Consider the following 55053-nt stretch of genomic DNA (forward strand, 5'->3'; position numbering starts at 1 on the left):
TGGAAATGGCTGTGGGTTTCCATGAAAGCTGGCTTTCTCTTTCCTGGCTATAAATTGAAATATTTGAATTTCTTGCAGCTTCCAGGAGTTTAGGGGCAGATACTACTCTTAATACTTTGCCAGTCCTGTAACTGGGCATGGGCAGGTGTTGTCACATCTGTTGGCCTCTCACTGCCGTGTGACTTCAGCTGTGGGTGGGTGCAGACTCTGTGAGGCTGCCCTGGGTCTCAGTGTCCTTTCCCGCACCTGGAAGCTGAGCAGGCAGCACTCTTGGAAGTGTAAGCATTGTAGCACTCCCCTCCAAAGCGAATCTGCAGGGCTGGGAGGTGTTGAGGCTGCACTTGGGGGCTTGGAGGCAGTGCACAGGAAGGCTCAAATTTGGAGATCTGAACAAATCCCAACCCTTATTAAGCCTCCAGACCTTTTCCTTTGGGATGGGGCTCTCTGTGCAATGCCTTGGGAATCTGCAGTTGCTGAGTTCAGCCAAAAGCTGTATGGAAGAAATACCTGGAGCTGGTCCTGCCCCACATAAGTAACTTTGAAAGGTCTTGTTTGAGATGTGCTCACTTCCAACACTTGCTGCTGAAGAAACTGAAAAGATCCATAACTTGCTAAACATGGAAACCTATTCAAGCCAATTTCATCTTGCTCACCCAAACTTCTAATTCTGCCCTTTTCAAAGGGTAAACAAAAGTCTTGCAGTCATTGCAACAGTGCTGTAGTCTGGTCCCAGGCTGGCTCCTCACATGGGCTCAGTGCTGCCCAGCTGCTCATGAGGTGTGTGTGCAGGTGTTTTCTCATTCAGCTTGTGTGTGTCTGTGTGCTTTTCCCCTCTGGTGTGCACATTATATGTGTTTCAAGCCTCAAGCCAGACTTGGTGGCTCAGTGTTTTAGCCGTCCTTAAGAAGGAAGTGCTCTTGGAATTGAGCTGGTTTTAGAAAACAAAAAAAAAGAAAAAGGAAACCCCAAATTTCTGTTCTGAAAGAGATGGCTTTGGGCCATGATGTCTCCTGCAGGAGTGTGCATCCTCCTGCCTTCAGGCTGCTGCCTCCCATCAATGATCACCAAAAGTCCAAAAGTTGCCGTTTCCGACAGCTGTGAGTGGTGCGGATCGCTCTGGGCCCATGCAGAGCTGGCAGCTGGCATTGCCCGTCCCTCTGCTGGCATTGCCTGCCCCTCTGCTGGCATTACCTGTCCCTCTGCTGGCACTGCCCACCCCTCTGCTGGCACTGCCTGCCTCTCTGCCTCCCTCCAGCACTGTTTTATGCCTGGTGCACACGGAGCCCTGTGGGCAGCAGGCAGCCGGCCCTGCCCTGGGTGTGCTCTGCCCAGGGAGGGAGGGAGGGGATCCTTCCTTCCTTCCTTCCTTCCTTCCTTCCTTCCTTCCTTCCTTCCTTCCTTCCTTCCTTCCTTCCTTCCTTCCTTCCTTCCTTCCTTCCTTCCTTCCTTCCTTCCTTCCTTCCTTCCTTCCTTCCTTCCTTCCTTCCTTCCTTCCTTCCTTCCTTCCTTCCTTCCTTCCTTCCTTCCTTCCTTCCTTCCTTCCTTTCCTTCCTTTCCTTCCTTCCTCCCTCCCTCCCTCCCTCCCTTCCGACACTTCCTTCCACACTCCCTTCCGACACTTCCTTCCTTCCTTCGACACTCCCTTCCGACACTTCCTTCCTTCGACCCTTCCTTCGACCCTTCCTTCCTTCCGACGCTTCCTTCCCTTCCTTCCTTCCGACACTTCCTTCCTTCCGACACTTCCTTCCGACACTTCCCTCCCTCCCTCTGGCTGCTTCCTGGGCACCTCTCACCAGCACTGACAATGCTTGGGGGTATCTCCTGTGTGCACAGTGCGGAGATGCTGTGGCCACTATACCTGAACAGGCATTACTGTGAAGGAATCTTACACTCTCCTGTGCCTGTTTCTTTGATTCAGCATTATTGTGTCTTGGGGAAGGGGGTGGGAGCAATATGCCCTTCCCTCACCCTCCTTTATCACTGTGTAATACTTTTTCTACACAAACTGTGTATAGTAAGAAGAGTTTTACCAAGGTTTTCTAATTAATAGACACTAACCAGCATTTCTTTCTCTTTTCTCTTCTTTGCACATGTGACTTTAACTGCAGTGGTACATGGTCTTTCTGTTCTTTTCTAATTGTGAACTTAAGTAAGCAAATTCCTGGTGTCTGTGACATTAATGCACTGTGGGTTTAGCCTTGTAAATTGTTCTGTTCCAAGCTGGGTTCTCTTAAGTTATAGCTGGATGGGGTTTTGTTGTTTTTTAAACTGAAACATAAAACCGTTTTACACTTTGCATATTTTGTACAGTAAAATTCTGGAAATAAACTGAAACCAGATTTGATTGTTCCACTCCTTTCTCTTACCCTTTCAGATGAAAAAGCTCTCCTGGTCTTCAAGCATTCCTTAGCTGTGGGCAGGAGGGGCCCTCCAAACATGTGGTTTAGCTTTTTTGAGGCTGCCTTTTTGTCACCCTCATTTCTAGGCATTTCTGGTCTGCCCTGCCACAGTAAAATGCAAACTCATTTATCACTCCTGAAGGAAGACTGCTAAGTGACTGCTTTGAACACCTGAAATCTCAAATGATGGGGAGCAAATGCAGCTGGGGAAGTGGGGTGGTGGGGGTTCATGACTGGAGTGGGAACAGGTTTTTCTGCCTCCTGTGTTCTCATTATTTGCACACAAATTATGAAGTGCAGGATTCACTGCTGAGTTCCTTATTTGGCTCTGGTGGGGAGGAGGAGTGGTGAGAGGCAGAAAAGCCAGTGCTCCTTGTTTGTGTGGATGCAAGCCTGTGCTCTGCTAAAAAAAGGTGCAGGGAATCTCACCTCAACAGCATCTCTGGGTGTGGCTTTCCCCACCATCAGTTTCCATCTCCGGCACACCAAGAGCTCAGAAAGATCAAGCAGCTGAGCCCAATGAAATGTGGGAGCAATTTTTTTGTCTAGATGTTCTTTGGTGCCCCCTCTTCAGGCCAGCCCAGCAGATCTCCTTGGTGGCTTCAGCTGCTGGGAAAATCCACAGGATGCTGCTCTTCGGTGAAAAAGAGTGCAGCAGTTGTGTAGATAAGCAGCACAGACATAAATGCCTGTGGAGAGAAACAGCCACGTGGGTAAATCTTTGCTGGTGTTTGGGCTAGAGAGAGCTGAACTAAGGCCTGGGAGGAAGCAGGAAGGGTGGGATGGGGCTGTGCTCTGTTCTGCCTCCTGCCCTCCCTTGATCTTTGCTTTTGATCTGTCCCTCTCATCCCACTGGTGCTTTGGCAGTGCCCAGCACTGCAGTGTTTGCAGGTCAGCTCCCAGAGATGGCCAGGAAAGGGAAGGGCACTGCTGCTGCCCTGCAGAGGCTGAGATGGGGCTGCAGCCCTTGCTGGTGCCCTCCTGCCCACCAGAGGAAGAGCTGACTTGTTGGACCCGAGCCCTGGAGGAAAGGCTCTGTGGGAGTTGGCCCCAGGTGTGTCATGGGAAGGTGAAAGCAGCAGGAATTTGGCATAAACAAGACACTGGGCTTGTCAGCCTCGTTCCAGGCTCTAAGCCTTGAGAGCTGTGTCTTTACATGTGAGTTCAGCATGCTCTGTTTCATTTCTGGGGTAGTGCTGCTACCAAATCTACACCTGACTGCTGCCAGCTGTGGCGCTTTCCGTCCTGCTGTGGAAGCTGAAGGAAGGAACAGGCTTTGCCAGAGGGACCAGTTCCCTTGGCCTTCTCCCAGAGCTCACATACCTGAATCATAAAGGGCTGTGGTATGTAGCTCAGCAGAAATTAGACCTGAGGGAGCTGATCTGGTTTGGTCAAGTCTTTTCACTGAAGTTGCTCAGACCTTTGAGGTGTGGTAGAGCCTCAGGTGCAACGTTGGGTTATGTATTACAGACCCAAACCTCTGACAGAAAGGGAATGGAGGTTTTTACTGGGAAAAACCAACCACTTGGAGGGATCTGGCATCCTGAACCAGAGGTAAGCACCTTTTGCCTGAGGGACACACTGGACTTAAGGAGGACATGGCTCTCCTGCAGTGCCCTTCTTGACCATATGGGCATAGGACTCTGGGTGCCCTGGCACAGCACCAAGCACTGCTGTGGGTGTTTGGTGGCTGAGCTGTGGCTTAATTCACATGATTTCACATGATTGGTTCTGGTAGGTGATGGGACCAGGCCTCACAGCTGTGGACACAGAGAAAACATCATCTGTGGAGAGTGAAGTAGGAATCTGTGGGGCAAAGAGGCCACATCCAGTCAGGTCATAGCAAATGGGGTAAGAAAGGGATTTGTCACCCGCAGCAACTGGCTCCAGAGCCTTACTTAAAGCACTAGCAGCACCTCACCATGTGATATTGTTAGCTCAATTAATAGTTCAGTGAGACACCTGGCTGTGGAGGTCAGCAGGGCTTCAGACCCCTAAACACCTCCTGGTGCAATGAACTGGCTCTGCTGTCTCAGCCCCAGGTCTCAGCTCCTGGGAGGTACAGGAGGCGTTGAACTCAAGGGTTTCCAAGAGGTCCTGGAGCTCAGAACAGGAGGGGTAGGTGCAAGGGAAGGGGAGCTCTCAGCAGGACATGGTGTCTCACAACAGCGTCCAGGAAGGGAAAGTATACTGGGAGTTGGCTAAGCAGAGTGCTTTGATTTGGCTTTCAACAGCTCTCCCGAGTTTATGTTGGACTGGGAAGGGGATGGGTTTAGGTTACAGTCCTTTCCGGCACTGACAGATAATCCACTGGGGCAAGGACATCCATTCCCTTTCCACGTGTGCATCCATGGACTGCTGGGTCAGGAGGTGCTGAGAGAAAGGCGAGCACTGAGCACAAGGTGTCTGCAGAAGCAGGGATGGTGGAGTGGGGTGATGGCATATGCATAAATCATTAGCTGTGAACAAGGTTCCCCGGGTTGCTTTGAAAGCTGTAACAAGTTTTGTGGCCCTGCTGTGAGCTGGTGTGCTAGTTTATGGTGCTAGCAAAGTGGGGAGTACCTTAAATGGGAAGAAAGCTGTTTTCCTGTTTGTCCCCATCTCCCTGTCCCTCTCCATAATGAACTTGTAAAAGGTTGTGGGTTGTTTGGGTTTTCCCCCCCACCTACTGCTCACATCGTAGTCTGTGTTCAGGTTGGAGCGTGCCGCAAAACTGCTCCAAGCCCTGAGCTGATCCTCCCTTCCTCCAGAACCTGAGGACCGGAATGAGGACACTGGACAGGACCTGGGGCTTGCTCTGGTCCCAGCTCAGTTAATGTGAACAGCCTGGGGCCCCCAGGAGCCCTCCATGGCGGCACTGCTGCTTGGTGGCCTCCCAAAGTCCGAGGGTGCTGCCTACAGGAGAAGGGGAACCAGTGCTTGCTGCAGAGAGCTCAGCCAGGACAGAGGGAGCAGTCACTCTTTGGGATCTGGGTGGGCAGCACTAAGTACAGCTTAAAGAGGAAGGAGGAAGAAAATTTTTACCTTGTGGATGTGCATCTGAGGTAGCTCAATGCATCCACCTTGATTATATATCAAAATATGGAGCCAAGAAGCAAAGCCTCAAGAGAGACAGTGACACAAGGCAGTGTCAAGTCAGTAGGAGAGACTTTAGAGATTAGGGTGTGGGTTTTCCCTCCAGCATCCTTAGGAACATGAAGGCATAAAGATTAAAAAAAAAAAACCTGAGACACCACAAATTGCTCTAGGCATGAAGCTACTCTGTAAATTGAAACATTTTAAGTCTCTTTCAAAGGCAAGAATTAGGTTTACAAATGTTTAAGCATCTAGTCTTGCTTGTCTCTTTTTCCTTTTTTTTTTTTTCCTTATTTAAAAAGATAGCACAAATGAAAAGTGGATGCATGGGGAGAAGGGAGATGTGTTTGACAAAACACACTTGATTCAGCCTCCTTGAAAGTTTTAGGAGACATTTAGAATGGTATGGCCCTTTGGACCTCTCTTCAGCACAAATCAGATGCTGTGGGCATGCTTTAGAACAGGGAACAAGAAGGAACTGATTATATCTGGGCCACAGATGTGAAACAGATCTGCAAACCTTTTAGCTTCTATTTTGTAAAAGCTCATTCTTGAGTACTCATAATACCAGATCCTACAGTTGATTATAATTTTGCTTTGTAAGTGGTTGTGAGAAACTGGTTTAGTAATTCAGTAACTAGACTGTGGGAAGCTGGGCAAATTCCTTTAGCAACTTCATCTTGTGGGGACTAAAATGTTCCTCAAACATTTAGCTGCTTTTGTTGTTCAATAACCTCTCTCTTTGTCACTGGCAAGAGCAGTGAATTTGAACATTCTTCAAATGTTGAATTGAATTTTAAAGCAAAAATCAAAATCCAACACCAGGCAGATTTCAGGGCTGCTCTCTGGTCAAATATCACTTTATTTTCCAGCCATGCTACTGAGGGAGGGAGCTGGTTCAAGCTGGGCTTTCTCCAAATCCAGAAGCACATGAGGTTGCCCATGGCTGTGTAAGTGATTTCCCACCCACGGCCAAGGGAGGGCTCAGTCAGGACAGCCTCTGGGAATCTCTGGCAGGGAGGTGCTCTCTGGCTGCTGTGGGATACCCCCTCCAGCAAACTCAGCTCGTTTAACCCTCCAGGCTTATTTCTTGTATGTGAAGCCATGACACTTTGTCTTCTGCCCAGGTGGTGTGGTGGTGTGATTGCTGGTGGCACTGGGTGTTACTGGTCTCTTCCCACAGTGATAGCAGTCAAGGCTCTGTTGCAAGGGTTGTGGTTCCTATTCTAGATTTGGGACAGTGGGAAAAGAGGTCCACCAAAGATTCTGCTACTTCTGCCCAGGCTGGTGAAATGGCTTTTCCCTGAGCAGGTCCCACCTGTCCCCCTCAGAATAAAAGCCTTGTCCGGACGTCTTTCTCCTCAGAAAGGAAATGTTGTCCCTCCTCATGTTCACAGCTGGGGATCCAGCACGGGCTCGTGGCAGTGGTGTGAGGGAGGCTGCTTCTCCCTGAGCTGGGCAAGGGGCAGCAGGGGCAGGGAAGGGCTCTGTCCCTCAGTGACCCCCAGCACCATATGCTGTGGGGGTGGGTGAGAAGAAGGAAGGAAGGAAGGTGGGCTACACAGAAATGGAGAGAGAAAATAAATTCGGGGAGCCAGTGAAGATCAGAAGAGTAGTATGTCAAGAAGCATGAAAAGAAGGTGGAAAAGCTGTTTTCTTGTTTTCCATAGCATTGGGGACAATGCCCTTTGAGTGCTCTGCTGATCCCCTTTATCACAGGGGCTCAGCAAGAGAAAGCAGGGAGCGAGGCACCGGAAGGATCTTTGCTTCCATCCCAAAGGCAGTTTGTAATCTGATTCCTGAAATGGGTCTTCAAGCTGCAAGGAAGCTCTGTAGCTTCCTTTTTCCCTTTAAATAGCTTAGCACCTTTTAAACCTGGCAGAGTGTTCTGGGAGCTCGGCCAAGACTCTGCCCCATGGTCCCCTTTGTCATTAGATGCCATTTTCTGCCAAAGAGGTGTGGGAGTCATCCCAGGCTGTGCCCCAGGAGTACTGACCAGCCAAGGGCTGCTTTGCTGAGGTCAGGGTACAAGGGAGTGGGGAGTAGGCAAGGGATGCTGCAGTGCAGTGGCTGACCCAGAGCCTTGGGTCCAGGTAGGGCACAGTCCTGCTGGCACAGCCTCGTTACTGAGGTCAGATGTCTGTCCTGCTGTGCTCTGCTCTTTCCAGTTCCTAGCAGCTGCTCCTGCACTGCATGGCATGGATGTACCTGGGCTGTGAAAGCAGCCAGGGGGCAGTGAGCTTTGCCTCAGAGCCCTGGGGTGCTTCTTGCCTGTTTCCATCCTTCTCTTCAGCCCCTCAAGTCCAGGCATTGGTGTGCAGCTGGCTGCATGTGGGGCATCCTCAAAGCCAAAGCTGGGCTGCAGTGGAGAGGAATCCAGATGCAATCTTGGCCTCTTTTCACAAGATGTCAGTGGCAGCTGGGAAGTGAAAGGTTCCTGTCTAATTAATTCTTTTCCAGGGAATAAAAAGGAATGTTTTCTGTTTGGTGTCTGTGATGGATCCATCATTCCTTTAGGCAGATGTGCAGACAGACAGCGAGAAGCAGCCGGTGTCCTGGGCTCTGTGTTGGTGTCTGGCTGAGCAGCTTCACTCTGGGACGGGCAGCAGCTGAGATCTCTGGTTTCACTATGGGGCTGTTCCTTTCCCAGGGGAGACAGGAGACTCATCACTCCTCAGGAACATCACAAAAACTGCTGACCCTGAAAACATGGAGTAATCTGTGATTTCCAGAGTGCCTCCCTTGTCCTTTCCTCCTGCAGCTGTTTTCCAAATGGCTGACATAAACTCAGAGCACTTTTGGGTTCACACAGCCTCTACATCAGCGACTGCTGCCAAGGCAGAAACTTTCTCCTCCATGCTGTGCATGAGAGCTGCAGTGTGCAGCTCCTGATGGGTTTCCTTCTCCCTTGATTGTTGCCCTTGAGCAGCACAGGGTGTGCTGTGGCACAGCATTCCAAACAATCCCCTCAGCTGTGCCCTCCAGCCCCGTGTCTGGGGGCTGGGAGGAGGTGCTGCATCACTTGGTGTTCTTGCCACATGTACCGTGTTAGGAGGGTCCTCACTGTCACTGGGGACAGATAAAACCACCTGTTGGAATACTTTAGGTAATACCTTGACAGTGGTGGGTAATGGTCACCTTAGGGGTCTTTTCCAACCAAAATGGTTGAATGATTCTGTGAAGAAACTGATCAGCTTGAAGCACTCGTGGTTGGGTGAGGGCAAAATACAATTCCTGTCTTTATCTGTATAAAGACCTGTTTAATATGTCTAGTTAACATGCTGGAGCAAAAGAACTATTTGTGAAGAAAGACGTGCTTGTTAAGCACTCAGTGCTGCCCACATACACAAATTTGTGTTTTTTAAATAAAGGGTTTTTTTGCAGGTTCCTCATCCAAATGTGCTGACTCTTTCCTCCCAGTGTATAGTGGGCAGGGTTAGGCTGGCTTTGCTCCTCGGGGCCACCAGTGCCTTTCAAATGCCAGGTGTTCCTACTTGTGACAGAGGAGCCCAGGAGCACCTGGGCTTGTGATCCTGTGTGTCATCCCCACACCCCTGTCTTACCTGTCCCTGCAAGCAAAACACTCAAATTCAAGCTGCCCTCTCCTTCACAAGGGGCATTGTGCCCTTCAGCTGTTTGGTCATTAGGATCTTGGGGCAGACAAGGTGTTAATGGGAAAAGCTTTGCTGCCCACCTATCCTCATTGCTGCCCTCCTTCCTCTGTGGCAACGCTTTCCCAACTTTTTATGTGATTGTCCCAAAAGCTGGCAATAAACAGTTCCTGTTTGTGGGTAAAGACAATGCTGAGAACTGTAATGGCAGACTGAGGGAAGAGAAATAGGACAGCCCCATCCCTGGCACCATGAAGGAGTGCCAGCAGTAGGGTTAGCTCTTTCCTGCATAACTCAAGGGAAACTTTCCACAAACAACTGGCACCACTCCCCAGTATGAGTTCAGCCTCTACACTTGTACATTATTTCTTTTCCCCCTAGAGGTCTCTTGCTCTGACATGTTCAAGTGCCTGTGGAACACCTGTGCGCTTGAACATGTCCCTAGTGCTGTCTGCAGGGTCTGCCTGGGCAATCTGTGCCTCTCAGAGCATCTAGAGTGGGGCACTTCAGAGCAGAGGGGCATCCACAGGGGAAGAGGAGCACCCAGAAAGCACTCAGGCACTCGGCACATCTGGAGATTGTGCCAGTAAGGAAAGCCAGTAGAGGAACTTTTCATTATTCTTTGTGTTTGGAGTGACTGATGAGGAGGCATATGGTCATTGCAGGCTGTTACCTTATGCAGGGTGAAACTGTTCATGATTTGCTCCTGGGAATAGCCCAAAGGTAATCTAGTTCTTTCCTCAGGTCAGTAGTTGTCCCTGAATCACAGACCAGGAGGCTACCAAAGGGCTGCTTCTGCCTCCTCTTGCTCCTTACCAGTGTGGGTGAATGAGACCTTGAGTCCTGCTCGCTCCCTCTCTGAGCTGGGCTCCCCCAGCAAACCTTGAGGAAAAAGGAGAGTGCTGGGCACCCTGTCAGCCAGCAGAGAGTAGGAATGAAAGAGAGGAGGAAACCTCCACGCTGAGAGCACACTGAATTTCAAGACTTTTGAAAGTTATTCATCACCTCAGAGCAAGCAGTTGATTGTTCTCCCTGAACAAACTTGGTTCATCTTCTGAGCAATCATAAGAAAGCATTGAAGAGCAAATGGTTGACCTGGGGGCTTTGCTGCCCTGTCTATTCTTCCAACAAGCTGTGTCTGAAAAGCACATGTTGAGGGTTTGATGCTCAGCAAGGAGCTAAATTGGGCATAAGCCATCTACCATGTTAGCATAGTATTCATTCTAGTGCATAGAGACAGAGAGAAATCCAGCTATGTCTTGTTCATATTGGTATTTTCCAGCAAGGGGACATGGCACAAATGGGAACATAGCAATACTTCAGCTTTTTCATACCAGTAGTTTCAAATTTCTATTTCAGCTAATGTAGAGAGAGGGAGTCAAAGAAACTGATCAACAGGTAGGGGAAAAAAAATCTATAAAATCTTGCTTTGCAGTTCATCTGATAAAGGAAATATATAGTGTGTAAACCTTGTTTCTCACCAAGATTCACATTTATGTAACTGATTCTTCTGTCCCTCACATCACATTTCTCTGTCCTAAGCCAGTATAAGGATGGTCAGGACAATGTTTTTTGTTTGTAGCAAGAGAGGAGATGTGTACACTACCTATGCTAGCAACTCTGAACAACTGCAGAACATCTCTATAAATGTATTTATACATCTCTGAACTCTCCATACATTGCACTATTGCCAAACATAAGAAGCTGAGACAGTTGAAATTTGCCAGCATGGGGAAGCAGGGAGACCTAATGCAGCCACAGTGCCTGGCACATGGATGGTGCTGCACTGACCAGGACCATGGAATGGACCCTGGGCTTTGTGAGTGACTCCCTTGACTGCAAACTGGCACCCTCAACTCCTTCTCAGCCTGCAGCCAAGAGACGCTTCTCACATGGGACATCTGAGTCTCTAGGCAGGGAGTAGCTGTGCAACTAAATACTCAAAAGCCAAACAGCTTGAATCCTCTTCACTGCTCACACCCCAACACACCTCATCCACTGTCTAATGTGTTTGGATGGATGTGTTCCCTCCTGACATCTTGATCATGGGAAAAGATGCTACATGGGCTTTGGGTGAAAAAGCTGGAAGGTCATGGGGAATAGGAGTGCTTCAGGATGGGCCCCTGTGGATGTTTCCATTGGCTTGGCTCAGTGCCATGATCTTCAGGCTCAGTGGTTTGGACTCACACTGGGCTCAGAACTGGACCAGCCTGTCCAGCAGTTCAGGAGTTCGTGAGCTTTGTGTCTCATATCAGGATCCCTGCACTGACCCCAGCTGTGGCCTGAGCTTTCAAGAAGAAAGAGGCTCAGACAGGGGACCCGGTGTTTGGTTTTGCATTGCGCTGCCAGACAAGAATATCCTGTCGTTATGTGGAATCACTGAAAACTTTAATAGCATCCCTAAAACCTCCCTCCCCTCCCAAAGCATTTTTCTGGCTCTTAGCATGTTAGGGAGTAGCTACAGACTCCCACAGCAGAACTTGCAGGATTGAGTGGTCTTGGCAGAGTAGCTGCAAAGGGCATCGTGTTTAATAAAAGGGCTAGACTTTACAGTTAGGGTTTTCCCTATGTCTTGAAGTGAGATTTGGTCTTTGGATGTTAAGTGCTGGGCTGATGAACACAGAAAATACAAACTGGCTCCCTGCGTCCCTCTGGCAGCAAGCAGGCAGGCACTTTTCTCCTGCCCTGGGACACTGGGGCAGATTCCCTGCAGGTTCCTGCAGTCCTCGCTAAGGAGGCATGATTCCCAGCGGTGCTGGGCGCCCGCAGGCGCTGCCCTCCGCAGGGGCAGCCCCGGGGGCTCAGCACCGCTGGGAATCATGCCAGGGGCTCCCGGCAAGGGCGAGGGCAGGGGAGCGGGGCCGGGGGAAGAGAGGAGCAGCGGTGCTTGCTGATGCTCAAACAAAGGTCTTCCAATGCAGGGACCTGCCGCAGGGCCGGGGCTCTCGGGCCCCACAAGTCAAACTGCACAGAGTCACAGTTAGTCGTCGTCATCATCATCATCGTCATCGTCGTCGTCATCATCGTCATCATCGTCATCATCGTCATCATCGTCGTCGTCGTCGTCTTCATCGTCGTCATCATCCTCGGTGTTTATCTTCCCAGAAAGCACGTCCTCTATCCAGTCCTCCAGCTCCTCGGCTGTGGGCAGGTCGTCATCATCTCTGATGTCCATCCAGACGCTGTCAGCCTGTGGGGACAGGTGATGAGGGTTAGCTGCCCTCAGGAACACAGGGTGGGACACAGCTGTTTGGGGGAGAGGGCAGGAGCACGGTGGGATGCAGGCATTGGCTCCCTCTTTGTACAGCCTGTGGGCAGGCTCAGCAGAGCATCTCTGCCCTTGCACTGGGATCCCCACCTCCCCCTGGGGTGCTGCTGTCTCTGACCAGGGCACGGGGGCTGCTCAGCAGGTTTATGGGAGTGTCTGGTGCTGTGTGCCCTGATGAGGTGTGTGCCTGCTGCTAATGGCTGTGAGCAGGAGCACTGCCCACCTGATGCATTCCTCACTCCATCTGGACAGTTCTGTAGACTCCAAGTCTACGTAAAGAGATACCAAAGAGGCCTCTGCCAGCACCTGCTGCATCATCCCAGTTTGCAGGACATCACAGTTGTTCCTTCCTTCCATCCAGAACCCTTCTGGGACCTCTTCCTTGGAGCCTTCACAACCTCCTGTCAGCACCCTTTCTCCACAGCCTCCTTTACAATCACCCGTGCCTCAGGACCTTGCTCTGGACTCTCCATGTATGATAATGGCTGCTACTCTTGGAAGAGCCTTTCCTTAGATCATCTCAGCCATGCTCCCATGCACACCAGGGATCTCAGCTGAAGAGTGGTGAGAAACACCAATGCCCTGGACTGCAGGTGCCCCTGTTCTTTCCCCCTGGCTGTCTGCATTGCTTCCATAAACAAAAAAAGATGGGAGAATTCAGTAAGAAGACAATGACAAATTTGTGACTGCTACCCAGGGACAGCAAGATTATTTGGTCTCTGAGGTCTGGAAATGAAAGTTTTCCTCTCTGCTGTGCTATAGGTTCCTTGGGTAAATGCCTGGATAAGCCCCTTTCTGTTCACTGTCTCCCCTCCATAAAACAGGATCAGCCTCCTGTTTTGCAGAGGCACTGTGAGCTTATCTCATGCAGCATTTGATGTTGCAGAAGCAACTTCACATATCAGAAGACAACTACCAGCTTTTGCAAATGCATCCAACTTTTTTCCCTGTCTGTGGTATTTAATTCTCTTTGATTTACGGCTCGCTAAAAAGCCAGACCAATTTCTGCTCAAGGAAAGCGGTGTCTCCCATACAATATTTTCCTCCTAAATCACCAAAACTGCACTAAAAAAGAACCCTGGAGAGGCATGCAGTCCTTGCTCCACTCAAATGTTAATGTTCCCAACCTCAGGACTGTTCGTGCAGAAAAAAGTGACACTTTTAAATAATGGGAAGAGGAGTGGCTCCATTTCACCTCCAGAAGGTGCTGTGCAAATAAAGCAGTGATATTTTGCAGGGCATCATGGCCCTAGTCCTGAGCCACAGTCACCACAATGTGATGAGCCAGCTGGGGCTGCTGGGAGCTCTGGTGTTTGCATTGGCAGGTTTTTACAGAAGTGATGGGGTCACAGGGGTTATGTCCACTGAAGCCAGCAGCAGTGTTTATTTTCACTCTGTTGTGTAAGTCCCACTTTGTACCTGTGTAGCTTGGCTGAATGCAGTGATGTAACACTGAAATAATAAAATGAGCTCAATGTTTGTTTTAGATATCACCTGCCAACCTAGAACTTTCTTAAATCTCTCTCGAGAAATAAAGAAAGGACTTAAGAGGAATGAAATAAAACCTGCAAATACTGTAATCATCAGCCTGAAACATTTACTATATCAAAGTCAGATAATGCAGGAGTTTTTACAGGTCTCTAAGTGACTGCTGAATAATAAGGCATATGTTCTTACCTAATTCTGCTTTCTATATGATTCTCATGCCACTGATAATCCCACTTCCATGAACTTCCATTGAGTGCTGTTTAATGTAGCTTTGGCGTGACTTAAACATGACCGGTCACAGTAAATATAAAGAAAGGAGATACTGTGTTAAGGGCATAAGACTGGAAGACTTGGGCTCTCTTTCTGGCTTGTCCATTCATTTCTCTCATGGTCTTAGGTGACAGGTGCTGTTTTGGCCCTTTTTCCTTTTGTCTCTCCCTTAACAATTCTGCTAAGGAGCATTAACTCACTGGGTCTCCACTCTCTAGGGGTCTGCCCCATGGTCTGGTGGAGTACTCCTCTATTGCAGGCAAAAAGCTCATGTGCAGCCAGGGCTGAAACTACTCCCTGACTCCCAACTCAGCCTCTCAGCCACCTCAGTGGGAAGAGCAAGATCCAAGGACTCTGCTTTCTTCATGACACCATTGCTTTGCCTTCCCCACCAGGTCTCCTGTGTTACAGCCTTGCAGCATCTGTTGTAACAGGAGGCACAAGCATCCAGTACACCCTTGCTGTCCCTCTTTTTCTGGGGCAGTACAGGAGAGAGGATGTGGAGGCTGGAAGCAAGGTCAGTGTTGAGCCAAACCAGCACCCAGCCCCACACATTTGTCCCAATTTTAACTCCCTCTTTGCTCTCTTCTGATGAAACATCAAGTTCACTTATGACTCAAATTTTTTGAAACACGAAGTCAAGCACCAATTTACAAACACTTCTGCAGTGAAGAGATTTCTGTTTCCAGAGGCACTTACATACCCACACAGGTTCATTTTAAAGAGATTAAAACAAACACCCGGCACTTAAATGTTAAAAATAAACTAAGGTAACAGTTTAGGCAGGAGCATGCTGCATTACAGGCTCTCTGATCATCTGGACTGTTATTGTCAGAAAGAGGAAAGAATGGTTTCTCTCTGTGTCAGGGCTGTTCCATTGCACTCAGCAGCTCTGCTGAGATCTCTGCTGGTGAGGGTCAGACGGGTCCCTCTCCCACCTGCCTTAAAAGCTCACAGGGTATGGGCAACCTGAGATCAGTCCCATGATTTCTGGTTTGAAGGCCACCACAGTGAAAACAGTAGCTGCTAGAAACTCATCCCAATAGCACAAATGTGGCTGCTGTGGGTATTGTTCTCCCTCAGCTGTGCCAAAGTAGCACCTCTGCCTCTGCAGGTCTCCCTCTGCAGCTGCTCCTGTGGGATGGTGTGGGAACCTTCACCAGGCGTGGGGCAGGCAGGCAGGTCTCCTCTTCCCACCCAGATCCCACCAGCACTCCCTGCACAGCAGGGGCTGAAGGGCAGGAGGGCCTGGATGAACCCCAGTGCACCCTCCTTACGGCAGCAGGATTCCTTGATTACCAGTTTATGCTGTACTTCTGTTAAAGCTGTGTGTTTATTTAGCTTTTTTCAAGCTGTGCAGTTTCTCCCTGTCATCTGCTGGGGATAATATTTCCCTCCTACACTCAAGCTGTGCCCTTTTGCTTCTGTAGAAAACAACAACCTCCTGTTACTCCTCTTCTCCTCCCCTAAGCATGGCTTTCTTTTCCCCCTACACACACTTTTTCTACACAAAGCCACCCAAGCTGTTGGAGCAGGGAATGGATGATGGTGCATGCTGTGAGTTGGGGTGAAATATAAGATCTTGAAACCAAACTGGGCAAAGCCCTGACTCCCAGGCCACAGAGGCTGTGCTGTCCCCAGCAGATGTGGTTTGTGGTTTGTGATTTGGCAGCAGAAACACACTCAGACTAAAGCCCTAAGCCTGACATCAGAGGTGTTACAAACCCTGCGCCATGTGGAAAGGGTGAGGCTTTCATATTTTTTCTCTGTTCTACCTGCACTTAACAGTGGAAATCCCACTGATTCCAGTGTCCCTCCTGAGGGACATCCCCAACCCTTCCAGCACCCTAATTTTGGGATCACTGGATTTTCTGGGCACGTGCTACTCACATCTGTGACGTTCACCACCCCAATCTGTGGTCTGAACAGGTCGATCTTGAAGGTCTTCTCCCAGTAAGTGATGAGCTGCAGGAGTGAGACACACAAAGCTCAGTCAGGGGTGTCTGGGGAGTGAGGAATGTGCATCCATGTGTGCATGCAGAAAGGAGAGGCTGAACACAAGCTTGGCCTGCCACACATGGCAAAGGAAAGCGCCGACTCCAGGGGTGTTCCCAAGACAATGCCCACTTGGGAGGCAGACCCAAACAAGCAGCTTTTAAGGGCCTGTGGTCCAGTTTCCCATCCTTCCCTGTCCCACATTCCCTGGGGCAATTCCTGCACTTGTGTGTGCACCCCCTCACACCCCCTCATGCCCATCCCATCCATGAATTAAAGCAAGAAAGGCAAACAGCCTCTGCCACTCACCAAAGGAAAGTCGTCAGGGTCAATCCAGACAATGCTCAGGTCGGGATTATCAGTGTTGTCCCTGGCAACCTGCTTCAGGATTTCCAGGAACTCAAAACCATCTGAAATGACACATGAACCACTGCAACTCTCCTGCAAATGCACAGGCACTTTTTGCTTGTGGGGGTTTCCAGCTTCCCTGGCTCCCCTATGCACACAGGAGTTGTTTATAGCTCTCATTAAAATGCTGTCTCCCAGCGCTTTCTTTTGATAATAAGGCTTTTAATTTCAAGCATCCTCCTCGGGTGTTGAAATTAGTTACACATGAATTAAGCCCCATAATCCTTCCGTGGAGTGAAACAATGTCACTATTTTCTTGTGGTGAGGAGGAACTGAGCCCCCAAGAGGCCAAAGCTTTCCGATTTGCTGATGGCTCTGAGAAGCACCGATGGCGCGGCTTTTCAGGAGTCAGTGGCTTTGTGTTTCCCACATGCCTATCCCACAGCCAGCCCTCAGCACTCTCCCAGAGCTGCACAGCAAGATGGATGCAGAGTTAGGGAGCAAATACTGGTACTGGGGTGGAAGGAATGATTTTTTTTTCCCAGGCAATCATCCATTTCTATCCAAAATTTGATCCTGGCTAGCACACCTGCTAGCATAAACACCCAGTAGGTGTCTACAATGCAAACAAAGCAGATGAAAATACATTTTCTTGAAGGATGGAGAGTCACACCAGGAAGAAAATGGGCTCCTACCTGGGTCATCTTCTTCAGCAAAGGCTACGATGTGAATACCCTCCATGTCATCCTCCTGCAAACAACACAACTATTACTGATGGGCCAGGGAGGGAGGACAGAGTCCGGATGGTTGCTGGAGACAGGAGCACTGGGATGGCTTCAAAAAGGGCAATTGCAGAGAGAGGCTTGACTGGAGGCCCAGAGAGAAACCAGAAATGGGAGCTGAGGTGAGGCTGCCTCATGAAGGTATTTAGTACTGAAGGGGGTAGTTTGGGTAGTGTTGCTGAAACTCTTTGGATAAAAATTAGGTGGGCACCATGATGGCAATGGCAAGGGAGCTTCTGATGATGTGAGGCAAAAGCTTCTCTGCAGAAAAGGTCAAGGGCTTTCTAGGATGAGAATAGAGGCTCCCCCTTCATGCCTGAGACCACCTATCCTCATTAATTTTCAGCTCCCAGGGGATGGTTTGCAAGGAAACAAATATCTGCCACCATGCTCAGCTCCTTTGGGGCCAGCAAAGAAGTTTTCTCACAATATGAGAGGCAAGGTGGCTCATTTGGGCCCCTATTTGGAGGTGAAGGGTCTCTGCTTTAGGTGAGGGTCTCCGAGAGCAGTGAGGGAAATTGAGTGGGGGGCTCATTTCAGGGCTCCAGTGAGTGGAGGACAGAAATTACAGCCTGGTGGATTACTTTTCTCCATGAAACACATGAGTAATGATATTGGCAAAGGCCAATGGATCTGCTGGCCTTCATAATCTGCCTGCTATGAATGTCATCTCTGAATTATCCCATGGATCGGTTTCGCCTTCCTCACCCGCTGTCGGTCCCAGTTTCCATTTCAATTGGTTTTAATGCAAGCAAAAATTCCCATCTAAATGCTAATTTCTTTTCCCTTCTGAGCCCAGAGGTGAAAAAGCCACCATCAAATACTGAAAGGGAAAAAAACCCCTGAAAGATTAAGTGGAAAACATTATCTTTAAAAACAATAGTGGATGCTCAGCCTTTGTGGATGTCTTCAGGGAATACGTTTTCACCGGGACATTCCAGGCAGATTTACTTGGGATTCAGACCACTTACAGCTGGCAAAATTTACACTGTTGCTTTTTCTTCATATTCACCAGCAGCATTGTCAGACAGCAAAATAAAATTTATATGTCTATATGCTACATATAATTACATGTATGTACTGATATAATGCAGCTCTATTCTGTCCTGCAAAGCAGCAAACAAAACTGGACTAACTCCAGGGAAGGCAGTGAGGATGTTGTGACCTGGCAGTGAGATCAGAATCCAGCCCCCTGCCTTCTGTAGCTATGAGCCCACTGCTTGTGGCAGAGGCAAGCTCTGTATTCCCAGGCTGCTGGTTGAGCAAGCATCCCACCATTGGGAATTCACACTTTTCATGAGGCTGTTTTAGACTATGGCCAGTATGAAAGTGAAACCACTGCTTGTGTAATTTGGGTCTCGCTGAAGTGCCATTAGAAACCTTGGAGGGGCTTTGGTGGATCTTGGAAGCTGTGTTCTATACAGAATCTGTATTTCAAAACAAAATGAAAAGCTATTGTGCCTAAGTGACTCATAACTCCTGGTTCAGTTTTATTACCTCTTGCCTTGCTATATTAAAGACTCCCAAGGTTTTTGCCACTTTGGAGTCCCGTGGTGTTTCATGTTACACAGCCAAGAAGGGGACATCTAAATGCTGTTATAAATGTGTCAAGTCTTTTGGAAGAATGACTGCATCTTCCTTAGTGTTTGTAAAGCACCTGTTCAGCCTTGCTTTTCTGCATTCATCTGGCACTTGAGAGCCCCTGACTAGCTTTTAACACCATATTCACTCACAGTGAAGGGATAATTTTGTTATACACAATTTTTCCTTCATTTTCACCCTTCTTTTCCCCGCCCCTGCAGACCCCATGACTCCTCTGTGTGAGATAGAGGCCAAAATGCAGGTTAGTTCTTCACAATTGCTGATTTGCATCTTGCTTGCACTGTGAGAAGTGCAGTCAATACAGGATCTGCTTTGAAATCTATATAATTAACTGTACTGGCTGCCTTCACTTCCATTTTGAATTGTTCAAGTGCTCTTGTACTTTTACAAGGACACATAGTGACAGGATGGGGGAGAATGGATTTAAACTGAAAGAGGGTAGATTTAGACTGAATGTAGGGAAGCATTTCCTCACTGTGAGGGTAGTGAGGCACTAGAACAGGTAATCCAGAGAAGTGCTGGATGCCCCAGTCTCTCAAAGTGCGCAGGGTTAGGTTGGATGGGGCTTTGAGCAACCTGCTCTAGTGGAAGGTGTCCCAGCCACAGCAGGGGATAGGAAACAGATGATTTTTAAGGTCCCTTTGAACCCAAACCAGTCTATGATTCTGTGAGTTTCCATGAGACATCTGCACAGTGAGCAGGCCACAGAAATCATCCCACCAGCAGCTCTGGTGCCCTCAGCACTCAGCTGAGATGGAGCATCCTTGGGCAGGATCTCTCACAGGCCCCACACCTGTCTGGCACGCTGCTTATCTTTCCCTCCTCCTTCTCTCTGTGAAGCAGGCAGGAGCCAGCCCAGCTCGCCATTGCTGCTGTGCAAAGCCCTTGAGCACCCTGTTTGAAGTGAGGCACTCGGCAGTGCACGCAAGGCTTTCCCATTTTCCCAGAAGAGACAGAGTAGCTTTGCAAGGAAGGAAAGGTGATGTTCTGCCCAGGCAGAGGCTGCAGCTCTTGAACAGCAGTTTCTTGTCAGAAGCTGGCAGGGACACGATGGTTCCCACCACAGGTGCTTACCCACGTCTCAAACATGTCCTCGGGGCGCAGCTTCCTCAAGGTGGCCCTGCAAGGGAGACAGAAATGCTCTTTGAGGACATATCCAGCACTGCCACACGTGACACTGTCAGCAACACGGGAAAGTCACCATGGCAGGTTTGGCTGGTGGCTGGAGTCAACCACCACATTTTGAATGCAAGAATGGGGGCACTGTAGGTAAATTTATGCCTTTATTTTTGGTGATAAAACCCTGCCCATGGCTCCACTGGAGTCACTGCAGCCACTGTTTCTGCTTGGGAAGATGAGACACCTCTCTGTGCTGGGATGTGCTGATGAATTTGTCCCACACGTGGCAGACTCGTCTGTCTGTCCTGAGAGCATGAGACAACAATCACTTTTGTTTTGGAGTCCCTAGGACATTCCTAATGGGCTCTGGCCCCCTTTTCTCCTGGTTTCACCCCAGCAATATTTCAGAACAGAAATCTTTCCCACCTCTGCGGAAGCAAAGAAGACAGCATTAACTCTGGGAAGAAAATTTGGACCCTAACAACTACTGACAAGAAAATTTACATGCTAAGACTGGTCAAAGAATTTTTTTTTTGAGAAGTAGTACATAAAGGTAAAAAATATTAATTTTCAGACACACCTGTAGCCGGAAGCCTGGCAAGTTGAGAGTTGATTGGTGTTAGAGGGGCACTCAAAGAACACAAAGCCATAGAAGATGAACACAAAGCCATAGAAGACAAACACAAAGCCATAGAAGACAAACACAAATCATCCTTTGCACATCTGCTTGCTGTGGTATCAGCTGTTTGGGAGGATCCCACAGCAGAGCAGGTCTCCCTGGCTGACCTGCCCCAGGACCTGCTGCAAAGAGAGGTGTCAGTCTGTGAGGTTTTAGAACAGATTGGTAGGAGTGGCAGCATGTTGCCAGACCCAGGTGGAGTAAGTGAGATGTGTAACCTGTCACTTCAATTTGTCTAACAAACAGAGCAATGGAAACAAGAAAACATTTTGTAGTGGTTCCTAATGGACCTTAGGAGCCACAGAACTGAGCTCCAGTTAGATCAGAGAAGGAGAATCTCCTGTGGATTAATAACATTGAGGGGTGGAAATGAATGGTCAGTTTTCATGACAGAGGGAATTCACCAATTAAGATTCATAGCATATTCTTTGGCATGATCATAAGCACAACATATCCTCACATAATCTGAAAAAGATGGGAAATAGGAATATGGCAACATTTGCTTATCATATCCAATTCTTTGGCAACCAACAAAGGCCTGACTATCAGTTGATACAGAAGATCTCCCGAGACCTGAGTGTCTGCATGATAGACAGACATACAGCAAGTAACACACTTGCAGAAAACCAGCCCTGAGTGTACAGGTGCAGCAATTGGTTCTAAATTAGTTGTAATTAATTTTTGCCTCTCAGGAAAGGAGCCCAGGTGTCACAAATTGAGAAAGAATCAGCTCCAAAGGAAAAAGGCCAAAAGAAGGTTGCAAACAGTTGGGAAATGGCCAAGAGTAAAACAGACCATTATGGCAGTGGACAGCTACAGTGTGAGCCATGACAGTGGAGTTATGTGCAGTTCTGGTCATGCCATCTCAGAAATTATATGGATAACTGAAAAAGGCATTTGGAAGCGTGGGAGTGGTGAGTGAAGGTATGGAAGGACCTCTATTTGAAGATTAAATAGATAAGAATTCTTTATCTTGTGAAAGAGGTGACTGAAGAGGGTTTTGGCAGGTATTCTAAATACTGGGAACGGTAAAGAAAACGTGAATAGCTTAGAACATGGCCACGGCTCTAATGACATCAAGGTTGCAGATTTGATCCCTGCACAGGTCATTCACTTAAGAGTTGGACTTGATGATGCTTGTGGGTCCCCTCCAACCCAGAATATTCTGTGATTCTCTCTCTACCTTAAGTATTAATCATTGTTCCTCTTAAAAAAAAGAGTTAGTAGGTGCCCAGAGAAATTATTAGGTAGCAGGTATAAATGAAACAAATAAGAAAGGTCTTTTGATACAATGCATATTTTAGCTGCTGAACTCATTACAATTTGGTACATTCAGCATCAAAACAGAAATAAGGTAAAAGGAGCTATAGAAATTGAAGAAATAGCCACTAAGCACAAGATCAGGGATACAGTTTTTGAACCAGCAAGTCCTTTCATTGTTGATGGTCCAAAACTAGAGATTAAATCAGGTGAATGTGTATTATGTATTTAGGCGCACTTGTACTTGGCTTTTAAGACACTTTCCCTAGCTGTTCTCTGGGGGCAGCTCTTGGAGAAAGGAAACTCAGTGGGAAGGATCTGGGCACACCCACGTGTGCTGATTGCTGTGTTGACTCTGGGTACTTCCCCGTGTTGGAGGATTGAGGCAACTGGGGTTTGGGTTAGTAAGAGAGAGCAGCATTCAGCCCCCTTGTGGCTACACCACAGCTGCAGACAAGTGGGGTTCCAACCCCAGCATTTGCATGTGAAAGAGGCACCAACCCAGAGACTGCACCTTGTAATTTGTATTTGTGCCACTGAGAGTGACATCTGGGCTGAGCCCTTGGAGTGGCAGTCACCCCCGTGCTCAGATGGACACCCACCTGTGCAGCCTTGGAGGGGTCACCCCACGGTGCTGAGCACCAGCTTCCTGACCTTCTGTGGACAGCATGGACCTTCCCACCACAGCCTGCAGCTGCCCAGCTGAGCTGTCTGTAGGGAGCCAGCACATGGCACCTGCTGAGGTTGCTTCATTTCAATCTACAGATCCTCTCCATGTCTGACCAATTCCAGCCTGTGGCTTTAGGTCCTTTACTGCTGGCAAGGCAGGATGAAGCACTTGTGCTCTGAGAAGCTCAGCATGAACTACTGGGAACATATTGCTGTCACTCACTTCTTCCCCTGCCATGGCAGCACCTTGGCAGGTTTGGGATTTCAGACATACTGTTTCATGGACTCCTTTTAATTATTTTCTGAGCTTTGGCACTTGCAAAATACATGCCCATCCCCTTGCTTCTACCAAGCACTGCAAATATCCTGAAATATCTAAGACTTGGAGAAATTCCACTGCAATTTTGTGCTGGTGATGAGTTTGCCTTATTAGGATAGAATTTAGATAGCTGTGTCTAATCAGCCTTCTGATGCTGCTGCTTGACAGAAAGAGCTTGGGGAAAGGAAAATGGGAAGGACTAAGGCCAAGAAGCCTAGAAGGTCAGCAAAGTGAATTGTCGGTACATGGAAGATAGAGGACCCCTTCATATTTCAGAAAAAGCAGAGAACTGTTTCTGGTGAGTGTCAGATTCTGGAGATGATCTCAACCTCCAGCTGAGCCTGATTTGAGATCCCCTTTTGATATAGATGGCCCTGCTTTCCTCAATCTCGTCTGGCCCCTTGATTGTCTGCTGAGAAGTGCAGTTGTAGGAGCAGCAGGCAGCCTGTGTCCCTCTCCTGAGGCATGGTTCTAAGGGTATAAAAACACAGCACCTCTGGGTAGCTGGGCCCAATACCTAACCCTGTGCTTTTACACAAGATCAGCCTCTCCAGTGGCTTCCAGACTATTTTTGTAGCTGAGTCCCTAAGCAACTGTGCAATAAACCTGATTGCAAAAAGCATGAGCATCCACAGCTCCTGCTGAGTTGATCAAACACTGTAGGTGCTCAGCATGGTTCCCACACAAGGCTCAACACAGCCATAACAGCTGTAGCTTCTTCTCTGTGCCTATGGTCAGCAGGAGCCTCTTAGGCCATTGTGGTTCCTCTGAGCTTGGTGTGAGCTCAGAGCCTGCCTCCAGACAGATCTGACACCAGGAGAGGGATACACCCATTAGTAAATCAGTAAATCTGCTTTTGGGAAGGAGGGGATTGGACAGGATTTGGATTTGGCTTGAAAGGCCTTGGAGAGTGTCATCTTCTGTACAGACCTAAATTAAAAGCATGGGCAGTTAGGGCAAGGATTTCACTCTCCACTGCTTTCCAGCCTCACTGCTTTTTGAGTGAGGACTAACCAGGGAGGAGGAAGAGCAGGAGGAGGGAAGCTGTGTTATCCCAGCTCCCTTGTGGTGAACTATGACCGCTGCACAGATACTTGCACCTCTGGGAGTAGGAAAAAACCAGCAATTTCACAATTTCAAACCTGGGTCAGAAAATCATCAAAAGTAGTCATCATAATAATGTTTTTTGAGAGCGATGCCCTAGAGAGGCAAGGTCACAATGACAAACATCTTAACCCACTTTTCTTGTCCAGGAGCATCCTGCATGCTACTTACCTTCTGTGCTCTCTCACAAAATCAACCAGCTCCTCTTCTGAGTAAGGCTTATCAGGGATGTGGACAGGCTCATCCATAAAGGGTTCATAGAAGTCCACCTCATTCATCTTTAGGCCAAGCTTCTTGGCAACCTGTTGCAGTGCAGAAGTCACAGGTGAGAGAGCCTGATGTGCCTCTTTGCCTACCCAGAGTCTTTGCTGCTGGCAGAGCTGAGATCAAGGTGCTTCTCCCAGAGCGTGCACTCCTAGGGGTGTCCCACAAAACAGGATGGATCTCTCCTTGTTTAAAAATCCATTGATACCCCCTACACTACTGGTGTCAAGCACTGGGGCAGAGCAAAGCCTCAGCCCAGGGCCTGTGACCAAAACCACATCAGGACCTGTCTCCATGCTGCAGAAATTGCCTTCTGTCTTGCAACAGGGCCAAAATATCAATGCAGACACCAACACCACTGATGCTGTTGAGTCAGGGACAGAAAGAAGACTCCAGTCTTCAGGTGGATCAGAAGGCAAAAGTGTTTAATGAAAGTAGTGGGTCTTTTTATAATGTGACTTGCTAAGGTGATACTTGATTGGTCTCAAAGTAGAAACATCTCACACCATTGGTGAACTATGAATAGCACACTTTGGAGAACCATATCTATAAACAATGGTTACAGAAAGAGAGATAATTGTTTGAATTTTTTCACATAAGTTTCTTACAGTTTCTACACAGCTTTCCAGGATTTTCCCGGGAAAATTATGTCTCTCTCTATTTAGAGGATATGTAATTGCTACATTCCACAAAATCCAGGAATGCTGAAGCTGAAACTAGACAATAGATCTGGGAACATCCTGAGCTCTCAGCAAACAGGTGGTGGCATATGTGAGCTACCATGAAGATGTGTGGATGCTTACCCCTTTGTCAAAGGTGGCAAAGAACTTGACGTAGGGCTGGAATTGTTCAGCAGCTTCTTCAAATGCCTTGAAATCTGAAAGAAGAAAAGGGAAATGAAGAAGATATTTCACAGACGGCTGGCCACACTCTGATCAGCCCAGAAGGTATTGGGGGAAGAATAAATACAAATTACTGCAAACTCCATCAGATGATTGTCCAATGTTTCTTCCACCCTTCCAGGGTTTACGAAGAAGGATGATTTCATGTGCAGAAACATGCTGTGCAGTCCCACAGTGTTCAGTAAAGCTGCAGAGCCCTGCATGTCACACTTAACTGGGGCTGAAATCAGCAGCTCTGTGAAGCAGGTCAGGGGTAGTTCAGCCTGGGAAATACATCCTTAAGGATTCCTGCCATTCCCTAACAGTCACCAAGGGTGATCAGGCAGGCTTCCCCCACTGCAGGAGAATGGGCAGGAACCAGGTAAGTTTTTACTGTAACTGCTACCAGGTCTCTCTGAGCCTCAGGGTTCAGGAAAGATGCTCTCAGCCTACCAGGGGATTTTACAACAGGCATTTCCCACCTTTCTTTCAGTCATTATTACTGAATAGTGTTAGGATCACAGCCCTGCCCAAGCTGCTTTGCAGCCCAGTTTGAGAAAGATGAAGGGAGAGGTGGGTGGGATGTTGCATTGCAGACCTGGTGATATGTGGTTTGTTCACTTAGGAATACCTGTCTTTCTGCTAAAGGCAGGACATGCCAGCATGAGGTGCACACTGCCAGCACTGCCCAGAAAGCAGGGAGAGCACTTGGGGCTGGCACATGAGACTGCAGGGCTTGACAGGGAGATTCTAACCTGAGAATTTTTCTAGGCTGGTGAAAGTTGGGTTTGCCCAGAATGGTCCCTGTGTAGATGGGACAGCCTGGCCAGAGAGTGAGAAAATGAAATTAGTTTTCCCACAGTGGACTTGTGAGACTTTTTAGGTAGTTGTAGAGAAATGATGATAGCTTGTCTTTATAAACAACTTGCAGGTGGTGTTTTCTTACGCTGTTTTTTTTTTGCTCTTCTAAAGGACTCTTTGTGAGAAAGATGTTTTTGTTAATTAGCTAATCAAGTGGAATGTATCTAAACTGTTTATAAAAAGAGAAGAGTTTTTCACATTAAAGCTGCTGTTGTGCAAACAAGCCTGCTTGGAGTCCGTGCCGCTTTCTTACTGAACAGCGACATCCCTGAGTTGCACATCCCTCAGGGCATGGGAGCAGCCTCTTCCCAGTCTTGGGGTCAGCAAGGAGGAACAGGCCAGTGCCTCTGCCAGGCTGCTCCAAAGGACCCTGCTCACTGCTGCTGTATGTTTGCCACGGTGGTATTTAATGTGTGTCCCCCCTTCCCTTCCCTCCTCCCTCCTTTGATCCTTTGGGCTCACTGCTCACAGGAAGGGGCACTTTGCTCCTTTTGGTTGCTCTCTCAGTGTAACTGTAACCTCAGCTGATTTTTGGGTGAGGTAAACTCACTTTTACTGCAGGAGCCCCTGGATTATGGCCCTTTTCTCTTGCCAGCAGACACCTTGCAGAAGGGTCACTGATGGCCTGGGCTCACGCATTACACCAGCAGAAACCTGCCTGCAAACACACTCATCCTCCAGCAATTTTCACTCTGTCACAGGCCAATGTTCCATATTCACTCTGTCACAGGCTGCCATATTCCACACCACCCTTCATGTTCATGCAGAACAACCAGTGCCCAGTCCCTGGAGCTCCCAGGCAGGCTCCAAGGCCCACGAGCAACACATTTATCTTACGTTCTGAGTCTTCTCCCTTGAAGTAGCCGATGAGTTTGATTTCGTCGTCGATCTGGTCAAAGGCCTGAAGCTCCAGCTTGCTGTTGATGATCTCCACGGGGTCCTCCAGCAACTGCCATGACAAATGCATGTGGTAACGCAGTGATTTGCAGCACCAACCTATGCCTGGCAGGCTGTGCCACAAGCAGCCTAAGCAGGGAGAAAGAGGTCACCCAATTTCTCTGCTGTTGGAAGCCCTGCTTAGTGCTCTCTGCCTTATTGTGAGGAGCTGAGAGAAGCAGGTCACCTTCAAAGGGACATGCTAGTAGGTTCACTGCAGAGGTGGGAGCATCGAGAGGGAGGCCGATAGAGGACTGGGTAACCCAAATTAATGCTGAGGGACCTACTTTGGAGAGGGATAAGGAGTAGCAATTTCAGCTGGCTTTAAGGAGGTCAAGTTGAAAGGAGCTGGTATGATTATTGTGACCATCTGTGAATGATACCTGTGTATCTAAATCTATATATACTTTTTTTCAAGTGTCATTTGCTGGAAGAGGTCATTGCAAAGATCTTGCTTTTGAAAAACATTAACACCAGCTTGCTAGAGGGTGACTAAACAGTGATTTGGAGCAGTAGAAAGTCTGGATGTGAAGTTTCCTGGCTGATCCTCATCCTGTACAAAATAGTTTTAACCTATTCTTTGGTCCTACACACATCACCATGTTAATGAGGAAGTTGGAAGACCTGTCTGGCACTTTAGACTGTCATTGATGCAAACTTTGTTTATCTTTTCTTAACTTTTTCTCTTTTTTTCTTAACTTTAGTCACTGCTGGTGAAAAGGCTCTGTCTGATTATTTTGCCCAGCAACAGTGGTGTAAATCAAGTGTATTCTCACTAGAAGAAGAAAAAAAGCAGGCAACCCACTGCCTACAGAGGTGTAGAGAACCTCTGGGTTTCTTTTACTTTTCAGGTGAGGCTGCCAGGGCACCACAGATATGTCTGGTTTCATTTTCTTGCTTTGCCAGGTATTTTCTGTGTGGAAAACGCAAAACCGGCAATCCTTGCTCTCTTTCTTTTTTCACAGAACATGATTTTTCAGTGACACATCGCATGGCATAGCAAGGAAAACCTCATGAAGTGCCTTACAGCATCCTTGAGAGTGATGCTCCAGCGTGAGGCTGTGCCTTTGCATGTGCAATTTCCTGCTGCCAGCGTGGCCTGAGCCATGGGAACCTGGGGATCCCCCTGCTGCAGGGTCATGGCAAAGCTCTGCCCTGTCTGTGGCCCCTATGGGATTGCCCATTTCTGTCCCTGAAGCCACTTGCATGTGTTTTGGTCACAGCACCCAATGCACACAGCCACAGACATTGCCATGGGAGAGTTGAGGTCCAAGGGATCTGTTTGAATTCCCTGGCCATGCAGTCCTGGAGCACAGGTGACCATGTAGGCAACCTGGCACCCTGGGAAACAAACCCTGCAGGCTCTGCTGCTCACCTTACCTCCCTTATCTGCATTACTGCACGGCCACTCACAAAGAAAGCCTCACTTCAAAGCAAAGCCAAGCCACTGCAAAATGTTCTCATTTATAAAACAAAGACGATGGGTTTTGTTGCCTCTCCTAGGAATAAAATGTCAATAAAGAGAAGTGCAACATATAGTTGTGGGATTCAGCATCACTTTTGCGTTTAGGCACAAAGGTGAGTACATCATTGTGCCCATGCACAAAATGACTCAAAACTATTTAGTTCTAGGACCCTGATCTCCTCTCACTTGCGGCAGTGCAATTTGGCAAGTACACTGAAGAGATGCTATGTTGCTTGTGTCTAGAAATGGGCAAATAGTTTGCAACATTGTAATAGCCTGTCTCAACATCACACTGCAACACAACATAAGCCTTTTTCAATGCACTGAGTTCTTTTTAGTTGCTTCACTAGAACCCTATTTCTTGGATATTCTTTTTATGAAAATAGCTATTTTTAAAAAAAAAGAAAGAAAAAGCATGAAAGATTTTGCAAATGGTGAAGTGTTTGCATGTGGGCTTGCTAGCTGAGGTGGGTGAACAGCAGGCGTTTATAAGGATTGTAGCTGACTTCCATTCAAATACTCTATATAGGAAAGAGAGAAGGTTGTCTCTAAGATATAAAGTGTTTAGTGGCATGTAAGGATACCACCTTTCCTGGGATCTCATGGTCAGACAGGTATTGGGGAAGATGTCAAATGCCATCTCTACCAGTGAATAGCAAGAAGGGATGAAATTTCAAACAAAGGTACACTACTTGTTTTTTTTATCAAAGTAAGTATTTGCAGGGTCTTCTCTGAGAGGTTTTATCTAGCTCTGAGCTTATCTGTTCTTACATCCAAGAGGAATTCCACCAAGACATCTGCAGACAGTTCCCCATCAAATTCAACCAACCGCTCGTCCTTAAAGACATAGAGACTCCCCTCTTCAAGCAAGCCTGAAAGAAGAAGAGAGGAAACAACAAATGGTTAACATGCTGTTAAAAGTATGTTTAGTGCAGAATGTCTTTCTTGTTATCCCAGCAATTCCTCCTGGGAAAATGCAATTGCCAGTTTGCTGTGTTGGTCCAGTTAGAAACAACCTGAGTGATCTCCTGATGGATGTTTCATGACACAGGGGACAGACTTCAGCCATAACTGGTGCTGACTTCTTCCCAAATGTTGAACTTTTCATTCAGGTCACAGTTTAGTCTCAGCTGGAAAAATTCTACCCCAGAAACTTTATTTAGCTTGGCTGTCCATCTTGCAGTAAATACTGGGCTCTAACTGGCAGCTCAGATTTTAACAACCTGTCACTAGATGGAAATTGGATTTTGATTCGAGCTGTGCTCACTGTCCAGAGAAGGCTGAACTATGTGAGCGTCACCAGTGACCTGAAAGTGAGCTTCAAACTGTCTGAGGCTTAGCTGGTCTGGGCAAAAGGGTTAGAAACCAATGATAGAGATACCACAGACTGCAGGGTGACAGGTTTCAATGCTGTATCACTGGACTGAGGACTGAGTGCCACAGAACCTTGTTGGAGGCTCCAAAATCAACAGCACTGGTCTTCTGCAATGCAGGATGGCAGGGTACCACTGGCCAAGGAGGCTGGTAGTTTGTTGCTTCTTGGAGAGGCAGAAGCTCTTGTCTTTAGTTTACCTCCCATTAGCACTCACAGCCTCTAATTTAGGAAAGAAAATTACAGTCCAGTATGCTTAAACCTTAGGTTTAGTGGTATATTTGTGTACTGTTGTATTAATGTGACACAACATTTCCATATTGATTTGTGGGCTAAAATATGAAGGGCCTGCCAGGCCCTGGAAGGCAGCTGTGTCCAAGGTGGGCAATGCAGCAGCCTCCCACCTGTAGAGCAGATTTCCTCTTTCACTCTGGGGAACAAGACAGAATGATTGGCACCTGACTGCCAAGCCATTGCAAGGCTGTGGCTGCCCCAGTGTTTAACAGGGTCACTGGGTCATGGGGCTGATGACATTTGGGGGACTAAGTGTTTTCCCTGAATGTTCTGGTTCTGCACTGCTGTGTTGGTCCTGTCTCTGGGTAGAAAGAGCAGGAAGTTACTCCATGGCACCTATTTACTATTTCTGCACAGAAAGCTGTGAACTAACACCCTGTCATCATTACAGCATGAATTGACTTTTTCACTTGGTTTGGTTTGGTTTGCTTTTTCTGGAAGGGTCTTGGCTTGTCTCTCTCATCCTCACCCCCGCCCTGATCCTGCCCCTGTTGGGGTGTGCAAGTGCCACCATCATCCTCCCCATGCTTTGGCTGTCCTCTAAGGGACTCCCATAGGCACATCACTCCCACAGTCTCTCCAAGCTATTCCAGAGATGTCAGACCTGGGACTCACCTAACTTTTTGGCAAGCTTGGCATCCTTCTTGGAGTCCACCATCCCAAAGCCAATGCTCCTGGGCTCCAGGACCTGAGCTGCCAGCTGTGGGAAGAAGCAGAGAGCCCAACATTAGTAGTGTTAATACCACAGGGTAGCTAAAGGGCATCATGCTCTGCTAGCACAATATGACAGACACAAGTGACCCATATTCTGCTGCTGAACAGCACCAATGGTGGCATGTGTCACATGCTGCCTCTCTGCTGAGATAACCCAGAGGTCACAAGGGTTGGGTTTGTTCCCATTGTGTTGCAGCAGGGAGTTTGCTGGCACTACCATGTTCTGTTTGACACTGCCCTCAGGAGAAGGCTCCTGAGTGAACTGGGGACACCAAAGCAGGGGGGTGGCTGGAAGGAAGTCCTGCGCCACCAACACAAAGCAAAACCTGTTTCCTCTGTGGTGCCTTGGTGGCCTCCTGCAGGGGAGTGTGGCAATGGCACCATGGACATTTTAACTCTGGAAGTGCATGGTGGCAGGCAGCAGTGTGTGCAGGACTCTGCAGCATCGTGTTTTCTTCATGCATGTGGTGGGGTGGCCAAAGCAGGCTCCTTTCCCTATGACGTGCCTGAAGTCGTGCCTCCTGTCCAGGCTTCAGTAAGCCCCCAGATCCCGGTGCCCTGTTTTTGCTAAAGAAATGCATCTAAAGTCAGCCATGCTCATGTTCACCTTCTCACAGCTTTGCAAAACCACTGCACCCCGCTCCCACCATCTTTGACCAAGGCGCCTCTGGAAGATATCGAGTTCCTGCCTGTTTTGTGAAAATAGATATGTGAGGAAAGGAGAGACGCTCTGCAAGGGCTGGAGGTGAGAGCAACCCTGGGTGAGACCCTGTGAATTCCAAATTGGCTCCCAGAGATGCACTGACCCTGGTAAATGGATCCACTTATGCACTGCATGACTGACAGCCCCACCACAAGCATATTAGAGACCCTACAAGGTAGTAATGATGCTCTGAGAACCACCAAGCAGCTGTAAGAGCCTTCTCCTCCTCCCTCTCCCTTCCTGCTGCACAAATGCCTGTGATGCTGATGGTTTTCTTGCTGCTCCTCCTCCCAGCCCTGCCGGATGGCGGGGGATGATGGAGATGAGGGTCAGGAGCCTCTGGGGCAGGAATGTCCCTATTAGGGCACAGCTGTCAGTGCTTGGCAGCACGAGGCTGGAGGGGGGCAGAAGAAAGCTGTGGCCAGAGAGATGGTGGGTTGATTTATGAGGAAGCTCCCCCCCTGCCCTGGCTCATTTTGGCTCCCCCCCCAGACTCAAAGCCAGTTTGAATGTCACCCAGCAGTGCTGCCACCGTGGCCACGTGGCCCCTTGGCTCCCCTGCTATAAATAGCTCCTGCCTGTGCCAGGCCTCTGTGAGAGTGTGCAGTGATTAGAGGCATTGGGGAGCAAAAGTGGTGGGGCAGCCACCTCTCCTGTGCAAGGGGGTGTCATGGGGCCAGCCAGCTCCCTGTGCTGTCAGCCTGTCCCTGAAATTCTAGGGGATGGTGGCAGGCACCCTGGGGATCAGGGCTCAGGGACCTTGCTTGAGCAAAAGGGAGAGATGGAGCATGTGGTTGTTTTCTCCCTTCCACCAAATGCACGTCCTCAGGGCTGTCCCAAAGCCCTCCAGGAGGAAAAAAGACTCCACCAACCACCACAGCATTGCTGCAGCTTTGATCCCCTGCAGCCACCTTCCCTGTTGTCTTTAGGGGCAAATGCCACCATGGGAGGCAAAAGTGGTGCCTGTGTCACACAGGAAACTGGGGTGTCAGTGCTCTTTTCCCTGCTTTTTGCCAGAGCTTTGAAATGAAAGTGAGGCTACAGATTCAGGGCTTGTGCTTACAGTGGACACAGCCTGAAAGGGCCAGAGCACTGGTTTGTGTTTGCACATCCACTGATTAGGCTGATAAGGCACTGGTCTGGTTTAGCATCCCATCTGGTGGCTCAGGTCACCTTAGAGCACCTGAGAGCAGCTGGAGCCCCATATTTGCAATGAGAGATGGACACCTCTCATGAGCTCTCTAGACATCTGCAAGTGAGTGGTGATATGAGAAGAGATTTTCTGTTTCCTGTTATGGGGATTTACCCTGACTGGACAAAAGGATGGAGCCTGTGGGACCATCAGGGTTATGGGACATTGTCAGCACGTCCCTGCTTGTTGGTGGTTGTGTATACCAGCAAGTGGCTCCTGAGAACCACCACATGAGGCTCTGGCTGCTCTGTGACCAGAGGAAAACACAGAATGGCCAAGGGAAGCAGACTTGTTCAGTCATGTCCAGTCCAGGCCATATTGATTTAGTTACTTACAGTTATGTCAGCGACAGGCCAGACACAGTCAGGGCAGTTTAAGCCCAATGATTCTTGACTCCTGCACACAGGAAATGGTTAGGGTTTCTTGTGAGTGTTTGAAGGTCAGAAATATGCAGAAAAGCTGCAACACCTGCTACAGACAAGTGGTTGGATGTGAGCAGGAATGTGTGCAAGGGAGGAGGCATTGATCAGAACTCATGTATGTCAGCATGCAGCACACACAAGGCTGCTCTTTGGAGGGGTGTGGGTGCAGTTCTGTAGCTGTGAGCATGGAAGTTTGCTGGAAAAGAGTAAAAGTGTCAAGAAAACGTGGGTGATGTGATGAAAACCTCTTTGTGTGAGACTGTGGGAGTGCTCAGTCATCAAAAAGAGTCTCAGTAATGGTGGAGGTGTGCCTGTTTGTGTGGCAGGGTTTGTGTGACTGTGTCTAGCAAGACTGTCTGCTGGAGGTGTATGTATGGTGGGTGTGAGTGTTTGGAGGTGTTCCTCTGAACACGCTCATCCCAAAGATGTGCAGCAGTCTGGGCATGCAGGAGAGAGCTCTTGCATGGTGTGTGAGCGTGCCTGAGGGGGCAGAGCTGGGAGCTCAGGGACAGCCTGCCTCCTCTGCAGGGACCTGCATGCCAGTGAGACACTGAGGGGAACAGTACAGCCTGAGCTCCTCTCCAGAGCAGGGTCTCACAACAGGGAGGTCTTTGTGCAGCATGAGACTTTCAGGCGCCCTTCCTACTGTGGCAGAGCCTGGAGGCAGGAGGCTTTGCAGGGCGTTTGGGGTGGCATTTGCAAGTGCAAGCTATGCAGGGGGTGGGCATTGCTCCTGGCCTTGCTTTCTCTGCTTTCCACTGCAGCAGGAGAGTCTAACCCATGCATAGGTGACAATACATTCCCACACCTATATCTGAACCCCAAAAAGCAGCAAAATATGGGGCATGCCAGAGGCACAGCAGTTTGGCTAATTCCCCCTACTCATTACAGTATCAAGCATTTATATATCCCCTTACAGTATTTTCTGATTCCATAATGCTAGTGGGATTTGAATGCAGATAATGTTTCTAATCTTGACAATCCTCTTGGCTCAGGGCCTTGGGACAGAGGCATCTGTAATCTAAGAGCACAGTCCCTCCTCCTCCTGCCTTTAAATTCATATTGCTCGAAGTCTTGGCCAGCCAGAGCCCTTGCCTTTGTGTCAGCCTCTATCTCTATAGCACATAATTTAGCTTCAACAGCTGCACGGAGACATGGAGGGTAGAAAGTGCCCTGGAAGAACTGGACATAACAGATCATGCAGTCCCTGAAGTAGAGCAAGAGCTTTGGGCTGGCAGAGTTGGCTGAGAGCACGAGCAAAGAGCCCAGTAGGTTGTAAGTTCACGTCCCATGCACATTTTGCAGCCTTATTCTCATGTTCATGAAGTCTTTGCAGGGCATACTTTCTACCCATTGGATCCCAAGCTGTGTCCTCTGCAGCACTGGGAAAAGGAGATGGGAGTTTGGCAGCACTACTCCATTCTCCCATATCCCTCAGGTAGTAACCATACTTGAATTTGGGGGAGTGTGAGGGGGTGAATGGCCCTCTGGGATGTGTGGGAGCTCCAGCCCAAAGTGAAGTTTGACTGCTACCAGGTGTGCAAGAACCCTCTCATGCTGGATGGTGTCAGCAGTTCCAGGCACTCAGAATAATGGATGTGGAAAGGCACAGCTCCCTGCCCAACATCTCAGCTCCACACCCACTGTACCCACCTGAGCCTCGGTGTGATGCTGAGAAGTTTTGGGAGATTTAAGCAGTCCCATAGGGTCATTCTGAAATCCTTGGTTATACAGCAGCAGAAACGTCACTCTCTGCCTAACCATGCTCCTATTCCAGCTGCAGGCAGCAATGACTGTGCCAAACCTTGCACTTGTCAGTTTTGCTGCTAAATGGCAGACAAAAGTCCCTCAGAAAGGGTTAAAAATGGGAGTGGGAGGAGTGGCTGCGTCAGCATGGTCAGTTTTCATTGTGAAGTGACATTATGGCATTCTGGCCTGGATTTTCTTCCCACTTCTCTAGCACCTGCCCAGAGCTCCCACAGACAAAAAGGCTCATCTTCCCCAGCTGCTCAGGCTTGGGAGGAAGGGCTTGGGGGCATTTGGGTGTCTCTGAAAGCCATCATGAGTACACTTCTTTTAACCATGGGAGCTTTCTCTTTTGCTATTTAGCAGTGCAGGAAGAACAAAACTCCAGCAATACAGGGAGAAGAGCAACAGGAGATGATGAGGAAAAGTCCCCCAAGCAATCTACACTCCTCTGCTGCTTCTCTCCTACTCTCTTTAATGCTGCAGTTTATGCTGATGGTCAGAACCTGGTTGATGAAATTATGATGATTTTATATCCCAGAGTGTTAGGTTTTTATTTTCAGCAGCAAAAGGAGACAGCAAGTTTTTAGTGTATTTCCCCAGAAGTTTTGAATCCTTACGCAGGACTCCCACCTACACACTATAGTTGGCTACTCTGAGACATTGGGCAGTTTCTTGGAGAACAGAGGCCATTATTTCTCTTCCCTAATGCTGTGCTGTCCCCACTAGCATCCCCTTGCATACCACACCAGTAATATCTTAGTCTTTTCCACAGTTCAGGCTGTCCTGGAGCACTGTGGTGATCAAAGAGCAGGGCCAGAAGCCTGCTGAGCAGCTACCACTAGAAAAGTCACTTTGCTGGCAGTGGGGACTGAAGGAGAGTATGTTGGTCCCACCTTGCTACACTTTTCCACCACCTGAGCTGCTTGGAGAGGCTGAAGCCCCCTCCTAGAGATCACTACTCCTTGGACTAAAAGGCAAGTCCCCAAATATGGAACACTCACAGGTCACTCCCTCAGAGCTGGCTTTCACAGGTAATGCTTCAAAAACGCTGCCCTGGAGCTTTAATTGTTGCGCAGCTGCTCAGGGGGGGTCAGCCACACGGCAGCGTGCTCTCTGCCTGCCTCTCTAAAGGTTTCACATAGCTGGGGCTGTATTTTTATCTGCTCCTGGCATCCCTAATTTTAGCCAGCTGCAAGCCAAAGCACAGCCTCCCCGCCCATGAGCTACTCGAGGCTGGTGCCCGTGCCACCGAGCACCCACGGGCGCAGGGGCCACCTGCCACCGCTCCCAGCTGGTCCCTGCTGGCACGGCATCAAAGGTGTGTTGGCAACTCAGCTGTGCCACTTGCATGTCAAGGGCAGACAGGGACGTGTGTGTGTGTCTGTGTGTCTGTGTGTCTGTGTGTGTGTCTGTGTATGTGTCTGTGTGTCTCTGTGTGTCTCTGTATGTGTGTGCTGCCCCAGGTGTCTGGAACTGGGCAGAGGCCACCCCGCTAAGCTGCCCTTTCCAAAACAGAGACTGACAGCGTAGTTTGGGGCTGTCCTTGTCCTTGACAAAAGTGAGGCTGTTGCTCCCTGATTCTCCTTCTGGCCTCAGAAAAGCTGCTTTGAAACTGAAGGCTGGAAGTTGCTGTGAAGCCCATGTGAAGCAGGGCAGAAAGCTGGGTGCTTTTAGTGGGTGCTGCAGGAGGGAGGCATGCTTGGTATTAAGCCCATTCACCTACACATGCCCATGTCAATCCTATGCCTCTGGCTCTCAGGAACAAGCCAGATTCCTCCAGTTTCTGACCCAAGTGAGTGTAAGCCAGCACCTCTGGAATCCCAGAGAGTCCAGGATGCTGTGGGCAAGAGCTGGGAGCTCCCATCCTGCATACACAAAAAGGATTAGTGAAGCAGGGCCCTGGGGGAACAGAGTGGTCCTTGAGACAAGAAAGACCTTTTCCCCAAGAAGTGAGCAGAGAGAAATAAGAACTGAAGAAAGCTTTAAATATACCCAGCCCTCCTTGCACTGGGTTCGAGGTGTCAGAGGTCTGCTGGCTGATGGCAGTGTCTGCTGCCAGGGCCGGAGAGGGTTCCCAGAAAAAGAACATATCATGTACAGCAGCTGGCCTTCACCGGAGCTGTGTCAGAGAGCACGCAGGAATGAGCACCATCAGCACTGCTCAGGAGGGGGTGCCGGTGAGGGGAGGAGCCACTGCCTGGGAATTCAGCTCTTGGTTGCTGCTCCCTCCATTTCCTTGGGCAAGTTTTTTTCTTTTCTCATGTATGTAGGTAAATCTCAATGTGCAAAGGGTGAAAAAAAAAAAAAAAAAGAAAGGAGAACTTGGACCTTGTTAAGTCACTTCTTTCCTAGTCCATGGATTTCGTGCCTGGTTGCCTGTTATTTAGGGACAGAGGCTGCAAAAGGACATCTTTGGTCATCAGACTCAGAATCGTGTCATTCAATCTCTGTCACAAAGCAGCCAGTGTCCATTTAAGACTCACTGGACTGTTCTCCCCTTCCTCCTCTGGTGATTAGGGACTTTGTAGTTCCAGACTTGTTTTATTCATAGCCCATTTGTCCTTAGGCTTTGCGCTTAAATAGCTCTTCTCCCTCCCGGGTGTTTAAAAGGAATTATCATATCCCCTTTCCATCCTTCCCACAAATGAAGCTCAGGCACGAAGGAAGGGCAGTCATGGGCTTTGATTCCTTTGGTCTTAGATGAAGGGCACTGGCAGAGCAGGCTCTGGAGTAAGGTCAGGGTGGGCGAGCATGGCGTGGCCACCCCTACCCAGTCTCAACAGCTGCCCCAGCCTGCCGTCAGCTCCTGCAAAATGTCAGGGTCCAGGGCAGGCAGCTCGAAATGGTAACCACAAACACCACACATGTCCTCTGAGTAGGTGAGTGTGAGCTCAAGCTAGCCCTTCTTGGGCCCCTCGCTCAGGATAAGGCCAAGAAAAAATGCTCCATTGTGAGCCTGGTGAGACAATGGAACAGGTTGCCCAGAGAAAACATGGATGCCCCCTCCCTGGAAGTGTTCAAGGGGAGGGGCCGCTGAGCAACATGGTGCGATGACCCACCCTGAAGAGGAAGTCACACCTCATTTAGTAGAAGATGTCCCTGCCCATGGCAGGAGGACTGGAACCAGGTAATCTCTAAAATCCCTTCAAATCCAAACCATTTTGCATTTGTATGAAAGGCATCTCATTTTACAAAAGTGAGACCCTGCCTCCTGAGGACCAGCCCAGCAGAAAGACACCAGGAACACTTGCTGGCACTTTTAGGGGAACCTGACTAGCATGGCAGGATGGCAAGACCAAAGTGGATGGACTTTTCCACATTTTTTCTCAATTGTATTTCTGAAGGGAGGAGTGGCTCAGAAATTCCTGAGTCTCCATGCAGCTCAAGGTCTTACATAGAAATGGCCTCAAATTGCACCAGGGGAAGTTTAGATTGGAAATTAGGAGAAATCCCTTTGTTGAAAGGGTTGTCAAGCCCTGGGACAGCTGCTCTGGATAGTGGTGGAGTCACCATGCCTGGAAGTATTTAAAAGACGTGTAGATCTGGCACTCAGATATGGTTTAGTGGTGAGCTGTGCTAGGTTAATGGTTGCACTCAATGATCTTAGAGGTGTTTTCCAATCTAAATTATTCAATGACTCTATTACAACCACCTACAGAGGTTGTCTGCAACAGCTGGACTGTGATAAGAGCTCCACACTTCAGGGCCAAGACTTGGCCTCGTACTCTGCCAGCAAAGCAAGCCCAAGCTCACAGGGGTCTGCCATGTCTCCAGGAGATATTTGCATTCTTTAGATCCCCTCTCCAGTCATAATTTAGCAGATGAGAAAGGTGCCTTTCAAAGAACATTTATGGCTGTGAAAGTGCAATTTTAGGAGAGATGCTGCTTGTGCAGCCTGTCCAAAGTCACTGCTTGGAACTGACAGAGGGACTTCAAAGAAAGAAACATGTCAATAATAGGTAATTCAGCCTTGGAAATTATTTTTGCCACACACAGGAAGATCAAGGCACACAGTTGTTCCTAGATGTCAATGTGCCCATCTGTGAAACAGGGAGTTTTCTGCAACCTGTTTTTGTGACTGGCATGTCAGTGAGTGAAACCCCCTGGGTGCTACTGCTAAAAATCAGTACTCTGCTGGCTGTTGCTGAGTTGAGACCTACTTACATGGCCTCAAATGGGAAGTAATCAATGCACAATTTTTCTTTTTCTTCCTCTCTTCCTCATTTTCTACATTAACTTATCTGTAGTGGAAGCACTCCTTTTGTAGACATAGAAGCCCAAACACCCTCTTTTATTACAGGCTTTTGCACACTTTCCTGTTCAGCCAAATGCCCCTCATCTCTCACCTTGAGACTTGTTCTGTAGGGACTCAGAGAACTGAGAATTTTTGTGGCATTCATTGAACATGTATTCTATATCCGTATTTATACTCATACCTCAACACTAAATTGTGTTGAGGCACTGTCCCATAAACATGGCCATTTTCAAAGAAAATGTCTGAAATCTGAGTTTGTGAAGCAAACATAAAAGGGTGCTTAAAGAAAGGGCTTGGGTTTATATTTCTATTTTTACTGATATTTTATATATTTTTAAGATTTTATATTTTTATACCTAGAGATGGGAAAAAAGTGGAATCTTATTTCCTGATTCCTATGGATTTTATGAATATACAGACCTAAACTCATAAAACTTTTTTCTATGTTGCATCAGAAGCAGAGAGAGGCTTTTTGCTATGTATTACATGGCTCTGAACTCTTGTGGGAATATCTGCTCTCAAGAGAGTTCAAGACCATATGAGGGAAACTACCCCTAAACCAGCTGATCTTGTACTACTTTTTCCATCCTAAGCTGGAAGCTGCAGTAGTTTCAGCACTTGGAAATAAATGAATTAGAAGGTAGAGCTTACACACAGTTTAATCCTTGCCTTTTACTGGACTCAAAATCCTTCTTTCCCTTTCACACCACAGGGAGATACTGGCTGTGTTTCCATGTGTTACAGAATTGGCCAAATATGTTCAGGAGTTTCACTTTGTTCTGCCATTTATTGCTAGAGGCTGGACTGATCCTAGGCCTCATCTGGAGAGGGGAGTACCACATCCCTCTTCTCTTTCCTCTTATCAGACTGGCTTGTGCTAGGCAAGTTCTCCATGAACTTTCAGTCCAGGGGCACTGTTGCATCGAAGGGACTGAAGTATCTGGGCTTGATGAGCCTCTCTTTTTTAAGGCTATTACACACGCACACAGATGGCAAGGGAAGAATGGCAGGGGAGCTGGGACTGAGGGAGTTTCAGCAGAAAGAGGATAGCAGAGTGCATCACAGGCAGCCTATGATAGTGAGAACCCCTCAGCTGCTAGAGAGAGCTTCTCAAGTGCAAAAGGAAAGCCCCTAACACTAATGCTTATTTATTCTTGCTACGTGATTCCTAGAGACAGAGGCTGGCCCACTGGAAGGCCAAACTCCCTATTTAGGACATTCAGAGATGAAAAGGGAGAAGGTCTTAGAAGTGATGGTCGGAGACAGGGTGAAACATGGTAGAGGAGATAGAGAGGAGAAAAAGAGCAGAACAGGTATTTCTCAGGTTCACTGCTTTGATCTCTTCCCCTCTAAACCCTTCTTCATGAAAGTTGAGACCATTTAGGACAAGTAACTTTTTCTTTTACTTGTCTGTTAAACAATTATTGTGATTTTTTGGCTTTTTTTTCTTCTTCACTGTGCTTACCTCATGGAGTGTGCAGAGCTCTTGCAAATATCACTACAGGGTAGGAATGGCTACTGTTATCTCTGGGACTTCTTGGATCAAACTCTGCATTTTCCTGTATGGAGGCTTTTCCCTACTCCAGGTGCAGGTGCTTTCCAGTAGCCAGTGGTGCAGAGTGGAGTCACAGGAGAAAGGTGCACAAAAGAAAGGAACCCTTTAACCTGAGCTGTGAAACAGCCCGTGTTCATGGTATCTCTGCCCAGGGTTGTCTTAGGACAATCCTTCCCCAACTCTTTTCCATCCTAGCCAGAAAACAGTAGGCATCTCAAATCAGTCCTTTGGCTATTTTTCCTGACAGACCAACCCAACAGCCTCCATCTTCCCAATCTGGACCTGAGGGGCTGGCACTGCCACCCCTGGAGCTGTTGTCATGAACTAACGATGGTCTAAAGAGCTGCTTTTGCTGCCAGAGGGGTTCAGTTGTCCCTGGAGCCTGTTGTGACCAGGTGGCACCCAGCAGTGTAGGTGGTAAGAGCTGTTAGGACCACTTCATAATGATCATCATCTTCATTCCCCTTCTAAACTGGAAAGTGACCCTGGGCTGCGTGGGAATTTGTTGATCCAGTATACCTGGATACAGGGAGCTGAACACCCCATGTGCTGTGCCAAATGCAATATCAGCTTGATGACATCATCCCTTTTCTGGTGACAGTGGGTGTGCATCCTCAGCTTTCAACAGTGTCAGTCAGTCCTACATGCTTCTCTTGGAAGGAAATTTTTCTTATTATATCACTTCTTGGTCTGCTGTACGTAGTTATGGTTTAGTAAAGTCCTTAAATAAGTGCTTTACTTATGTGCTATCATGTTGTCAGCTTGATTTCCTAAATAAATGAGAGCTTTGTGATTCTCTTCTCTCTCCCCTATCAACTGCCTTCCCTAATAAGCCTTCTACCCGTTGGCCCTTTTAAACCAAATTTTCCAGAGTGAGTGATCTCAAACATAATGAAGCTGTTGCAAGTTTTATGAAGAGCAAAGACTTGGAAGGGAAAAGGCTGAAGTGCCCTGAAAGAAGGAAATATTGCCATATGAGCTGAGCCCCTATGGAATTTCAAAGGACCCAGTTAAGAGAGAGCCTCGCGTGTTCTTCACTCCTGGAGGGGCCCCAGTCAGAGCTTGTTACTGACGAGCTACATATTTCAAGGAAGCCATGGTGGATCTCTCTTACTCTTTTCTTTGGTGTCTAATGTAATTCTTCATGCCTTTGATCTTTGGAATTGTACATTTCTTATAAGAAATATAACATGTTAGAGAAGCAGAAAGGATGGACTATTTGGGGGTTTTCTGGAATTAAATTCTTTGAGCCCATGTGCCCACCCATGCATGTCCATGAGACAATCTGATGTAACAGAGCTTAACCACCTGCTCAGACCTTTGCTTTGCTCCACACCTGCCTGTGTGTTGGATGGAGGCTCACTTTTATTCCTAAGGATGGGCACTGATGACACTGTATGGAAGGGGGCTAAAGACACACTGTATTGCCAGGCTGTGAAAGCAGCATGTCTCAATGTGAAACAGCAGGAAAATTGTCATCAAAGTTAGATGGAAAAACTTGAGGTGCTGTAGAAAGGAGCATCTTATCACAGGCAGCACCCTGTGCTGGGAACCTCCCAAGAGAGCTGGCAAGGATTAGTGAGGGCTGGAGTATTTACCTCTTAGATACTTCATTTCAGGTGTAAAGGACCTTCAGCACTCCAAGTCCTGACCCCTCTACTGAAATTAGATATGTAAAATCTTCCTGAGTGAACTTTTCTCAGGTTTGGCTGGAAGGAGAGCCCTGTCACTGCTCCTGTGCCTACAGAGCAGCTCACTACTCTAAGGCTTGCTCAAATTACAAGAGACCTGGGTTCAGCTGCTGACTGCTTCCAGGAATAATGATCCCAGGCAGTTCATCTCACAAGCAAACAGCTCCACATCTCAGTCAAGGAGCCACTGCAGACATTTCTTTCCTTCTCCCTGTGCTGGTGAACATGCAGTGAAGTCCAGCAGCTGAATGAGCTCTGACAGGGAAAATTAAGAGTGACCCCCTATGGTACAACACATTATGGCTTGAACTGAGGGAGTTGAATGCTCTCACAAGAAGGAGCAGATTACAACCTGGCTTGCCCACTCAGAGTGCTCCCATGGCTTAAATTAGTCCAGAAATTGGGAACTGTAGCACCATTTTGGCCTGTGTCCTATGCAGAATAGAACACATCTTTGTTGCATTCTGAGACCCTCTCCCCTTCTGATTCCCTCTGGGTGACAGAAGCAAAGAAGTGCTCAGTCTGCAGATTCCTCTTGTGCCTGGGCTGTCAGATTGCTGCTGCTGCAGTTCCCAGTCCAGGGGAGGGACTGATCTGAAACTGTGATACATGCACTGAATCAGCACTGCAAGTGCTTTGGAAATTTTGAGGTCAAAGCCACAAGTGCCAGTTGATGTGTGGCACCATTAGCTGGAAGCTGAGCACCAGGGGACTGGAGCACTACAATTATGTAAAGGTCTAGCCCTCAGTCTCTTGCCCAAGGTCACATAAGAAGTCCATAGCAGAGAGCAATTGGAAACCAAATAAATCACCAGAATCCCAAGCTAATGTACTCATGGCTGAATCCAATCCTGAAAAATAAAAGCTTAAGGCCAGATTATATTGCAGCTGTTGCACCCTTGATAGTATGGGTAATGGTGTCATGAGGACTCAAACTGATGGTAGACATCAGACCATAGAGTCATGGAAACATGGCCTGGTTGGAAGGGATATTAAACATCATCAAGTTCAAAGCCACTGCCATGGACAGGGACACCTTCCACTGTTCCAGGTTGCCCAGTGCTCCATTCAATGTGGCCTTGAACATTTCCAGGGATGGGACATGCTTCTGTCAGGTTTCTATAAATATGTATCTAGTAACTGTTTGACACCTATCAAGCACAAAATAGCTATTCTGTTAAACAACAATGTCATTATACAACCAACAATACTCATTTCAGCTGGAGTTCAAGCATTACTTTTTTCTTTTCTTTGCCAAATGTTATTTGATCACTCACCTGCAGAAAGTAACCCTTGCCTGACAGGTGAGTAAAATCTGGTTAGTTTTTGGACCTTTCTTTCTGGCAGTCATCAGGCTTGCTGAGGAGGTCAGCAGACCTTCAACTTGACACTGAACTTTTTTGGGTCCTATCCCTCAGCAAGCATATTTTCTTATTCACATTTCCTACACTCTCAGGGGTGCAATGCATTTTTTCTCTGGATCTGACAAATAAAGCTGAAGTGTTTCTTCTGCAATTCTGAATTCACCTTCTTTTCAAATATGTCTTTTAGTTAAGAGGGAATATTTGCAAGCTCCTGGTAAGAAATATGCACCTAACAATCAAGGATTGCAGCTATGTGATTCCCTGCATTACAGCTACAATACAAGAAAGAATGCTACAAATCTACATTGTCACTTTTGCCATGATTTATTTTACTGAGGATTAATGAATCATTCGTTCATGAAAGAATTAACAGCACTCTTTTTCCAGCACAGAAGAGAATGGTTGCATTAACAAGCAGCTATAGACTGATTCCAAGCAGGCAACCAAGTGTCAAAAAACAAAAAGGGATTTAATGCTGCTGCACCAGCAGGGAGCTTTTGAGATGGGGAGCTAGGACGCCCATTTGCTGCACAGCTTGATAAGGTTTCTTGGCTGACTGCTGCTAGTGGGATAAAAAATGGGACTCAATCCAGAATACAAGTGGGATACTGGCTTGTACAGAATGAGAAAGGATCAAAAAATTTCAAGCTACGGATTCGGGTGCTGAGATTTGGGAAAGCTGAGCTGAGCTGAGTTCATGTTTCTGAGGTTTGCAAGGTTACTTGCTATTGCCTGAATTTCTGACAGACAATCCAGAAAAACTATTTCCCAGCAAACTGAGAAGAGCACAAAAGAGGCTTTTTCCTGGGCTTTGCAGAATTCAGGCAGGGGCTAACTGAAATCCAACCAAACAAACTTTTGGATGCCCAACCTCCCCTGCACGAGACCGTTTGCCTCTCCTGTCCTGTGGCTCCTCTCCATGACTCTGAGCAGTGCTGTGGTCCTGACCCCGACTGGGACATGCAGCGGCACTTACCTCCAGCACCATCTCTGTCATCTGGAACTGCTTCTGGGAGACCTTGTCAGAGCTCACAGGCTCATGGAAGAGCAGGCAGAGCATGTCATACTTCTTCAGTGCCTGCTTGTAATTCTTCTCGTTCAGGTCGATCACTCGGTCTTTCCCATCGTAAGTAGGGAAGTTCAGTCCCTCTTCTGCCTTGCAGCAGAAAAGCAGGTAAAAACCTGCCAGGATCCAGCAAATTGCCTTCATAGGGGCACCCTTGGAGTGCAGCAAAGGGTGGGTGAATGTCCCCCTCTTTCTTGATTTGAGAAGAGAGGGAGACCAAGGACTCCAGGTGAAGTTTGAACTAAGTTTCTCCTAGTTTCTCTAAGTTTCTCTCTGCTGCTTTCCTAGAGTTGAGCCCAAACACTGCAAGGCTGGTGGGGAGCAGCAAACTTTGCTGTCCTGTACTCACAACAAAGAGAGAGACAGACGGGAGAAGCTGTCAGGCCAAGCCCTGGATACCTTACATAGCTGTGTCCAGCTCCCGTGTCATTAGGAACTCCATTTTTAGGAAGCAGTTGTTTCAGGCTAAAAATAAACCCTGCAATGAATAAAAAGGACAGATATGACACCATTGAGGGACTTGCTGGCACTCTGCATCATCGGAGAGAGACAGAGTGGGCAAGAGGGAGGGAGTGGAAGATGTCAGTCCTGGGAATATGCAGGCAGGGTTTGAGAAGGGACAGACTTCACTCACACAGGGAGTCAAGGCACAGGCTGTCCTACTAGGAATTGACAAAAATAGAAGGTATTTATAATAAGGGTATCTCTCTTTATATCCCTTTGGGCATCACAGTGATTAAGATTTTGATAACAGATCTCAGGTTAAACAGTTTCAGAGCCTCATCTGCACCACTAGAGGAAAAGTCCTGTTTCCTCAGCAGCAAAGGAGGTGAACACTCCTGGGACTTCTTTCTCCTGCCTGGAGCGCCATTTGGAGCTGCTAGCTGACATTCAAAGTGCTCTCTGAAGCACATTTTCTGCTTGTGGGGCAGCAGGAGAATTGCTGGCCCTTGGACCTGCAATCCAAAAGCAGAGGGAAGCTTATGTTGCAGCCTCCTGTTTTCACAGCAGTTCCCAAGCCACATACATTGCTGCCAAGTGGTTCAACCTTATCGTGCTAAGGGGGCTGATGGCTGGGAGGCATGTGCCCAAGCCAGTGTCTTGGGGCAGGAGGCAGGGCTCTCCTCAAGAGGATGGTCAGATGGCACCATCATCACCAGCCACTCTTTCTGGGGCCTGCCTGTTGGACTGGAGCTGGTTTTTCACATAACCCTCTTGCATTTCCCAGCAAGCTGTCCTGAATATTCCTCCTTCTTCATGTCCCAGGGATGGTGGCCATTTCCTCCTTCTGTGGGAGCTGAGCACAGCTGCTGCTTTGCTGTATCACCTGCACAGCGCTGCTGGGGGAGAGCGGTTCAGAGGCACAGTCCCTCAGCTCTTCCCTGCTCTGACCACGGTGTCACCTCTGACCCATGACTGGCAGCAACAGGCAGGTGGAGGCAGGCCAGCTGGCCACAAGCCAGCCCTGGGGCTGGCATGGATCCACTGGAAAAGGCCTGCTGAAGGGCTGGCAGAGAAGAGCTTGACAGGGGGCACGGATCCCTTCCCCCTGCCAAAATGATGTGCAGACAAGTGGCCTTATCAGGTCTTTTCCTTGCATGCTGCTCCATCACAGCTTTGCTCCATCCACACCAGGGAAGAGACAATATCCCTTCTTAATGCACTTGTTTCCATTTAATTGTATGTCTGGGATTGTTTCAACATTTGGGGTAAAAGGTGAGCATCACTTAGCAATTACAGAATCATAGAATCATTTCGGTTGTAAAAGACTCTGAACATCATTGAGTCCAGCCATTAATCAAATACTGCCAGGTCCACTACTAAACCATTTCCCTAAGCATCACATCTACGTGTCTTTTAAATACCCCCAGGCACAGGTACTAGAACACTTTCCTGGGCAGATTAAACACATATCCTGGGTGACTTAGGAGCACACATCCTTTCACTTCTATGTCAGCTTTCACTTCCCACCTGAACAGCCCACAACATATTGACTGAAACCCTCTGGGTAATGGCTTCCAAATCTGTTTCTCATCTGTTATTTCCAAAGCCTTTTCAGAAGTTCAACCTTTGCTGTCAAATTAAAGTCCTAATGACAAAGCCTGAGGAATATAGGTAAAAGCTGAAGCAAGACAAGCCTCCAAAATACACTTCTTAGAGGCAGGCTTCAGGGGCAGTCATTTTTAGAGGGAGAGGTAAGTCTGAATTGCTTTTAGTGGGAGACACAAGTCTTATGTCACAGTGGGTGGCAATGGCTGGTTAGGTTTATGCTGAGTGTTTAGGATGTAAAACACAAACCCAAGTTTGTGGGATGATTAGGCATACATTAGGCTGGTTGCCTTTGAAGGACTCCCATGGATCTGGGGTGCAGGAGCAGGCTCCACTGGTGTCACAATGTGTTTTAAAGCAGAAGCACATTAGACAGGGTGTGAAAATGAAACGCTCACAGCTACTTCAAAAATTGGCTTCTGAGTCTCCTGACCTCCTTTATTCTTGTAGGTCTTCAACAATTGCTCCACTTTGATATTGCTCAAGCTATTTTTGATGCGCTTTTTCTCTAGTCTGAATAACTTTTAAATCTGCCTAAAAATAGATACAATCCAATTTTCATTTTCTCCTCTTTTCTTTTTTTCCTACCAAAAAAGGGAAAAAATGCTTCTTGTTCACAAAAATTGTTGCTTTGTTAGCCCCACATGAATCTTGTTTATCTGCTTGTGGCATTAGTAGCAAATATTTGTGAATTTTAGGCTTCACCTCTGCATCAAAGGGAATTCTTCCATCAGATCAGCCTTGGGTGTCATGGTCACCAGAGAGTCCAACTCTTTGTGTCTCCACCCAGAACCTCAGTGGGGCTGCTAGAACTAAATCTAGTGGACATTTTCTGTGGTCTTCTAGCTCTAGCTGCATCTATATGAAATTCAGGACACCTTGTTCACCAAGGCAGAAGTAATGGTGAATTCCTCAAAGTCAGAACAACTGCCTCAATCACCTGAAATTCTTAATTCCAATAAACTTTAGTCAAAGCAGATGTTCTCTTTGCAGTCCTGCCAATACAGGTCTAAAATCCTGTATTCATGTGTTTTGGGATGTTCAGAGCAGCAGTTAAACACTTGAATCTGAGCAGAACTGCTTTAGTTTTTTTCCCCTGGGGAATAGCAGAGCTGGGACTGAAGCAGATGCTCCCACGACCTCACAAAGGCCATAAACGTTGTGCCTTTCTCTTCATCGTCTCTCTTTGTGCTAACAGCAGCACACTGAGATGTGCTCATCTCAACCCCAGAAGCAAAACTTGGAATTTCAAAGTGTGTCCATCCACTCTCAGATAATGTTTTAAATTTGGAATTTTGGGCCAGGCTCACTGTCAAGAAAAGTATAGTGTGCAGTCCCCATGCCTTTGGGCAACCTGAGTTTTATTGAAGGCCCATTTCTACAGGACACTGGCATAAGTTTTCTGTGCATGTCAGATCTTCTTTCATAGGGTAGGAGAAAGAGCAGTTCTTCTCAGGAGGGAAGGGTAAGAGGAGCAAAGACATTTCACCGGCTTCTCTGTGAAACTCCAGATTTTGCACTCCTCTGTTCATTGGAGATATTTTGTGGTCTCTTCCTGCATAGCCTAGTGTCTTCCTGATCCCGCTTAACTGCCTGTGGTTTCAACACAGGCAGTGTTTCTGTGGGCAGTGTCACACAAGGGAAAGATGGTCTGAACTAAATCCTGGGACACTTGCCTTTCAGCTCAGATATCTCATTTCCTGGCGAAGCTGGCATCTGTTAGTCTCTGATATAAGCTGACTGCAAGGTTCAACCTCCCAGCCCTGATTACTTAGCCATTGACTCCTTCATCCATTCTGTTGGTGCTTCTCAGCCCTACCTAAGAAACCAGTACAATGCTTTCCCCCAGCTAACTATCCCAGAGATGCTTCCCTGAAAGCTTTCTGAGGAATGAACTGGTAGCGCTCACTGCCTATCCACCCTGACAGGTGCTTATATTGTTTAAACAACCTTCAGAACTGGCCCAAAACTTGAGGCAAAGAAAGAGATAATTAAGTGGAAACACTTGCTGTTGGTTTATTCACTACTGTTGGCTTTCTGGGTCCATCCATCCAGCAAAATCCTAGCTCCGGGGATTTAGCTTGCAAACCCAACCCTGAAATTCATTGAAGTAGGATTTTACTCTATTTCTTCCAATTTTGTGAGGATAGTAGTCAGTAATAGTGCTCAAAACAGTACAACTTCAGCCCTTCAATCCAGGCTTGCAGAAATGCAGGGTGGAGATGTAGGACAAATAAAAACCTCCTTCTTCATTATTTTTTTTCCTGCTTGTATTATAAATTAGGGATATACACTTGCTGTTCCTCCCTCCTGGCCACTGCAGCTGCACTCTATGCTGCTGTTCTCACCTTCACTGTCCTTTCTATCTGACACAGTAAAAGACGTCCCCAGCCACTGCTGATCCAAATGCTTCAGTGAGCCTTTTTTCCAGGGCTTCAGGATTTAGGGTTCTGCTTTAGCTAATCTCTTTTCAAGCTTCTAAGACCTTGTGTGTTTTGCAAGATAGGAGTATTCAGAAAATATGCCTTTTGCCACCAGCTAGCCAAGCAAGGTCAGAGCGGGTAATAGCTTGCAGGGTATTGCCATGACCAGGGTGGGAGCCTCAGAGACACACTGAACTTTCCTAAAGAGACCAAGGGGAACACTGAGAAAAGCTCTGCAGTGTAAAAACATAGTTCTCTCTCCCTTCCCTTCAGCCCTGAAAGGTGATAAGTCCTTCATGGTGCTTTACATTGCTTGTACTCCAATGCAGTCATGCCAGTGACAGCAGGCGAGTGCAAGGCAGAGGAGCTGTATCATTGGCACTGCCTCCCTTTCTCACCTGTTACAAAAAGCCAGAGATCTTTGTAGTACCTGACACTACTTTTACTGAGGTGTCTTGAGACCTTCTGTGTGATAAGAAGATGCTATAAACCCTTTCTGACTCATGGACACTGGTTTTCATGAGGAAAAACAAATACAGGACAGTCAAAAGCACTTCTATGAAATTATATAGAAGTTGTAAAGGGAAGGTAAAGAAGATAATCCAAGAGTCCTAACTCATTCTCAGACACACAGGCATTTCAGAAAATCTTGTGTTTTTTTAGGCATTGTGTCCCCCAGAGCAAAGTTGGTCTGTGCCATGTTAGGGGGATCATTGCACCTCTCTGCCTTTGGGACCTCGTCTGACATCTGTGACTTGTACATGTCAAAAAGTAATTTAGAAGGTCAAAACTGGGACTGTCCCAGAAGGATGGGGATAGTCACCTCTTAATGAGCTAATAATCTCTACACAGCAAGAAAGGATTTAACTAAGGCATCACTGTGGCCAAATGGAAATGTGCCCATTGGCATATATGGAAATGGGAGGGAAAGAGAAAGAAACTAATTGAAAATGAAAAGTGTTACGAGAAATTCTGGAAGGAGACAAGGCTGCTGCTTCATGCAGAGGTCTGACAAGGGACTGTTGTTGTGGTTGTGGAACCCATCAGGTGGACTGGAAAAGGTGGCAGATAGTTTGCAATGCGACACAGAGGCAGTGACCTGCCTACCCCTCCTAGCTGGGCTGGGAGCTCTGCCAGCCTGTGGCAGCAGGGTTGTATTTGTCCACATCCAACTCACCCTGGAAAGGGTAGAGAGGCTCCCTGGAGGGCTTCCTGCATGTAGCACCAGGATGGGAGAATTTTGTGCATGTGACAGGAGTAGGCTGGTTAGTAAAATCTTTCCTTTGCTGGTAATCACAATGAGTTGGGGCCCTCCAGCTGTGACTCAGAACTATTCCAGTCATGCTGCACAAAACAGCCCACACAGAGCCCTGGCCACAGTGCTGCCTGCAGTGGGCTCCTGCCCATCTTCTCTTCTGCAGGACCTGGGAGCAAGAAGGGGTCAGCCTGCATCTGGTGCTGGCACCTTCAACCTTTGTTTGATGTATAAACTCCTAAAATATGCTGGTGTCAGTGAAGATCCCTGCACAGCAATTTTAAGCTGACTGATGAGAGGTCCTTTTTTTTCACCAGATGCCTCTAATACACCCTACTTCAGAAAAACCACCACACCATTTCAGTCCACCCTGCCTTGTTTAATGCCCCTTTCTTCTGCTGAGATATCACAACTGAGGAGTTAAAGCAGTTGCTCCTGAGACAGTGGCATCATCTACCCTCAGGGGGAAAGGTGTGGGTGGGTGCTTCATGAGGGACAGGAAGGGGCTGTGGATAGGAGATGGATGTTCAAGTTTTCCACAGGGCTTTGGAAAAACATTTCCATGTGAATTATACCAGCAAGGTCCAGGGATGATATGATGCTGCAAGGCTCTTAGACATCAGACTCACAGGGATTAGTGCTTTAGGTGGGCAGGGAGCCTGGGTCAGGTCTGGGCTCCTGAAGGTTTTGGCATTCTGAAGAGCTGGAGAAGGAGATGCATCTGCTGCTGACCATGTTTTCAGAAGAGCTGGCTCAGAAACCAGGCCAGGCATGTTCCTGTGAAAGGTGCTGAGATCTCAGTGAAAGCCCAGTGATCCACAGCCAAGCCATGAGCTAGTGTGAAAGTTTGGCCCAAAGAGGGTGCCCCAAGAACTGGAGTGTGAATGGTGCCGACTGAGCTCTGACCCAGGGACCTGAGCAATTACAAATGATATCATAATAATTTCATTATTATTAATAAATAAAATAAATAAACCACATGATCTGACACAGTATGTTCCCCTCTGAAAAATCTTCAGGGCATGTACAGCCCAGCCATTTCCATCAGTCCCCTGCCTTTTTCTTGGAGGAGGTGGGATCACTGGACTCTTGCCCAGCCTTGGCCATGATCGGTATGTCCGAGCCTGTGTCCATGTGTCTGTCTGCACGCACCCATGCACACACGCATTAACCACTGGCACTGCTTTCACCCAGCTCTGCCAGGCCAGACTCTAAAAGATGGAGCCCACATGGAGCACACTCATTTGGGGTGGACAGGTCTGGGGTGACACCTGCACCTCAGGTTTCTCCTAGCCATGAGGGCACCAGCATATTTAATAACATCTTGATGATTGGAGGGGTGTTTAATTTAGTGGTGTGGCGCCTGCTGCTGCTGACGGAGCTGTTCCCAGCAGATTTACGCCTGTTTCTGTGGAGTAGCTGCTCAGCTCTCCTCTGCTCTCAGCCTCTTGTGCTGCCCCTCAGAACCTTCCTCCTCCCCTGCCTGGACAGTGACGCCTGTTGGGGCACAGCTGACAGGCTGGGAAGCGCTGGGGTGAGCTCACTGTGCCACCAGGAGCCTCATTCCTTTTGAATGATGAGCCAGACAAGCTTAGCGTGCTCCTTAATTTTGTAAGGAGACAGAGAGGGTTTGCTGCTCTTGAATTTCTGCTCCATTTTTACCTTCTTCTCCTCTAACTGGGTTTTATACTGTCTGGGATGGCCCTGAGTCACTCTAAAAAGTTACTTTATCAGGTACTTGTATTTCTGGGGTGAATGAGTTTCCAGGCAGTCTAGATGTCTTCCAGGCAGTCCATTATGCATCGTCTGGGTATGCTTTTTCTTTTTTTGGTGCCAGGCAAATTGTGCAAAATTTTCAAAGTCTTCATGTGAATAAGTCCTACTGGCAGCAAATCCACCATGGATATTGGTATGTAGCTGGGTACAGTTACACAGTGCTCCCAAGAATTCAGACAAAATGACTCAAGTATCCCCTTCTTTGGATCCTTAAGTCAGCCTAGAAATATGGAAATCTGAAAAGAGTCTTGCTTGAAACATCTTTCTCTGGCAACTTCAGGGTGCCTTTGCTCAAGTTTTTAACTGCAGTCACAGAAGAGAGAAAAGCTTCTCTATTAAAGTATCTCTGTTCAAAAATGAAAGTGGAAATATTTGGGTAATAGCATGAAACCTGTCATGAAAAGCCACAGAAGGATCTGAAAATCACAAACTGTAGGATGATATGGTGGAAGGTTAGCAGAAAGTTGGAGACCTTGCCTCCCTCCTTGGGATGGCTGCAAACTGTTGCTGAATCTGATGGTGGGAAAAGGCCTGTAACAGAATCACAGAGTCATAGAGCAGTTTGGGTTGGAAAGGACCTTAAAAACCATCTGGTTCCACCCCCCTGCCATGAGCAGGGGCACCTTCCACTAGACCAGGCTGCTCAGAGCCCCATCCAGGCTGGCTTTGAGCTCTTCCAGAGATGGGGGATCTAGAGCTTCTCTGGGCAACCCGTTCCAGTGTCTCACCACACTCAGAGTAAAGGATTTCTTCCTAATAGGTAATTTAAACCTACTCTCCTTCAGTTTAAAGCCACTATCTCTTTTCCTATCACTACATACCCTTGTAAAAAATCTCTGCCTTATTGAAAAAATGCCTCTGCCATACTGAAAATCAGCCACAACCCACATTTCATGCGGGTAACGGAAACATTTGGGCAGTGGAAAAAATTTTGCAGCTCCTTCTGAATCTTTTTTTCCCCCTTCGTAGAAATGCCCCCTCACTCTTGAAGAAACATTGGCTTGCCTTGATGAAGAGTCTCTTCATCCTGGGACAGAGCACTGGCCCATTGGCTGTGTCTGCTGTGGGAGGCTGGGAAGCAGAGGCTCCACCTGGGTAGGCTGGATGCTCAGAGGAGCCCTGCTGGAAGGAAGATCCCCCAGCAGCAGCCTCCTGCACCAGCACTGTCCTGAGAAAGAAAGAAAAAAAGCCCAACACCCCCAGAAACATGCAGCCAGTGCTTTCCTGGAGGAAAAAGCAGAAGCTGTGTCTCTTCAAGACTGGGGCTAGCAGGTTTTATACCACAGCATGGTTTGGCTTTTCTTTCTAACCTGAGGTTTCTAGTTAAGTACCACCTGGCAGCGCCCCTGAGCTGCAGCCTGGCTCATGGTTTCCATAAAGGGCTGCTGGGTTCACTCATATTTATAACGCTTGCCCCGGCATGGCGTGTCAGCTTGCAGAAGTCAGCTCTCCCCCGGAGCAGGGAGTCATTCCACAGGCTGTGCTCCTGTTTCCATCCCTGCCTGCCAAGGGGCCTCCCACCCCTTGGCAGATGGGACCTGGGGGTGGCTGGCAGAGGGGCATGGCAGAACGGTCTGAGGGGTGAAGGGCACAAGGAAACAGGGTGCACAGGAGATACAGTGCCTGGTTTCCCGTGTAAACTCTATGAGGGAGGGAGGTGTGTGCCTTTCTTTAGTGCTCCAGGGAAAGTGGGAACCACTACATCCCTGTGGGAGACAGGCTGTCTGCAGGCAGGTGAAAAGTTTTCTTCTTCAGGTGCTTTTTAGTAGGTACTTTGGGTAAGGAGGATCACAAAAAGCTAAGGCATGGCTCCAGCTTGGTCCCTTCTGCTCTGAGTTCATAAAAGATGGCTTCAGACTGACTCTTAGAGCTGCCAGCTGTACCACGCGGTACACTCCAAATGGAGTTGTACCAAAGAGAAGATCAGACCTCCAAATGCCAGCCTGTGGCCAACATTCAGACATTCCTCATGGCTTGGCAGCAAACCATGACATTGCTCTCAACAGGTCCCTTGCTGGGTGCCGTGGTCCTAGTGAATGCTGAAGGTCCCCGACTGAGGGGTATTTTGATGGGCTGGAGACAAAAGCCAGTTTGGAGAATGTGACAAAAGCCAGCTTAGAGGTTTTAGAAGTCAGGCAGTACGCTGATGATGTTCCTCATCCTCTTGTGTCTCAGAGCACGTGCGTGGGGTGAGGAACCAGCCCTGCCAGCTCGGCCCTTCCGCCTCTCAGGAGCCACGCGTCACAGCTGTGTGTAGCACCCGCATGCTCATGGCTGCAACTAAGCTCCTACAAAGCTCCCTGGATTAGCAGGTGCGGATATACAGGGCAGGGATGCAGTAATTTGAGCTGGAGTAGTTAGTGCAGTCAGGCAAATGTCACATGGAAAAAGAGGACCTAAAATGATCTAGCACAGCAGTTTGTGCTCAGTCCTTACTGGACTGTAGATAACTTTATTTTAGTAAATATAACTGATACCTGTTCATCCCTGGTCAGTGTATTTTTCTTGTTGCCTTCCTTCCTTCCTTCCTTCCTTCCTTCCTTCCTTCCTTCCTTCCTTCCTTCCTTCCTTCCTTCCTTCCTTCCTTCCTTCCTTCCTTCCTTCCTTCCTTCCTTCCTTCCTTCCTTCCTTCCTTCCTTCCTTCCTTCCTTCCTTCCTTCCTTCCTTCCTTCCTTCCTTCCTTCCTTCCTTCCTTCCTTCCTTCCTTCCTTCCTTCCTTCCTTCCTTCCTTCCTTCCTTCCTTCCTTCCTTCCTTCCTTCCTTCCTTCCTTCCTTCCT

General features: G+C 48.0%; 1 protein-coding gene across 1 annotated transcript; it reads right to left on the reverse strand.

Annotated features, from left to right (window-relative positions):
* Nucleotides 1-10332: 10332 nt before the first annotated feature.
* CASQ2 (calsequestrin 2) lies at nt 10333-45128 on the reverse strand. Its single transcript, XM_059466471.1, has 11 exons — nt 44683-45128; nt 30677-30761; nt 29167-29267; nt 26832-26943; nt 25056-25129; nt 24160-24290; nt 19913-19958; nt 17150-17204; nt 16416-16516; nt 16002-16076; nt 10333-12275 (listed from the first exon to the last, which is right to left on the reverse strand). The coding sequence occupies exons 1-11, from the start codon at nt 44914-44916 to the stop codon at nt 12066-12068; spliced, it is 1224 nt and encodes a 407-aa protein (XP_059322454.1). The 5' UTR covers nt 44917-45128; the 3' UTR covers nt 10333-12065.
* Nucleotides 45129-55053: the final 9925 nt, after the last annotated feature.

This window comes from Ammospiza nelsoni, chromosome 2, assembly GCF_027579445.1.
Source record: "Ammospiza nelsoni isolate bAmmNel1 chromosome 2, bAmmNel1.pri, whole genome shotgun sequence".
NCBI classification, from domain to species: Eukaryota; Metazoa; Chordata; class Aves; order Passeriformes; family Passerellidae; genus Ammospiza; species Ammospiza nelsoni.

Excerpts from the sequence above, each read along its gene's own strand:
- CASQ2 (XM_059466471.1), bottom strand. The coding sequence starts at position 44,916 with ATGAAGGCAATTTGCTGGATCCTGGCAGGTTTTTACCTGCTTTTCTGC. Across the intron at positions 19,959-24,159 it reads TTTGTGAGAGAGCACAGAAG|GGCCACCTTGAGGAAGCTGC; the intron begins GTAAGTAGCATG and ends TCTCCCTTGCAG. Across the intron at positions 17,205-19,912 it reads AGGACATGTTTGAGACGTGG|GAGGATGACATGGAGGGTAT; the intron begins GTAAGCACCTGT and ends TGTTGTTTGCAG.